The sequence below is a fragment of the Eumetopias jubatus genome, unplaced genomic scaffold (genome assembly GCF_037043125.1).
Source record: "Eumetopias jubatus isolate StellerSeaLion01/CBP00866 unplaced genomic scaffold, mEumJub1_p1.0 scaffold_2, whole genome shotgun sequence".
NCBI classification, from domain to species: domain Eukaryota; kingdom Metazoa; phylum Chordata; class Mammalia; order Carnivora; family Otariidae; genus Eumetopias; species Eumetopias jubatus.
In genome coordinates this window covers 18,284,327-18,356,415 of record NW_028274808.1, presented here as the reverse complement: position 1 = coordinate 18,356,415, position 72,089 = coordinate 18,284,327, and positions in this window count along the sequence as shown.

Here is a 72,089-nt window from a genome sequence, read left to right as displayed (position 1 = left end):
TGAGGAACTACTGTACTCTTTTACTAAGTAGCTGCATTATTTTACATTTCACAATGTATCAGAGTGCAATTTCTCCACATCCTTGTCAACACTTACTATTATCTCTTTTCTTAGCATAGCCATCCTAGTGCATATAAATGGCATTTTATGATGATTTTGACTTTTGTTTCCCTGGTAAGTAATATTGTTTAACATCTTTTCATTTGCTTATTGGCCACTTGTGCATCTTCTTTGGGGGAATTTCTATGCAAATTCTTTACCTATATTTTAATTGCATTAGTTGCCTTTCTGTTACTAAGTATACATGTCCTTTATATATTCTAGACACAAGTCTCTTAAATATATAATATGCAAATATTTTTCCCATTCTATGGGTTGTTTTTTTTACTTTCTTGATGGTATCCATTGAAGTGCAAAAGTATTTAATCTTATGAAGCCAATTCATTCTTTCTGTTGTCATTTGTGCTTTGAGAAGATTTGTTGAAGAGATAATTCCTCTACCAGTTGTCTTGGTATTTTGATGAAAATCAGTTGATCATAAATATGAGACTCTTCTTCTGGACTCTCATTTCTATTTCATTGATCTAAATGTCTACCCTTATATCAGTACCACGTTATCTTAATTACTGTGGTTTTGTAGTAAATTCTGAAATAAGGAAGTGTAAGTGTTCCTACTTTGTTCTTTTTGAAAATGGTTTGGCTATTCTATGTCCTTGCCTTTCCATATGAATTTTAGGTTGTTTTAAATATACCTTTGGGACTCGGGTGGCTCAGTTGCTTAAGCATCTGCCTTCGGCTCAGATCATGATCCTGGGGTCCTGGGTCCCGCATCTGTCTCCCCGCTCAGTGGGGAGTTTGCTTTGCCTTCTCCTTCTCTCTCTCCCCTCCCCCACTCACACGTGTGCACACACTCTCTCTCTCTTTCTCTAATAAATAAAAAATCTTTAAAAATACATATATATTCTCTTCCAAGAATTAGTATATTCCCTTGGCATAATTTGCCTTCAGCTTTAAAACCACTTCATGTGGAGTCTCATTTGTTTTTTTGGGTCTTAATTTTGTTGATATCCCCAGTACCACCTATCAAAGAGTGAAGACAAAGTTAGGAGATAAACCAATGTTTTATGATTCTTTCCTTTTCTAATTCTTTTTCTTTTCATTTTCTTTCCCTCCTTCTCTTTCTGTGAAATTTGTGGCCTTGAATTGTTCCATTTTGTTTAATTCCTACTAGCTTTTTCTCTGAGTTTTAAATTTTTGTTAACTTATCGGAGTTGGGAGATTCTGTGTCAACTATCATGGTAACATCTACTTGGAAGTTTGAAGCCAAATTTTAAAGCAGAATAGTTTGGCTAGTATTTGCAGAAATGTTTAGAATTCTTTTTATATGGAAAGCAAAGACATAGATTATTTTTTTCTCCTAGTAGGAGACAATTTGGGAGGAAGAATTCAGTGGCAGAGTTCTTCACTAGTGATCAGTAGGTATAGGGCTCATCCTGGTTGTGGCACTGACCTTGCCACTGTATGACTAGGGGCAGAGAGGTATCTGCATTCCGAACATACTGTTTCAGCATCTATAATATTGCCAACATTGTATCACTGGGGATTTATTAAAGTAAAACAAATTCCCAGTAGTGCAATTGCTGGGTCATAGGGTAGCTCTATTTTTGATTTTTTGAGGAAACTCCACACAGTTTTCCAAAGTGGCTCTACTAACTTGCATTCCCACCAACAGTGTAGGAGGGTTCCCCTTTCTCCACCACCTCTCCAACATTTGTTGTTTCTTGCCTTGTCAATTTTTGCCATTCTAACTGGTGTAAGGTGGTATCTCAATGTGGTTTTGATTTGAATTTCCCCGATGGCTAAGGATGATGAACATTTTCTCATGTGTCTGTTCACCATTTCTATGTCTTCTTTGGAAATGTCTGTTCATGTCTTCTGCCCATTTTTTGACTTTATTATTTGTTTTTTGGGTGTTGAGTTTGAGAAGTTCCTTATAGATCTTGGAAAGCAGCGCTTTGTCTGTAGTGTCATTTGCAAATATCTTCTCCCGTTGCCTCTTTGTTTTGTTGACTGTTTCCTTTGCTGTGCAGAAGCTTTTTATCTTGATGAAGTCCCAAAAGTTCATTTTTGCTTTTGTTTCACTAGCCTTTGGAGAGGTATCATATGGTTTCACTTATTTGTGGAACATAAGGAACAGCATGGAGGACATTAGGAGAAGGAAGGGAAAAATGAAGGGGGGGAAATCAGAGGGAGAGATGAACCATGAGAGACTATGGACTCCAAGAAACAAACTGAGGGTTCTAGAGGGGAGGGGGGGTGGGGGGATGGGTTAGCCTGGTGATGGGTATTAAAGAGGGCACGTATTGCATGGAGCACTGGGTGTTATACACAAACAATGAATTGTGGATCACTACGTCAAAAACTAATGATGTATGGTGACTAACATAACACAAAAAAAAATTTAAAAAAAGTAAAACAAATTCCAACCCTCAAGGAGTTTACAATCCAAAGAGTTGAACATTCCTATAGAATAGAAATTAAAATGTAGAGTTTCACTGTTTCTAAATCGGCTTGAGCTCACTTTCTCATCTTAAAAGGAGAGGCTTGCCTAAATGGCTGAATAGTAACAAGACCACTAGCTCTAATATTCTTAGATCCTCAAGGACAAGAATCAGAACAAACAAGATATTGATGGGGGAAAAAAAAAAGATTTCCATTGTGGAGAACTTAGCTAAAGAAAACATGGAGCTGATAGGTTTGTACTTAAAACACTTTAAAACAAATGGGAAGCCCATCAGCATATTATATGTCCCTACTTTACAAAAGTGTTAAGTTCTTAAGTTACTGAATAGGACAGTAGAAAATCTGATGTCCTTGAGCTCTGTACTGTGCGGTTTCTTGGCAACTTATTTGAAGCAACTTTTCATTGCTACATTTGTGTAATAAATTTTTCAGTTTAAAAATTACCAAGGCTGATACTGTGTTCCATAATTCTCAGTTCTGTAATCATTGAGAGAAAATATTACAGTGGTTTAATGTGACAGGTAGACAAATGGTGAAAAGGATTTTATTAAATCTTCTCCTAATTCAGGGACAAAAGAGCACATTAAGAATCATTGTTCCTGTTCCCAAATTTTCTCATGCCCAAATGGCAGAGCATTGACTTCCAAGAGGAGAAGGGATGGAAGATTTGATTGGGGCCCCCTCCTCTTCCCTGTGCAGAAGCTACAGTGAAAAAAAAAATGTTAAGAGTATTTAACACTCAACAAGATATCAGAACCTGTTCAAACCTTATTTCTGAAGCTTCTTCACCTTCAAATGATTTATATATCCACACACAGTTCATTAGAACTTCACTTAAAAATGAAGAGCAATAGCAAATAACAGTATCTTTCCTCTCTAACAAGAAAACTTCAAGCCTTTTCAGAAGGCATTGCATGGGGAATGAGGTATTAGCTACATAGGCCTTGCTTGCTTGTCTCAAGTTCTACTCTTACGAGTCAAACACCAAGATGCTTGTCTACAAAAACTAAGAACCAACTTATTCTTTTTTACATATATACAATTTATTCACTATAATTTTGCTTGCAGAAGCCCGGAAATAACCCAGATGTCAATCAACAGAGAAAATGTTAAATTATGGTATAACCATACAATGAAATTCTATGCAGTTGATTAAAGAAGGCTGAACCCTGTCAAGTGTGTATGCGTGGGGGGGTGTGGGGGGGTGTGGTCAAGGCAATTTTCAGTTTAAATTTAAAAAATGTCTAAGACATTTTCTATATGAGCAAAGAAAATGTTTTATAAATTTCCTCAAGTAACACAATCCCCCATTGTGACCACTGAACTTTGGACCAATATTTCAGTTGTTTCTCATTAGTATGCCCATCTCCCGGGCCCTAGGTGGATTTTTGTTCCAAACTTGTCTGGGGCAGGACAGTAACCAGGGAAGTGATATTCAGAGCTTTGGGAGACCGCATTTATTATAAGTGCAGTTTCTGGAAATACAATCAATTTAGAAGATCGGAGTCACTGTTGGGGATTTCCAGGTAGGCCCAGCTGATTCTGCAACCCCCAGGACTGGCCTGCATCTGAAATGCCTGCTGACCCACCAGCACCCCCAGCACAGCTAAGAATCACCGAGTTCATACTCTATACCAGTTGCTTTGTATTCATTAATTTGTTTCTTTCTCATCATAACCACATGAGGTAGGTGCTATTATTGTCCTCGTTTTAAAGATAAGGTTTAGGGAAAGTAGGTGATTTCTTCAGGAATACACAGCCAAAAAGGGGTTGAGCCAGAACTGAAATATAGGCAGTCTGACTCTAGAAACCTTGCTTTTGGTCACTAGCCCAAAACTCTCTCCAAGGCTCAGTTTCAGCCCAGGATGCTCCTATTCAAAGGTGCTTGTGGTCTGAAGAAATCTAGGCTTATATTGGCCCAGATCTTCGCTCTAGTTGCCAGTGCAACAAACTGGCACAGGAATTTGGCTCAGAAATGCCTCTCACTCTAGGTAGGACTATCTGGCTTACATTGAATGGTTTTGTGCTGGCCTACTTTGAAATGTTTCACTAAAGCATCATTAAATGATGCTGCACCAGTCATATACTCTGGGCACCTAAGAGCAACAAAAACACACCCACCCACCTGCAAACATTTCAAAAGGCTTTGTGATTACGTTTTCTGTATCCTAACCACTAGCCAAAAAATCATTTCACTGTTTGCCACAAAAGACTCATGCTCTTCTTGACTCTCTGCTAGGACTCATACTTGTTCTCAACTAAATGTTGCTCATCCTTCGTGGCTCAAAAGATATGCAAGCTTTCTCAGTTATCCTAGGTAGAAATGACAGTTCTATATTTTCATTGTGACATTTGTCATTCATTATCCTCCTCAGAGCTATTTTATTCCTTCCTTATTTCTCACCCCTAGCCATAAATGCATGTTTTATCATACCAAATTTAGTCTTCCGTACCCCACAGTGCTTTGTCTGTAGAAATTCAGCAAACTTCTTTTTTTTTAAATAAATGAAAATTGAATGGGTGCATTGAGATACCATGATACAGGGCACTGTCAGCACATTTCGAGAGAGGGATTGATAGAAGGAAACATTCATGAAACAATTGAACAATTTGGTGTTGTTTCTATAAAGCAAGTGCCGTTACTCAGAGAACATGATATTTCCATGCAGCATTGCCAAACCCATATGTAACTCCTCTAACAAATCTTCGTAGAATCCAACTATCATATTCCATCCCAATAGAGGTATTTAGAGACATGAACAATAAGACAAAAATGAAATCACCATGGGATATTTAGGATAAAATACCTGCCTCCACACACGGACCTGCTTTGGAAGTTACACAAGGACCCTAATATGGAGAGAGGAGATTCCTCCATCTAATTTCATTTTCTATTTTGTTTTATTATTTTTAAGATTGATGTATTTATTTTAGAGAGAAAGCGTGAGAGCGTGGGGGGCAGAGGGAGACAATCCTCAAGCAGACTCCGTGCTGAGCGTGGAGCCCAACTCAGGACTTGGTTTCAGGACCCTGGGATCATGACCTGAGCCAAATCCACGAGTCCGACGCTTAACCAACTAAGCTACCCAAATGCCTCTCACTTTCTATTTTAAGAGCCAGTTCCCAGATGTTCTTTCCTGTCAAAGGCATGCGTAAATCCTACTTAACTAGGGCCCATGGTGGAATAATTTAACAATGACTTAAGGGGTACCGCAGTGTCTCTAAGACTTCCTTGGACTCCTTCAGAGTTGTGGGAGATGCAGATCAGGTTGTTGTTTAGGATTTCAGCCTCTCGGGACTCCTGATAACTCTCTAGTACTTGAATCTCAGCCTCTTTTTCCTGGACACTTGAACATCTCCTGACCACAGACAAGAGTTCCTGTGGCACGGGCATGGTGTAAAGGTATGTAAGGCAGAATGTAAATATATATGTTTATAACGGGGGATGTCCTTCTCCCACTAGTATCCGTAGCGAGGTAGCCGAAGGCCATTTTTATCAAAGACTCCTTGGTGGCTTTCAAATCGGGTCAAGGGAAGGTAAGTGAGATGTATGAATGTCATCCAAGCGTTGTGAAAACTGACGACAGCATTCTCGTGGCACTGAGCAAGTGCACGCACTTCCCTAGTGAGTGCCCCGGGGGCCCTTCTGCTCCCACAGCTGCACTCCGGCTCACACGCTGACTTCTGCTCTTCTACACGGGCCATTCCCATCCTGCTGCCATGTTCTTGCAGTAAATGGGATTGACGTGGCTTTTGTATCCCAGTTTCCATGGACTGGGGAGATAGCCTCACGGATTGCTTTAAATAACCTCCCCTTCCCCGGCAAGAACACCAGCTGCTTGCATACTCCAGAATCCACCTGCCACGGGGTGCCCAGTTACCTGCCCCTCTTTGGCCTTTTCAGGTGACAGGGTCCCACGCAGTGGCAGACGAGTCTATTTTTACAACTCCCTTAAATTTTTATTGTGAGTTTCAACTTCTTTTCTTCCTTCCTACACTTCCCCAGGACTGAAATAAATTCTTTGTTTGCTCAGAAGCTTTCTTTGCCTTCTTCAGAGAGCTCTCACAATCTCCATTCTTGAGCTTTCCCAGTTAAATAGGGGAGAGCATTTTCTCTTTTCTTCATTTTTCTAGCAACTCTTAACATTTTGTCTGGACACTCTGTGTTGGTTCACTCAAACCCCCTTATGTACTCTATTTGGGAAAGAAGAATTTTGGAAAGCTAAAAGTTACACTTCCCACACTTGTTTGATGCCAGGATTCTAGATTGATGCAATCATGAGAAATTTGAAAGGCAGGGGTGGACCGAGTTCATCTTCCCGCAAGTTTTGGGTGGTGCTTCCAGCAAGCGAGTTCATGGGAATATGAAGTCCCCCCAGCACCCAGCTGGCGTCCAGTGTGTGGACCTCTGGCCATTGAGAGGCAATGATGGCAGAGGAACTAGTTTTAGCTTCTTATTTCCAGCAAAGTTCCGCTGTGGTGACCTCAGAGATAGTAGTTCTATTTTTCTGTTTTGTGTGTGTTGTTTGGTGTAATTCCAAGAGGTTAAACCCAGACCTATCCTTTCACAGATCTTGCAAACATCTAACTGTATTAATTGCCTTTCTGCTTAAAATATCTGGAGTTGTTTGTGGTTCCTGCACCCACCCTGACGGACACGTTTCCCCCATGCTTGGATAGAAAGTATGACTTCCAGAGGCCTCCAGACCAGTCTCTCTTATAAAACAATCTCAGCTCTCAGCACCACACCAGACAGTGTGATCATGACATCAACCAGACTCTGGCACACTCTTCCATGTTTATTTGCTTTGGACTTGCCCTTGACTCTGGTCCCACACCCTTCTTCTCACCTCCTCCCTAACTCCCTTTCTTGCACCCCAGGCTTAAATGTCCTCTCTGCCTTCCTTCAGCCACCAGAGCTAAGTTAACTCTTTCTACCATACCTGGGACACAGTTCTGTTGCTGAAATGGTTGCCCCACATTGCAGATGTGCATTCAGATTTCTGTCTCCTCTCCTAGAGGGTTAGTTCCTTGAACTCGGGCGCCTTGTACACCATTTGCTCTCAAATGTCTAAGAAATGAATAATGATTACCTAATAAAATTTTGAAAGAGTAAATGGAAATTACTCATGGCTGCCCATTGACTTTATATTATTCCTCTTTCTCTCTCTCTCTCTCTCTATACACACACACACACACACACACACACACTTTTTTTTAAAGATATTATTTATTTGTCAGAGAGACAGAACACAAGCAGGGGGAGAGGCAGGCAGAGGGAGAAGCAGGCTCCCCGCCAAGCAAGGAGCCCCATGTGGGACTCAATCCCAGGACCCTGGGATCATGACCTGAGCCGAAGGCAGCGGCTTAACTGACTGAGCCACCCAGGTGCCCCTGTCTCCTTTATATTTGATATACTTTGCAACTGCATGTAAATAGTAGTGGCTATTGGATGACAGTGCTGTCCAGAAATGAATGAAGTAGAGCATTAAAACTTCCCACCCTCATAAACAGTATTTACAGATGTTTTATGGCTATTTTACCCCGTACAAAGCATATACATTTGAATATGGGCTGGTTTATAGCATAAATTCTCAGAGGGGAGATATTGAATCTCTTTGGCTTATTTGACAGAGATACTGTACATGAGTCCTTCAAACATAACTGGAGGAGAATAATTTAAATACTCATGGTAAGCGAGAGACTTTCATCAGAGGCTTTTTCTATTCTGTGCTTTAACACAGAAGTATCCATATTTGTTGCTTTATGTGTATGAAGAACATGCTCGAGCTCACTACAAGGGGCAAAATTATAGCAGATGGCAATTATACTGCTTCTGAAAACTGGTATTTCTTTTTATTGGGACTAATATGTGAATGTGGCATGGGAATTTTATTACAGGACTTCTGTTAATACTGAAATGTGCTGCTCAATTTCTGCATAAAAGTTTACTTTCTACTAACTTTCTCCTTCTATCTGATAATGTTCCTTTAAAACACCAAATAGCAATTATGGGAATGCCAAAGCAAAGAATGTATAAAAGTTTATTTGTCTTTGTTTTAATAGAATTTGAAAGAATTTAGTTTTTCTGACAGCATTGACTTTTAACTTTTTATTAGAAGAGATGTTATTCCAAAGAAACATTAAAGTAATTTTTAACTGAAAATTATAACCACTATTTCATGCTTTTATGTTTTCTTTCTCTCACACCCAAAGTCAAAAGTCAGTAAGGAGTACAAAATATTTATTGGAAATGAATGTATAAAATAGGGCCATAATGGAATACTGACAGATTTTATACTGTTTTCATAACCATTGCTAAGCTCCCTAAAGAAATATATATTCCCTCCAGGAGAAAATACACACCAACTGTTTTTGTCAGTGTGTTCTTTTCACATGAAGTGCATTCATTCCAAGCTGATTTTACCAACCAGAAATCTTTGCATCTTTGACAATGAAGGTTGGAGTTTGCCCAGTTATTGGACAATATGCACAGTGTCAACATCCACATGCGCAGTGAATTCTTGCTGCTTTTATGTTAACTAAATATCTACTACATATGGGTTCCATTTTACAGACAGGTTTCCTCTATGATTTTAATACTAATTAAATTGAAACTACTTTAAAAATACATTGATTAAAATTAATTGATTTATTTGACAGAGAGAGACACAGTGAGAGAGGAAACATAAGCAGGGGGAGTGGGAGAGGGAGAAGCAGACTCCCCACTGAGTAGGGAGCCTGATGCGGGGCTCGACCCCAGGACCCTGGGACCATGACCTGAGCCAAAGGCAGACGCTTAACAACTGAGCCACCCAGGTGCCCCACACTGATTTAAATTTAAACCTTTAAATGGTCTGTCATCGTTGTGGCTCCTCTGAAAAATATGAACCCTTTCACACAAAATTTGATTTGGGTGTCAAGACCGATGACCTGTGACACACATACCAAAGATCAAAAGATTTATTTCTCATATAATGAGACACTTGGAGGAAAGCAAGGAGAATTCCCTAAGTAGACCCCAAAATAGCTTGGGAGAGCAAGAAAGGAGATTGGTTTGGGTTTTTTAACAGGTGGTTAGAGGGTGCACTGGGATAGAGATTCTCTAGTGCTATGCATGCCCTGTTGGTGCTAGAGGAGAGAGCACCTGTGGGACTTAAAGGGAGGCGAGACAGGTTAGGCTTAAACCTTGTCAGCAATCCGGTTTCAAAACACAAGTAAGAATCTCTAATACTGTCATGCCTGTTATTGTCTCTATTTACTTATATGGAGCTCCCTTGGGGAATTCACAATCATTTGCATCATACAGCCTGACCAGGGTAGCAGCATGAGCAGGAGCTTGGGATATAAACATGTTGAATTCACCTGAGTGGCGTTGTTTGTCTGTTTTCACACGGCTATAATGAGCACTGAATGAGAATAAATGAATACAAAATGTCTGGTGCACAATAGTTGATCATTACCAGTAACAATTACTATGTTTTGCCGGAGGTTTTCTGTTTTGTTTTTAATTTTTTTTTATTAACATATAATGTATTATTTGTTTCAGAGGTACAGATCTGTGATTCAACAGTCTTGCACAATTCACAGCGCTCACCATAGCACATACCCTCCCCAATGTCCATCACCCAGCCACCCCATCCCTCCCACCCCCCTCACTCCAGCAACCCTTAGTTTGTGTCCTGAGATTAAGAGTCTCTTATGGTTTGTCTCCCTCTCTGGTTTCATCTTGTTTCATTTTTCCTTCCCTTCCCCTGTGATCCTCTGTCTTGTTTCTCAAATTCCTCATATCAGTGAGCTCATAAGATACTTGTCTTTCTCTGATTGACGTATTTCGCTTAGCATAATACCCTCTAGTTCCATCCATGTCGCAGCAAATGGCAAGATTTCAATTTTTTGATGGCTGCATAATATTCCATTGTATATATGGACCACATCTTCTTTACCATTCATCTGTCAATGGACATCTCGGCTCTTTCCACAGTTTGGCTATTGTGGATATTGCTGCTATAAACATTGGGGTGCACGTACCTCTTCAGATCCCTACATTTGTATCTTTGGGGTAAATCCAGTAGTGCCATTGCTGGGTCGTAGGGTAGCTCTATTTTCATCTTTTTGAGGAACCTTCGTACTGTTTTCCAGAGTGGCTGCATCAGCTTGCACTCCCCCCTAACGGTGTAGGAGGGTTCCCCTTTCTTGCTGGAGGTTTTCTTAAAGGTTGAATCCTCTGGCATTTATGGCAATTTGGGTGCTCTCATTACAAAGCAAATAAAAAATAAAATTTAACCTCTGCCAAAGATAAACAAAGCTGGATACTAGTGAAAATAGGAAGGACAGATATTAATCAGCAATAACTACCACCATAGGGAAAAGAGTTCAGCGTGAACTGAACTCAAGTTTGATTTGTACAGATGTAAATGCATGTTTTAAAGGGAAAATGGAATGAAGGAGGGGGTGATCTGCAGTTTGAGCAGAGTCAGAGGAGCAAAGGGGGACTCGTTCCTGTCAAACCCATTTGGGTTTGTAAGCCGGCCCTTATCAAAGTGAAGTCCCTACCCTCCCACAGAGAAGGGGAAACCAGGGCCCCATCATAAAGTGTTGACTGGAGCAAACAGTAAATTCGTTTGGCAGCCTTGAGCTTTCCCAGGCAGGCCCGTGGGGTGGGGGGGGCGCGGGGAGGGAGGCTAGGGTCATCCTAGGGATGTGGCCTCTAGCCCTTAGAGATGATGTTAGCATTTTTTTTAAGTCTTCATAGGTCAAGGTTGAGGCCCAGTTGAAAAGAGGGTTTAAAGGATCCTACCTGTTTGGTCAAGAAGAGAATCTTTGTGACCTCAAAAAGGAATATTAGAGAAATGGCTCTTGCAATTTTTATACTAAATTTAAAAGCTGTTTAAATTGATTGCTAACATAAATTTAAAAAGTCTTGTTCAGAGGTAAAAATCTCGGCATATAGAGTCATTCACTTTAATATGAAGTTGAAACATGAGGTTTCTTCTTTTGGAGAAAGGTTTACAAAGGCAGTTAAATAATCTTTATTTTGAAGTGATTATAGATTGACAGGAAGTCATGAAGAAATGTACAGGATGTACTTGGTCTCCCCCAGTGGTAACATCTGATGAAATTATAGCACAGTATCAAGCCCAGGAAATCAATGTTGATCCAATCCACAGAGCTTATTCCAACTATGTGAGTTTTATTCTTGCATAGGAAAGTCAGTATTCTAATTTCACAGTGATATGCTGCATCTAAAACAAAGGGCAGAAAGTCTCATTGGCCGTGCCCAGCTTAGGTGAGTACCTATGATTGAGCCTGAATGTTTCCTGTACCTTTAATTCTACCATTGCCATACACCAGGCTCAACCCTTCCCCTCATCCTTTTGTCTCATTTTGCTTCAATTTTTATTTTGACAAAATTTCAGACTCTTGTAAAAGTTGTAAGAATTGCACAAAGAATTCCCATATACCTTTTCCCCCAGATTCCTCAAACATTAATACTTTACTACATTTGCTTTATCCATCCCTCCTTCTACCTCTACCACTTTCTCCACCTACAAACATACACACACACACGCACGCACACACACACACATACATTTTACCCATTTCCTCCTAAATTCTTCAGTGTCTATTTCAAAGCAAGGACATTGGTTTTTTTTTCTAACCCCAGTACAACTGTCAAAATCAGGAACCAAACACCAATACAGGACTGTTATATCCTCTACAGACCTTGTTCAGATTTTGCCGATGTACCAGTATCCTGTGTAGCAAATGCATTCAGGTGTCATGTTTCTTTAGTCTCCTCCTTTAATCTGGACCACTCCTTCAGTTTTCCTTTGTCTTCCATGACATTTACATTTTTGAAGAGTACAGGCCAGTTATTTTGTAGAATGTCTGTTAATTTTGGTTTGTCTTCTATTTCCTCTTCTATTCCCTTGTGATTAGATTCAGGTTATGCACTTTTAGCAAAAAAAACTACATAAATAATATTATGTTCTTCTCAATGCTTCATATCAGGAGGTAAAAGAAGTTTATTTGTACTGTTATTGGTTATATTAATTTTGATCATGTGGTCAAGGTTGTTTAGAGAGCTTTATTTAATGCAAAGTTATTACTTTTTGTTTGTATTTATTAAGCTTCTGTGGACATAACCTGTCTTCCCTCCCCTTCCTCCAGTCCTTTAAGTTTCAACTCAAATACTGCTGCTTCTACCTGACATATCCTCCCCTATACACCTAAATTCCTAAGCACTTAACTTCATTATAGTATTTGTTGCATTGAACAGTAACTTTTTTTCCCTTTAGTACCTAGTAGTTTAGAAACCTTAGTCATCAGGGACTTCATCTTATTCATCATTGAATAATCTAGAAAATGTGTTGGTTTTCAATAACTAGTAATTGAAAAAGTTAGTAAATGAGCAGTTGAATTCCAGGAGGCAGAATTAAGTGTAATTATTAATTAATAATTAAGAGGTATTATCTTTTCCATTTTATAAAGAATACTGAAGGTCAGCACAGTATGATTAAATTATGGCACCAAGATTTTAACAGAACTGTTCAATATGTAACAATTAATATTATTGAGCTCATTTCCTTTGAGTCCAGGAGACTACTTTAATTTACTATATCCCAAGAACAGAAGGACTTTTTTACACTGAGGTTCACAATCCTAGATGGATTAGAAACTGTTTTGTGACTGTTGATAGTACACAACTTAGTGGACTCCAGCAGCAAACACTATTCTCTCACACATGTTTGGGGGATATTTCGGAATCAACCCATCTAGACTGAGCTCAGCTGGGCTAGCTCAAAACTTCAAGTTGGATTCAGTTATGCTCTATTGATCTTTCATTCTCTTGGACCAGCAGACTATCCCAAAGCAGAAGAACAAAATAGGGGCTGGCCATAACATGCACTGATTCCTGACGCTAATGTGCAGAAACAGCACATTGGAACTGACTTCCCTCTACTGACTATTTGCCAATGCAAATTATATGGCCAAGCCTAGCCTCATTAGCACTGGCAAAAACACTCTATCTCTAGTCAAATGGCAGGAGGTGTGGATCCAAGAGGGGCAAAGAATTAAGAAGAGTAATGGGGAGGGAGAAATCAAGATGGCGGAGGAGTAGGAGACAGTATCATCTGGTCCCAGGAACTCAGCTAGATAGCTATCAAATCATTTCGAACACGTGCAAACTCAACTGTAACTCTACAAATAGAAAAGTGACCACTTTCTGCAAGGTAGGAGGTGTGGAGAAGTGAATCTGAGGTAATATATGGGAAGATAAACCATGGTGGGGAGGGAGCCTCTGTAAGCCAGCTACTGGCAAGTGATAGAGCAGCAGAGCCCAAAATCAGAACTTTTAGAAGTCTGCTCCTGTAAGGGACATCCCAGCCTGAAAGGTACTCAGTTAGCTAAGCAGGGCAGAATCCTAGCTGGGGCAGTGTGGTCTCAGGATCCTTGGGGTCGCAGGAACACCGGGTGTGCCTCAGTGTGGCAGAGTTCCTGGACATTGGAGCTGGGAAGCCAGTGCAATCAGTCAGACCAGGACTGGGTTTTCAGCTCAGGGTTGCCATAAACCCCAGACCACAGTGCGGTCAAGTGACTGCTCTCCAAGCAGGGGCCTAACAAGCGACAGAACTGGTGAGACCCCCACCTTCCTCCCTGGAAGGAGCATGCAGGAGTGAGCCACAGGAGTCTGCAGGGTTTGGAGACTCCAAACGGGGGTCTATACCTGAGAAATGCTTGGTCAGAGGCCGGGTGAGCATGGAGTGAGGTAGGAGACCAGGAAGAGAGGAGTGATTGACTGCTTTCCTCTGGCACACACAGGAGTGGGGCCCCTGGCCTTTCTGCTGTGGAAAGCCATTTTCATTCTCATCCTCTAAAGTGGTATGGAAAACATTCAGGGAACAAAAGCCACATAGAGCAAACCAGAGCAGATTACTTAGCCTGGCTCCCTGGCAAGGGCAGTACCATTTTGCCTGGGACAAAGACACTTGAGAATCAATGCAACAGACCCCTCCCCCAGAAGATCAGCAAGAACACCCAGCCAAGACCAAGTTTACTGATCACTGAGAACTGCAAAACTCCAGGGTTAGGGGAATATAGTATATAGAATTCATGGCTTTTCCCCCACAATTCTTTAGTCTTTCCATTTTAATTTTTTTCTCTTTGAACCAATTTTGTATTTTATCAACTCTTTTTTAAATCTTTTTTTAATTTTCATTTTACAGTTACATTCTATCCCTTCACTGTATTTAATTTTATTTTTGTGTATATATATATATATAAGTTTTTCTTTCTTCACAATTTTGGTATGCAGTTTTTTTTTTAAAGATTTTATTTATTTATTTGACAGACAGAGACACAATGAGAGAGGGAACACAAGCAGGGGGAGTGGGAGAGGGAGAAGCAGGCTTCCCACTGAGCAGGGAGCCCGATGCGGGCGGGACTCGATCCCAGGACCCTAGGATCATGACCTGAGCTGAAGGCGCATGCTTAACGACTGAGCCACCCAGGCGCTGTGGTATGCAGTTTCTTTTAACAGACCAAAATATACCCAGAATCTAGTGTATGACTCTGTTCTCTTTACCTGCCTGTTCTCTATTTTTTCTTTGTGTTTTGTTTTGTTAAAGTCTTTTAAAATTTTCACCTTTACAGTTATAGTCTATCCTTTCAGTGTATTTAATTTTATTTTTGTATGTATATAAGGTTTTCTTTCTTTACAATTTGGAGATGTAGTTTCTTCTAACAAACCGACCAAAATACACTCAGGATATAATGTATTGCTCTGTTTTGTTCACCTGTTTATATCCCTTCTTTTTGTTGTTGTTGTTTTTCTTGTCCATTAATTTTCATTTTTACAGTTACATTCTATCCTTTCACTGTATTTAATTTTATTTTTGTACATATATAAGTTTTTCTTTCTTTATAATTTTGGGATCTAGCCTTCTAACAAATGGACCAAAATACACACAGGATCCAGTGTATTGCTCTATTCTGGTCACCGGTCTGATTATATTCTCTTTTTTCTTTCCTTTTTTAAAAATTAAAAAAAAATTTTTTCAGTGTCAGGTCTCTTCTGATTTGTTTAGTGTATATTTCTCTGGGATCATTGTTGCCATTTTAGTATTTTGTTCTCCAGTTCATCTCTTCTTCTCTGGACAGAATGACAAGATGGAAAAACTCACCTCAAAAAAGAACAAGAGGCAATACTGACTGCCAGGAAGCTAATCGGTATGGACATAAGTAAGATGTTGGAACTAGAGTTCAGAATAACACTTATAAATATATTGCTAGGCTTGAAAACATAGAAGATACTAGATAATCCCTTTCTAGGAAAATAAAAGAATTAAAATCTAATCAAGTCAAATCAAAAAGGCTATTAATGAGACGCAATCAAAAATGGAGGCTCTAACTCCTAGGATAAATGAGGCAGAAGATAGAATTCATGATATAGAAGACAAAATGATGGTGAATAAAGAAGCTGAGAAAAAGAGAGAGAAACAACTGGATCACAAAGGGAGAATTCAAGAGATAAATGATACCATAAAATGAAACAATGTTAGAATAATTGGGATCCCCAAAGAAGAGGAGAGAAAGAGAGAGAGAGAGAGAGAGGCAGAAGGTATATAGGAGCAAATTATAGTGAAGAACTTCCCTAGTCTGGGGAAAGAAACAGGCATCCAAGTCCAGGAGGAATAGAGAACCCCTCTCAAAATCAATAAAAATAGATCAACACTCCGACATATAATAGTGAAAGTTGCAAATCTCAGAGACAAAGAGAAAATCCTGAAAGCAGCTCAGGACAAGAAGTCCATAACCTAGAAGGGTACAAATATTAGATTGGCGGAAGACCTATCCACAGAGACCCAGCAGGCCAGACCTGGCATGATATATTCAGGGTGCTAAATGAGACAAATATGCAGTCAAGAATACTTTATCCAGCTAGGGTGTTATTCAAAATAGAAGGAGTGATAAAAAGCTTCCAGGACAAACAGTAATGAAAATAATTTGTGGTGACCAAACCAGCCCTACAAGAAATATTAAAAGGGATCCTTTAAGCAAAGAGAGAGCCCAAAGATAACACAGACCAGAAAAGAACAGAGACAATATACAGAAACAGTGATTTAAAGGTAATACAATGGCACTAATTTCATATCTTTCAATAGTTTCTCAGAATGTAAAATGGGCTAAATGCCTCAATCAAGAGATACAGGGTATCAGATTGGATAAGAAAGCAAGGCCCATCAATATGTTGTCCGCAAGAGACTCATTTTAGGCCCAAAGACATATCCAGATTGAAAGTGAGGGGTCGAAAACTATTTATCATGCTAATGGACAGCAAAAGAAAGCTGGAGTGGCAATCCTTATACCAGACAAATTAGATTTTAAACCAAAGACTGTAATAAAAGATGAGGAAGGACATTGTATCATAATTAAAGGGTGTATCCAACAAGAAGATCTAACAATTGTAGATACTGATGCCCCTAACATGGGAGCAGCCAATTATATAAACCAACTAATAACAAAATTAAAGAAACACATTGATAATAATATAATCGTAGGGGACTTTAACACCCCCCCCCTCACTGAAATGGACAGATCATCTACAAGGAAGATCAACGAGGAAACAAGGGCTTTGAATGACACACTGGACCAGATGGACTTCACAGATATATTCAGAACATTCCATCCTAAAGCAACAGAATACACATTCTTCTCAAGTGTACATGAACAAATCAGATCTCAACCAGTACCAAAAGATTGGGATATTCCCTGCATATTTTCAGACCACAGTGCTTTGAAACTGAAACTCAATCACAAGAGGAAATTTGGAAAGAACTCAAATACATGGAGGCTAAAGAGCAACCTACTAAAGAATGAATGGGTCAACCAGGAAATTAAGGGATTTAAAAAAACTGATGGAAATGAAAATGAAAACACAACTGTTCAAAACCTTTGTGATGCAGCAAAGGAGGTCCTAAGAGGGAAGTATATAGCAATACAAGCCTTTCTCAAGAAACAAGGAAGGTCTCAAATATACAATCGAAACTTACAGCTAAAGGAGCTAGAGAAAGAACAGCAAATAAAGTCTAAACCCAGCAGAAGAGAAATAATAAAGATTAGAGTTGAAATCAATGAAATGGTAACCAAAAGAACAGTAGAACAGGTAACAAAAGCAGGAGCTAGTTCTTTGAAAGAATAAGACTGATAAACCCCTGGCCAGATTTATCAAAAAGAAAAAAAAAGGACCCAAATAAATAAAATCATAAATGAGAGAGGAGAGGTCATAACCAACACTGAAGAAATACAAACAATTATAAGAACATATTATGAGCAACTAGATGCCAACAAATTAGGCAATCTGGAAGAAATGGATGTATTCCTAGATATGTGTAAACTACCAAAACTGAAACAGGATGAAATAGAAAACCTGAAGAGACCCATAACCAGCTAGGAAATGGAAGCAGTCATCAAAAGTCTCCCAACACACAAGAGTCCAGGGTCAAATGGCTTCCCAGGGGAATTCTACCCGACATTTAAAGAAGAATTAACACCTATTCTTCTGAAGCTGTTTCAAAAATAGAAATGGAAGGAAAACTTCCAAACTCTTTCTCTGAGGCCAGCATTATCTTGATCCCCAAACCAGACAAAGACCCCACCAAAAAGGAGAAGTATAGACCAACATCCCTGATGAACATGGTTGCAAAAATTCTCACCAAAATACTAGCCAATAGGATCCAACAGTACATTGAAAGGATTATTCACCACGACCAAGTGGGATTTATTCCTGCACTGCAAGGGTGTTTCAACAATCAATGTGATACACTAAATAAATAAAGGAGAAGAACCATATGATCCTCTCAATAGATGCAGAAAAAGCATTTGACAAAGTACAGCATCCTTTCTTGATTCAAACTCTTCGCAGTGTAGAGATAGAGGGAACATATCTCAATATCATAAAAGCCATCTATGAAAAAGCCACAGGGATTATCACTCTCAATGGGGAAAAACTGTGAGCTTTTCCCCTAAGGTCAGGAACACGGCAGGGATGTCCACTATCACCACTGCTCTTCAACATAGTACTAGAAGTCCTAGCCACAGCAGTCAGACAACAAAAAGAAATAAAAGTCATCTGAATCAGCAAGGAAGTCAAACTCTCACTCTTTGCAGATGATATGATACTCTATGTGGAAAACCCAAAAGACTCCCCCCAAAATTGCTAGAACTCATACAGAAATTCAACAAAGTGGCAGGATATAAAATCAATGCATGATAATCAGTTGCATTTCTATACACTGACAATGAGGCAGAAGAAAGAGAAATTAAGGAGTTGATCCCATTTACAATTGCACCCAAAACCATAAGATACCTAGGAATAAACCTACCCAAAGAGGCAAAGGATCTATATTCAGAAAACTATAGAACACTCATGAAAAAAACTGAAGAAGAAACAAAGAAATGGAAAAATGTTCCATGCTCATGGATTGGAAGGATAAATATTATTAAAATGTCTATGCTATCTAGAGCAATCCACACATTCAATGCAATCACTATCAAAATAGCTTCTACTTTTTTCAGAGAGCAAATAATCCTAAAATTTGTATGGAACCAGGAAAGACCCCAAATAACCAATGGAATCTTAAAAAACGAAAACCAAAACTGGGGGCATCCCATTCCCAGACTTCAAGCTCTATAACAAAGCTGCAATCATCAAGACAGTATGGTACTAGCACAAAAAATAGACACATAGGTCAATGGAACAGAATAGAGAGCCCAGAAATGGACCCTCAACTCTATGGTCAACTAATCTTTGACAAAGCAGGAAAGAATATCCAATGAAAAAAGGACAGTGTCTTCAGTAAGTGGCGCCGGGAAAATTAGTCAGCCACATGCAGAAGAATGAAACTGGACCATTTTCTTACTCCATGAACAAAAACAGACTCAAAATGGATGAAAGACCTAAATGTGAGACAGGAATCCCTCAAAATTCTAGAGGAGAACACAGGCAGCAACCCCTGTGACCTCGGCCACAGCAAATTCTTGCTAGACACATCTCCAAAGGCAAGGGACACAAAGGCAAAAATGAACTATTGGGACTCAACATAAAAAGCTTTAGCACAGCAAAGGAAAAAGTCTACAAAACCAAAAGACAACCAACAGAATGGGAGAAGATATTTACAAATGACGTATCAGATAAAGGGCTAGTATCCAAAATCTGTAAAGAACTTATCAAACTCAACACCCAAAGAACAAATAATCCAATCAAGAAATGGGCAGAAGCCATGAACAGACATTTCTCCAAAGAAGACATCCAAATGCCCAAGAGACACATGAAAAAATGCTCAGCATCACTCAGTATCGGGGAAATACAAACCAAAACCTCAATGAGATACCACCTCACACCGGTCAGAATGGCTAAAATTAACAAGTCAGGAAACGACGGATGTTGGCGGGGATGCGGAGAAAGGGGAACCCTCCTACACTGTTGGTGGGAATGCAAGCTGGTGCAGCCACTCTGGAAAACAGTATGGAGGGTCCTCAAAAAGTTGAAAATAGAGCTACCCTATGACCCAGCAATTGCTCTACTGGGTATTGACCCCAAAGATACAAACATAGTGATCTGAAAGGGCACCTGTACCCCAAGGTTTATAGCAACAATGTCAACAATAGCCAAACTATGGAAAGAGCCTGGATATCCATCAACAGGTGAATGGATAAAGAAGATGTGGTATCTATATACAATGGAATACTACTCCGCCACCAAAATAAAAATGAAATCTTGCCATTTGCAATGACGTGGATGGAACTAGAAGGTATTATGCTAAGCGAAATAAGTCAATCAGAGAAAGACAGCTATCATATGATGTCACTTATATGTGGAATTTAAGAAAGAAAACAAAGGTTCATGGGGGAAAAGTGAAAAATTAAACATATCAGAACAGGAGACAAACCATTAGAGACTCTTAATCATAGGAAACAAACAGGGTTGCTGGAGGGGAGGGAGGTGGAGGGATGGGGTAACTGGGTGATTGGCATTAAGGAGAGCAAGTGATGTAATGAGCACGGGGTATTATATAAGACAGATGAATCACTGACCTCTACCTCAGAAACAATAATACATTATATCTTAATTGAATTTAAATTTAAAAAATGAAAAAAAGAGTAATGGGAACAATAGTGCATTTACCAAAGGAATACAAACACAGGAATGCATATATGCAAACTTTGAGTTGAGGAGGGACACGGCAAGATGGCAAATCATGTGAGAGGTCTCCTGAGTGTGTGTGTGCTGGAGTACAAGCAGGTTTCCCTGTGCTCTAGCTGAGTCCATATTCTTACTTAGATTTAGAGGTCTTAGCTACCCTAGTGTCTACATATGTGTGCAACCTAAGGCATTTAGACATTTTGATGTTCACCATTCACCCACCCTAATTCACACAGTTTTAGCGAGGATAAAATGTCACACATGATAAAAAAAAAAAAACAAAACTGAAAAGTTACAAGTACTGTACAATGTCATTCCTACTCTTTTGCTCTTCAGTCCAGATATAAATTGCTCCCCAGATCATATGATGATACCCATTTCCAGAACAATAGAAGTTACTTCCTGAGTGGAGACACATCAAGGTTTATTGGACAGAAAAAGTAAGTTCTTCCATTTATGGAATTCCAAGAAAAACACTAGAAAGTGTCCTGTATGTCAGGTAATTTTTCAACAATTAAAAAAAGAGAAAGATGAAGAAAATTCCAAAAGCAAAGCATCCTTCCCTGTAGCTTCAGTTGCCAACAAATATTTAGAGCTGACTTCTTAAAACATATATTTGCTGAGTGCTACTTGAAAACCAAATTATATCTCAAAACAATGCCATCAAGCAAAGAGCATAATAAATTCTGGTAAAGTTCACCAAAGGTCTCGACCTGCTTCACAAAGAGCAGACAAAAAGTATTTTCCTCAGATATGTTCACATTCCTTCTATCATTCAAGCCATAACTACAGAAGTCATGGTCTGCTTTTATGGATCTATGGGTCTTTTTGGCAACAGAAAACCAACATTTAAGTCTTTAATATGAGAATGCGAAATAACTGCTTTGTTCTGTCATCTAGCCATGGTAAGCCTTTACATCCAAACAAAAGACAACCAAACAATCATTTACCATTTTTTTTTTTTAATCAGGAAAAAATAACAGCCATTCTTAGTTTTAAACAGAGTGTAAAGAAACTATCTACTCTAAGAGATAAAAGGAAAAAGATCACAGAGAGCCAAAGCGATGCTTGTATAGGCCTTTCAAACTCAAGAAAGGTGTTTATTATCTTCATAATCTCAGTGACCCCAAGATAAAAATGTGCACATATTCATAGCCTTCAAATTACAGATCTGCTTTCTGTAGTGCCAAAATTCCGTTCTACTTATTTGCAGTCATCTGTTTCTCAGACATTTTCCTTTTTTTTTCCCAGTGGAGTCCCCATGTAAAGGATGATAGTCTCAGAGTTTCTAAGCAGCTTCTTTGAATAGATTGGTCTCTGGTAGAACCAAATGTGCCTAAATTTGATGCTCACAGACACTCTTCTTGGAATAGCTCTCTTAATTCCCCTCTCCTTCTCAAACTTAAATGTTTTCAACAGGTACCATAAGCATATGTTCAAGACTGGCTCGAAACATTTTCCTAGATTTCATTTTGGTGATTTGCATCTTACAACAAACATATCTTGTGCAAATATAATGCCTACAGAGCATGAAGCGTGCCAGTCTTTCCCTATTACATCTCTAGCTTCTCACCTCTCTGAAAGTCAATGTTAATACCAATTATTTTAAGCACATAGTAGAGTTCGCCTCCAGAGCCAAATAGGTCTCTGGGGAAAATGCAAATGGATAACACTCTGGTTTTCTTTTGTAGAGAATGAAATACCTGCGCTTCTAGAACTATACTTGGATCTCAGAAAGTTTGTCTCTTCCTTAACCTTTCAAGTGCCATGTCATTTACAGTGTGGGTCTTCCAGATGACAGGCTCTGCGGGAATAACAAGAATATCATAAAGCTTTGCTTAAGAACTCTTGAGTTGTGCACTGAGGCTTTATTCTTTTCCTTTCTTCCTCCCTCCATCCCTCCCTCCCTATTTCTTTTCCTCCCAAATTTAATTATGAGATGTGATTTACCAAACAATAGATTTGTTATATTCCTTGTTGAGTTTATATTTTGCCTATAAAGAGATTTTAAATTTGTTATCATAGAATAATTGAGAGAGAATCTTGAGTGTTCATCTAAGTCATTTTCCAGGACAGTATTACATGATTTTATTTAGTCTGTTCACCTTGCCTTTTCTGTGTATCATCTTTCAAAATTACCATGTACTGGTGGTTTGCTGGTATAATTCTCACAAAATCAATCTACATGTGGTATGGATTTTATAAGTCAGGGTTTCTGATATTATAATGATATTTTCAAATGTAAAAACAGTAGACTTACTATCTCCTTTATTGTAAAAAAACAAAATTTGCCACTTTAACCATTTTTGTGTGTACCGTTCAGGAGTGTTTAGCATATTTATATGGTTGAAAAAGATCTCCAGAACTTTTTCATCATGCAAACTCTATACCCATTGAACAATTCCTCTTTTCCCTCTCCCTTAGCCCCTGACAACCACCATTCTACTTTCTGTTTCTAAGAATCTGACTACTTCAAAAACCTCATATAAGTAGAATCACACAGTATTTGTCTTTTTGTGACTGTTGCGTTTCCCTCAGCATGATATCCTCAAGATTCACCCATGTAGCATGTGTCAGAATGTCCTTCCTTGTTAAAGCTGAATAATATTCCATTGTATGTATATACCACATTTTGTTTAACCATTCCTCTGTTGATGGACATTTTAATTGCTTCCACTTCTTATCTATTATGAATAATGTTGCTGTGCACATGGGTGGACATAAATTGACTATGTCTTATGAAGAACAGAGCTATATGATAGGAACTTTAAAATGTTTCAGTCATCAGAATTAAATCTTGGGGGTGTTTTCTTAGTTTCTGCAATACACAGTAAAGAAATATTTTCAATTAAATACACTGCCCAACAACTTGTAATGGAGAATAACAGAAATAATTAGATTAAAAATTTATAAATTAAAGCTATCCTTATTTACATGGCACAGGGCATTCTTGCAACCTGAAAAGGAAATGTATATAAGGGAGGTACATATGAAGGATTATTGGGGTACCTTCCTCCCCAACAGAGGCCAAAAGCTAATCTCCACTTTATAGATTAAATACACTCAGAGAAGGGGTCTGGTTGCTCTTGGTGGCCCCCTGAGAATGACTGTTACTCAATCATAGTACTTCTCTGATCACTGAGTTATCAAGAGTCACTCTAGGCACCTGAATCTTTGTTGCAGCTCCAGAATTATCCATAAAATCTCTTTTTCCTATCCATGACCAGTGATTAAACTTAAGGAGTCCACAATAAAAAGAGTAAACAGAAAGTGTTGGCTTAAATGTTATTCAAGGACGTACTCATGCCTGCTTTACAATACCATGATAAATGTTTATACAGTGATTATACACTTCCACACTACAGTTGACCCTTGACAGCAAGAGTTTGAACCATGTGGATCTACTTATATGCAGATTTTTTATGGTATAGTACTGTAAATGTATGTTTTCTTCCTTATGGTTTTCTTAACATCTTTTTCCCAGCCTGCTTTATTGTAAGAATAGAGTATATAACACATGTAACAAAAAATATGTGTTAATTGACTGCTTATGTTATTGGTAAGGCTTCTGGTCAACAGTAAGTTATTAGTAGTTAAGTTTTGGGGGAGCTAAAAGTTATACAAGAGTTTTTGACTGCATGTGGTCAGTGTCCCTAACCCTCGTGTTGTTCAATGGTCAATTGGATGTTATAATAATCTGATTTGTTATTGGCTTCCCCTTTTAGACCACAGGATTCTTGGGAACAGTTTTTATGCTTTATTCAGCTAGGTATCCACATGCGATGTTTATTTACCCATAAGTTGGACTAATAAGATACAAAAGGTGACACAAATTTCAAAGCCATTGAAGTTTTTTTAAAGGGCAAGGGCCTGTAGCATGCGCTTATTTCATTACTTACTGGTAGCAACCCACATATGAGGAGGTTCAGACATACAATCTAATCAGAAAATAGCAATAGATTCCATTGTAAATGAATTTGCCTTTGTAAGACCAAGGAAGCAAATTCCTGACACTGATTAAGAGAAAAGTGTGCATCATTAGTAAAAACAAATGACTCTTAGGCCCTTCAAACATTATTTTGACCCACATAAGTAACACGCATACCTAATTATAACCAATCATATAGCTGGTAAAGTGGTTTAGATACTATAGAAAAGTGATCTTACCAGAAAGCTTTTTTTGATGTCTCATATTTCAATTTTTATGTATATGAAACATGATTTATACAAATGAACTTATTAACTGAGAATTTTCATTGGTATGTGTGGTTAACAGAAAAAAAATAAAAGTTATTTCCTTGATCCTGCCTTCGGTAATAACCCAGAGCCATTAGAATCTCATTTACTCTCCTGGAGCAGTATCACCAGGGAGCCATGCTTTCTGACAGGAGAAAATCCTGTCTTTACTGGGCAAGCTACAACTACTGTGTCATAAATCAAGAAGCTCTAATGGGTTGGGGGAAGGGAGGCTGCTGTAAGGAAACATAATTAAACCACTCTTTGAAGGCAGTGTATGAAGGTAACGGAATCCATTTATCCCTCCCATGAACTTCACTCTGATGTGTGTTTGCTAAGGCTGTATCAGAAAAGCAATTAGAGATGTAGCTTCTGCAGTTTGCTTGCTATCACTGAGGAGCAGCTAATGTCCTGTAAAACACTTCTCTGTTATCTCATTAATTGAAGAAACACAACTCAAAAGGGAAGTGTGTTTACTTTCACGGTAATTAAAAGAAATATCTAAAAGGCTGGGGACTCAATATCAACCTGCCTGCCTTTGAGAAAGAGTGAATGACCTTAAATTTCCATTTAGTGTTAAGATATATAAATTCTCAACGGGAAGCTCAGAAGGGATCAAGTTAAATGTGTTAGATATAGGTTTGTCCTGTAAAGATTTGTAATTTCAGGAAACATTGTCTAGCACATAAAAGAAATATTTGTATCCTTAGACAAAGGAACTTCAAACCAGTAGCCAAGAAACATATAAGCCATCTAGCAAATGTTTTGATGGTAGAAATGAAGGCTCATGAGCAATTCAGGAAAAATAGAGTAAGAGTCAAAACTGCTCCTCATCTGGAGTTATCTGGAAAGACTTTGAGATTAGGTGCAATTTTAAGAGCTCTATAGGTTATGAGGGTATTGGAATTGGTGACTTCTATGCAGTACATCCTGCATTCTAGAAAGATACAGAGACACTAATATTTTAGACTGCAAAGAGATTCTTAGAAAACAAAAACTCAAAACACTCAACCAGATTTTCTCCAAGAATAAATTATGCCCTGAAGCACTGCAGCAATAATTTATTTGAATGGTCTGAAATAATGCATGTACTCTCATAATACCTAAACCGTGAGTGAAAAGAAAATGGGATTATTTATATATCAAAGTACTTTTGGTGTAAATTACCAACAGTCAGATGCTCAGTAAATTACCAACAGCCAAAATAGAGTATATGATTACAACTTAGCTCCACAGCCTTTTCACTGTCTGCATTAGAATCCCAACTAACTCCATGGAAAGGACTTTCTGGGTCAATTTACTTTAAAGTCCCAATCTCATTAAAGATGCTTTAAATGTGCAAGTCTATCTTAATTTTCTCAAATCATTTTTATTTTTTATTTTTTTAAATGTTTCTTTTATTCATGAGAGAGAGAGAGAGAGAGAGGCAGAGGCAGAGGGAGAAGCAGGCTCCCCGCCTATCAGGGAGCCCAATGTGGGACTCGATCCCAGGACCCTGGGATCATGACTTGAGCCGAAGGCAGACGCTTAATCATCTGCCACCCAGGTGCCCTCAAATCATTTTTAATGAGTTGTTTACAAAAGCAAGAAACTAATGGATTTACCTGCTTTTACCTCTTATATAATATATACAAGAATATCAAAAAAGCAGTAAAATACAGAGGACTTGTGAATGGCTAATTCAGGGTGGTGTTCAGTCTATGTTTAACAGGGAATATCTTTAATGTTTTCTTCAAATACTTATGAGACTCTGAAGTGACATTCTCAGGCAGTCAAAGTACAACGTAAGTTAAGTAGCAAGAATCTAAACATAAAGTTATGTTAATAAAAATGGTCACCTAGCCTTTCTATGAATTTGGTAAATGAGTATTGTCAAAAATAAATCCGGGGCGCCTGGGTGGCTCAATTGGTTAAGCGACTGCCTTCGGCTCAGGTCATGATCCTGGAGTCCCGGGATCGAGTCCCGCATTGGGCTCCCTGGTCAGCAGGGAGTCCGCTTCTCCCTCTGACTCTCTTCCCTCTCGTGCTCTCTGTCTCTCATTCTCTTTCTCAAATAAATAAAATCTTTAAAAAAAAAAAAAAAAAGAATAAATCCTAGCCATAGCTCCTTTGCTAGCATAACTCAATCTGTTATATAATGTCATGAGTTCACCAAACAGTTATAAGAACTACTTGGATAATTCTTTTTTCTGTGACACAATTACTTTAGTCAACTCTTGGGGTTATGTAAAAACTAAGAAAAGTAGGCAATGATACGGGAATTGGCCTAATTTTCTGTGATTTAATCTTTCTTCCTGGGCTCCTTTGCCTTCTCTCAGAAAAAAATTATGAAGAGTAAGTCTTGGATCCTTTTCAATTAAACCAGGTTTCAGACCCACTTACTAGAAAAGACAGAAAATATCCCAATAGATCATGTACTGTATACTTTTATTTTTACAATTAATATCTCTAGTTACATAAGAAAAAAATAACTTAGAGGGAAATCAAGTGCTTAAATGTGGAAGAAGACAGGGTTCCAGCTGGGTTTCTAAAACAAAACCTTACCTTTTGATTTATTCCTCTATTGTGAATACTTTGGCCTATCTCAGATTCCCCTTTTAAAACACAAATCCTTGTTGGATTGGGTTATACGGTAGTATATGAAACCCTCTCATTCTGGACAGCATTTCTATGAAGAGGGCCTTACTTCATTTTACAGTTTCAAACAGGGAGATATAAAACCCAACTGAGTACTGAGACTTAAACCCTATCTTCTGACTCCTAAAACTGGATTTTGACCACTATATCTGACTTAATGTCTTAATGGGAATTATTTAAAGAAATGGGAATTTTAACGGAAAGATTGACATGATGGATTTGGACTTTGTTGTTCTCCTCTCCCATCAAAGCAAAAATTATAGTCCAATTCATTGAAAATTGATTGGGCATATCCTATGCTCAGGGCAGGGTACTCAGTGCTGCAAGTTACATACAGATGGGAAAAGTCGGTCCCTGTCATCAAGTAATTTCTGTTTAGCATGAAAAATGAAAATATAATTCAACCAATCTGTGACAGTCCTATATGTGGAGGCCAGCAGTGTATCTTGTCCTATATAGGTGTCATTAGGGAAACAGGAAGTGCTGTGGGGCAGGGACAAAGGAAAGAGTCCTATACTCACGAAGGAGCCTGAGGGAGACATGGTGACTGAGAGAGATGAGATTTACAAGAGAAGGTAGAAAGGAGTCACAGATTTTCTTCACTTCCACAACATTGCTTAAAAGAAATAGAACTCAGTTAGCCAGCATAGAGTATATCGTAAGTTTTTGTTGTACTGACCATAATAAAAAAAAAATTTTTTTTAATTTTTGAAAAAAGGAAATAGGACCCTTCTTTTGGTATCTCTGTTTCCTGTATGAGTAGGCTTTGTGTGGCAAAGTCTTCTCCACCCGGAAACAATGTTAAGGGCGACGACAAACCGTCATGGGGAGAGAGTGAGGCAGTTGAATGAAGCCTGAGGAGACAGGAGCCCACTGATGTTTAATGAAGCCTGAGGAGACAGGAGCCCACTGATGTTTAACGTACCCTGGAGGGTAAGAAAACTTTTGTCCCCTCCTCTCTCTGCCTTCAGGCCATGTGCTTCTGAAATCTCCCTGACAAACCTTCCTTCTCTCCTGCTCCCCCCTCCAGCAACACTCATAAACCTGAAGCTCAACATATTTTAGAATTGACTTATTTGAATGGAGGATGGAGTTTATGGAAAACAAAAGGGAGTATTGTTTTTGGACTACCTGGTTCTTGCGAGCATATTGAAAGTATTCCCCGAGGCATGAGGTGAAATAAGACAGGACAAGAAAATAATCCAAGGGAAAAAGGGAGACAAATAAGTTTAGAAAGGTATATATGTCTCAGGGGAAAAGAGTACAAAGTCATCTGGTTTGGGAAGGAAAAATGAGAAAAGTTAGCAACCCAGGGACAGGAGGAGTTTCCACCTGTGAGCAAGAAAGAATATTTTCCTAGTTTGTAGTACTCTTCAAAGTACACAGGAAATAGACCATCAGTTTTTAAACCTGTCCTCGAGGTTGCCTCTTTCTAACAGTTTCTTATACATAGATTTTCTCATTTGAAAACTAGTTTATCTTGGTAACATTTACCACTTGCTGACTTTGTCTTCCCTTCCTGTGCTTTCAAAAATGTGGAGATTATATTACCCTAGGAAATCATATATGCGGCATCACATTGTGTCTTTGAAATGTTGCATGTAGAGCTTGGAGATAGTCTCACTATGAGCACGGAACATAGGATATCTCAAATCCATTCAGGCTGCTGTAACAAAATTCCACAGACTTGGGTAGCTTGTAAACAACAGAAATTTATTTCTCACAGTTCTGGAGGCTGGACATCTGAGATCAGGGTGTCAGCATGGTTGCAGACTCCTCCAGGTTGTAGACTTCTTTCTCCTTATGTTTCGCGTGGTGGAAGGAGTGAGCGGCTCTCTGGGGTCTCTTTTATAAAGGCACCAGTCTCATTCATGGGGACTCTGCTCTCATGACCTAATCACCTCCCAAATGCCCCACCTCCTCATAACATCACTTTGGGTATTACATTTTCAACATATCAATTTTGGAAGAACACAAATATTCAGACCAGAGCATGAGAGAACTCACAAAAGATTATTCCCCCCAAGGATGACTTTCCATGCTTTAAAATAACTTGTGTGACTTCATAATAGAATAAAGCATCCAAAAAATAGAAAGGACAGGGTATTTGGGATTGAGAAGACAAGTTAAGTGAACATTTGAAGATACGAAGGGATTCTAATTCTCTCAGTTCAACATAGAATTTATTAATAATTATACTTGCTAAGGAAGTTACCATTTTTAGCTCCCCCTGAGCGACAAACATTTTGCACTGTTTGGTGATTTTATTAAGTTTTTTAAAAATCTGTAAGTTGAACCATGTTATTCTCAAAAGACACTGAAGAAATGGGTCTCTGAGAGTTGACATAGTAATTAGAAGAATCAAGCTTTGAATCCAGCATTGTCTGATACCTAAAGTCTCTGTATGTTCATACTTCCAAGCTAACAAACTCAGAGGTCTACAGGACTCAGTCAAGAAGTGGGAGGGTTAGATCGGCGTTGGCAATTCTCAAGTTGTGGGGGGTGGAGATTATAGTGCTTCACCTACCTAATAGTAGCACAAAAAAAAAATTTTTTAAACATTAAGTATGCCCCAGAAAGGAGGGTAGGGGAGAGAGTTGCCCTGGAGGTCACCAGTTTGTGGCTGCATCATAGTAAACTACTTCATTAATTTCATCGCTTTAATATAGACATGGCCTTGAAGTAATTTTCACTTGGGTTTAATATTTGTTTCTCAAATAAAAGTCTGTGTTTACCTCCTCTCTACAATAAAAAAGTAAATGCTTTTATCCTTAGCAGGAAAGCAGCTTTACAAAATAAGCAAATATGCCAGTGGTGTTCAGATTCCTTTTTCCACTGATATTCTTGCTAATATGTCATAAGACACAGTGGCTGCCCGTGAGTTTGGCAGAATGCCACAAGGGAATACAGTACCTAAGGCCTGAAGTTTAAACTTTCTGCATGGAACACTCACCATAACCACCACACAATCCTAGAAGCCGTGATAGACATGTACCAGTTGCACAAGTTTGAAACCTTGTATGTGTGCTGACATTATCATTGTTCTGGGACACTGCATGGATTGAAGATAGAGAATAAAGCATTGCCACTGCATTCGAAATACACAAGTGTTAGTTCAAAGGCGGGGGGCGGTGGGGGAAGATGTGGAGGAGAAGACAAATGTGTGATAAGAAAAGTATATAAATTCTTTGCACATCGAATAAGCTTTTGAGGAACAGTTGTTCTTTATATAAAACATGCTTTCTAAAGTAGGATTAAGACTTGATTTATACATGTTTGGCAAGATTATTGAGTTTCCATAAAACATCCAATTTGGTGAATACTGGACTCGTCAGAAATATCCACTTGAATCAGACATGCTCTTTTGTTCATATCCTCTGCCCACAGTTGACTTGTCCCTACATTTAGAATCAGATATAATTTCAGTTGACTAAAACAAGATTATATAGAAATATGACAATAAAGGAACATGCCACACAATCTATTATTTTAATTACACAAAGAAGGAGAACACAATAAGATTTGTCTGCTAACAATAGTCTCAAAATGAAAAGGGAAAGCACATTGAGGAAAATATGCCTGTGTTCTTTATTATTGTTGTGATCACTAAAACATTTCCTCATTGTTTTCGTTTCCTTAAGATTTTTTTTTAAATAATAAAGGATTTGATAAGGGGTTGATATCCAAAATATATAAAAAATTCACACAACTCAATAGCAAAGAGACAATCCCATTAAAAAGTGGGCGAAAGACTAGACATTTCTCCAAAGAAGACATAAGAATGGTCAACAAGTACCTGAAAAGGTGCTCAACAGTATTAATCATCAAGAAAGGCCAATCAGAACCATGATGAGCTCGCACTTCACACCTGTTCAAATGATAATTATCAGAAAGATGAGCTAAGAAGTGTTGGTGAGGATGCAGAGAAAAGAGAACTCTCGGTGCACTGTTGGTGGGAATGCAAACTGGCGCAGCCACTGTGGAAAACAGTATGGAGGGGCCTGACAAAATTAAAAATAGAACTACACCATGATCTAGCAATCGCACTTCTAGGTATCCTTTCAAAAAATGAAATCACTATCTCAAAGACAGATTGGCACTCCCATGTCCCTTGCAGCGTTATTCTCAATAACAAAGACACAGAAATGACCTAAGTGTCCATTGAACAATGAATGGATAAAGAAATTTTGGTATATACACAATGGAACAGTACTTGGCCACCAAAAAGGAAATCCTGCTATGTGCAACAACACGGGTGCACCTTGAGCGTATTATGCTACGTGACATCAGTCAGAGAAAGACAAGTGTTGTATGATGGCACTTCTATCTAGAATCTAAAAAGACCCAGACTCATGGATACAGAAAACAAATCGGTGGTTGCCAGAAGTGGGGTGCAGATTGGTGGGAAAGGTGAAGGTGGTCAAAAAAATAGAAACTTCCAGGGCGCCTGGGGGGCTCAGCCGTTAAGCGTCTGCCTTCGGCTCAGGTCATGGTCCCAGGGTCCTGGGATCGAGCCCCGCATCAGGCTCCCTGCTCCGCGGGAAGCCTGCTTCTCCCTCTCCCACTCCCCCTGCTGGTGTTCCTGCTCTCACTGTCTCTCTCTGTCAAATAAATAAATAAAATCTTTAAAAAAAATATATATATATATATAAACTTCCAGTTATACAACAAGTGAGGCCTGGAGATGTAATGTCCAGCATGTGACTCTAATACTGTATTGTGTACTCAAAAGTTGCTACAAGAGGAGGCATTTAATGTTCTCACCCTAAAAACAAGAACAAAGAACATAGTGAGGTGATGGTTGTGCTAACTTTATTGTGGTAAATATTTCACAATATAACACACATATTAAATCATCACATTGTACAGCTTAAACTTATACAATGTTTAATGTTTATTATCAAGAAGGGAGAGGAGGAGCTTCACGAGCACCTCAAACTTAACATTTCTATTCAAGCTTTAATTATTTTTTTTCTCGTTCGAATACTTCAGGAACATTCTAAGTGGTCTTGCTCTCACTATTCTTCATTACCTCCAATATATCCTCTCTCCTGATTCCATAGTGTTTTTTCCTAAAACAAGAAGCCAGACATCTCACCCCACTATTCAAATCAAGGCAAATATCAAATCTTACCTAGCTCCCCAATGTGACATACAGGTCTTCATAATTAGGCTCCCTCACATTCTCCCTACTACTACAGTATGCACCCCGTGTCTCACTGCCCCTCCTGTCTCTCTGGTCACATCATACTATTCCAAAGTTTGATTATACCATGCTTTATTCATCCCCTTTTGTATGACATACACTATCTCTTTTGTCAAGATAGTCCATCCCCTGTGACTTCACTCTACTACAAACTGGGGAACTTTGGTGACTTTGGGAACCTCTACTCGTCCCCCAAGATACAGTCCATATATCACCTCCTCTCTAAAGCTTTCCCCAGCCACTTTTTTTTCCTTTCTCTTAGGTTGCCATATAACTGTTACTAAAGTGATAATCCTGTAAAATGTCTTCTTGTTTCTCCATAGGAAGGTGAGAAGACTATAACTCATTTGTGTATTATCTAGTGGTCTGCTAGCGCTGGCTAATACCAGAATCTCACCTCATCATTGTCTTGTGACAGATGATCATAAAATATTCAGTACTTTGGAAGCTGTTTGTTCAGTTATTAGTAGCTTGAAATTGATTGTGGTATGAGTACTTACACCACAAAATTGACCAACACCACGTATAAGAACTCTTTTTTTTTTTTCTTGAAGAGGTGGTTTGTGAGCATATCTGGGTTTATCCACCCTAATCTGACAGAGTCCCTGTGTATTCAGTGGAACTGCTTGAGTTATTAATGTGATTTCAGTTAGCTGAAAATTACTTGGGCATAAATGAAACAAAGTTAACTATAGGAACAATGGTATAATTTTATATATTATGATTTGAATTATAATCGGACTACAAAAAATAAGTATGGATTTCAACTTTATAAGTACTTGGAGATCTTCTTCCAAGGCAACATGATTGGTAGGCCAGGTAATAAGTGGCTCAGTGCAGGGATGTTTGCATATTTATCTTTAGGTCATTATACATGTAGGATCTGGCATGTGGTTGATCCTCATGAAATTCTTATTAAGCACATTTCTACATGAAAAACCATAGAGTATATTTCTCTCTGTGAAGAGTTGGCTATTTTTATCCACTCATATAGAATCACTGCTGGGAAATGGCAGCATCCATATGGTAAAATTTTTGTTCTAAAATAAAAAATTAAGTTGGTTTAAAGCAAATAAGAAATTGCTGTTTCTCCAGGGCTTGGAGCTTGGTGCTTGACTTGTAAGAATATTATATATTGAGCATTTTAGTTGTTTGCTTATTTTTATAGTATCTATATATATTATATGTAATAACCATATTTACATATTAACTACTTATAATTTATATAATATCTTTTTTAAAAAGATTTTATTTATTTATTTGTCAGAGAGAGAGAGCGCGCGCCCACAAGCAGGGAGAGTGGCAGGCAGAGGGAGAAGCAGGGTCCCTGCTGAGCAAGGAGCCCAATGCAGACTCGATCCCAGGACCCCATCGACCCTTAGCTGAATGCTAAGTCGGATGCTTAACTGACTGAGCCACCCAGGTGTCCCTATAATTTCTTATGGTGAGTAAATATACCTATGTTAGTAACTATAATATTGTAACTAAACAGTTACTTAGAGTAGATGGGAAAAATATTTATGTACAGGATAACCAAAATTTTTTCACTTACATTTGTGTTTAGTTTTTTATCCATTTCACAAGTCATATGTAAGTTACATTACTGGTTGTCAGTTTTCACATCAGTATCACCAGAGGAACTGTTTACAACAGTGGCTCTCACTGCATACATGATGAAATCCACAGAGACATACGCAAACCAGCTCAGGCTTACAACTACCATTTTGGATAAACTTTGTCCAACACATTCATTTTAAAAATGGGGAAGGAATGCCAAGACAATTGTTACAAAAAGTTGACTTGAGACGGATTTTAACTTAGATGATTTTAACTTAGATGATTGTTAAATTGTCATGTTTAATGGTATATAAGCTTTTGAGTGTGTGTATGAGTGTTGGCTGTAGGGAAGCTAAGAATGCTATTCAGGAATTATTAAAACCTAGAGAACAAAAGAAGAAACACTGTAAACTTGAGGAATCTAATTAGCAATTCAGTCATACACTGGGTGCCCAGAGAGAGATTACCACTGTTTGAATGACAAGCAAGTTACAGACTCAAGCCAACAGCTCATCATTGGGTGATTGAATATGCACTTTCCCAGATTATTTATTTTGGGGGGAGGTATGTGTGTTCTTTATACATTGTGTGTTTTATCCGTTACTGTTTGTTTTATTAAGTAATTTTGAGGGGCGCCTGGGTGACTCAGTTGGTTAAGCATCCTACGTTTGATTTTGGCTCAGGTCATGATCTCAGGGTTGTGAGATTGAGCCCCAGTTCAGACTCCATGCTGGGCATGGAGCCTTCTTAAGTTCGTCTCCCTCTCCATCTCTCTCTGCCTCGCCACCCCCCCACCTCTCTCTCTCTCTAATTAAAAAAATAAAATAAAATAATTTTGAACTTCCTACCATAACAAAGCAAGATCACTTTCTGTATTGTCCTCTTATTTCTGATTTCATATTTTATGATTGTGCAAAGTAAAGGAAGATCATTAATAAACAATTTTATCAAGCTACTTTACCATTGGTACATACTAAGTGTTTGAAAAATGATTCTCAACATATAAATGATTCTGTCACACTTGAATATTTTTCCTATAAGCTGTCCCATTTCCTCCATCTCTAACAGAAGGAATTTTGGAAATCTATTTCAGATCAATTTACCTGAACCTTGAAAACTCTTCAAAGAGGGTCTTTTTCACATATCTTATTTTGGGCAGAATATTTCCCCACAAATTTTCCCTTGATTTTTCAGGAAAATCAAGATATTCCTTATAACTTAGGTTAAATATGTCTCACAGCTTACATTTTAAATTTATGGCCATAGAATATAGAGTCTAACTCAAGTAATACTCAGTTTATCATAGTGGAAAACCACTTCCAAACTTTCATAGTCCCACCGTCTCAAGTCAACTTTTTGTAACAATTGTCTCAGTGGGGTTAATTACATAATTCAAGCGGTAGACTTGCTGGAATAAAAAAAGTATCATTAAGTTCTTATTGAGGGTAGAGACCATCATCTTTATCTCATCAGCACTTAGCACAATGCCATGCACAAATAAATTGTCAATAAATGTTTATCACTTTCAGTTAGATTAAAAAAATGAGTTCTGCAAAACAAAAATGAACTTGGCTCTCCCACAGGGTTCATGTTTTTAAAATGTCTTTTAGTTATAGTCTGCATAATTATATTTTAATAAATATTTCTATACTATTATATTAGACATGTATTATCTTCTTTTTTAGTTTATTAGATTACTTAACAAAAATAAAGTTTGCTTTCTTTTTTTAATACAGAGACAATTTCAGAATCTTCTTTCAACTACTTAATGTTTATTGACAACTGAAAATATTTTTGTACTAAACCTCCAGGGCCTAAAATGCTTCAGGAAAATAAATCAGGAACAATTACCCATTTGTTACAATTCCCACATTGTAACCTACTGCTGACCAAACACATGTGCACTATTGTCCAGTATTGAGAGAAAGGGAAGGTTTGCTGAGATTCTGACTTAATTTACTTCTTCCTTTAACTGTTGCTCATGTGAGATTCTTGAGAAATAATGAAGAGTGGAAATAAGTAGCCATCACATGGCCACCATTACACTTCTATTTATTTTAATGGATTATAAATTATTTTTGTACCTCAGGAATAACTAAAGATGAGTGATTTAAAAAGTAAAAGATATGTATGAAATAAAGTGGAAAATAAAATTATGCAAAAAAGTTTTTTTAGTTCATTAGTCAGAATAAAATTTTATCAGTTAAATGAAACTGATAGAGCATTCTCAATTGAGAATTCTCAATTCTTAGAAAAGATTAAGATATTTTATATAATTTTGTTAAATTATCATCTTTATTAATTATGTAGTTTAATTCTGCAGTCAGCATCTTCAGTGATAATGAACATCTTAAAGCTTGACTCTAGAAATGTTTATAATAAAATTCTTCAAATACCCAATTGTACAAATATGATATATACTTTTAATTATATTTATCTCCTGATTTTTCCTCTATTGTTCCATTATATTCATTGTCATCTTTGGTAGTACTTTGGGGTGTATTTTCAAGTTTCAAATGTTCAGATGTAGGTTTATACTGATTTTAAGATACTAATGAATATTTAATTCCCAGATAGTTAGATGTGTTATAATATGTAATTTACATTGTAATAAGACAGCAAAATGCAATTAAATTGAACACAAGAATCAGCTGCCTATCTTTATTCCAGACCATAAAATGTTTTAAAATGCTTATAAAAATAAAAATTTTAAATATAGTCTTAATGAAATAAAACTTTCTTATCGGAGTAATATAAAGAGCTAAGCAACAATTTACTTCACTATCTAAATAGAAAGGGACTATATATAAGCTGATATAACTATATCTGAAAATATTTACATGTAAATAGGTAGATAAATAGAATTTTATTAATAAGACTATCAAATCAGAGGTAGAAATCTAGAAATTCATTCTACTTCCTGCTTCCTAAATATTATTTTTGTTTTGTTTTGATTTAGATTTACATTAGTCTTCCATGATAAAAATACTAGTAAGTTGTGTGTAGTAATGCTTTGAATTAATGATAATACCATACTCAACAAATATTTACTGAGCACCAACTATGGTCAGGCACTAAACTAGACTCTGGGATACAGCCATGAATAAAATAAGGTTCTCTGTCCTTGTGAAGTTGTATGTACATATGTGTATTGAAGGGGGTTTGGGAAGAAGGAGGGCAGATAATAAAGTGATTGACATATACGATATTTTGTAAGTTATCTAATATTATGATAAATGCTGTGAGGGATGGGCAAAAGGAAACATTGGGAGTGCATGGCAATTTTTATCTTGTGGTCAAGAATGGCCTCATTTAGAAGCTGAGATATTGGGGGCGCCTGGGTGGCTCAGTTGGTTAAGCTTCTGCCATCAGCTCAGGTCATGATCCCAGAGTCCTGGGATTGATCCCCGGGTCAGGCTCCCAGTTTAGCAGGGAGTCTGCTTCTTCCTCTGGCCCTCCCCCTGCTTATGCTCTCTCTTGCTCACTCTCAAATAAATAAATAAAATCTTTAAAAAAAAAAGTTGAGATATTGGTATCAACAGAAAGACAATGAATCTTATGGACGTGCATATGTTGAAAAAGACCACGATAGGTAGAGGGTAAGTCAGAGCCAAGGCCCTGAGGAATGTGTCCAGGATGATTAAGGAATGGCTCCAGTATGATCAGGACTGAAAGAATGAGCGGCAAGGCAGTAGGGAATGACATCAAAAAAGTAACATGGGATCAGAGCAGAGTTTCCTTTTACTCTGAGATGCAAAATAATTTGAGGCTGTGAGCCAAGAAGTGACACAACCTGTTCATTTGAACAGGGTCACTCTGTTGACTCTGAGAATAGACCATAAGGAAGGCAAAATGGGTAGAAGTGAGAGAACATTAAAATAATCCAGTTAAGGGATCATAGTGTCTTTCGGCCAGAATACCACCAGCGGAGGTGGTAAGGTGTGGTCAGATTTGGATATATTTTGAAGCCAAAACCAGCAGTTTTGCTGATGGACTAAATGTGTGAGAATTAGGGGAGTCAAGACTGTGATTTCAAACCCAAACAACTAGAAAGGTGGAATTGCTATCAACCAAGATGGGGAAGACCGTAGGTAAATTGTTTTTTTTTTGTTTGTTTTGTTGGGGGGGAAATAACACTGGAGCTCATTTTTGGACATGTTGCACGATACGTAGATGGATGGATAGATATAAATTTGGAGTCCCAGGAGAGGACCAAGTTGAAGATATAAATTTTGAAGTAGTCAGTATATAGATTGTTTTAAAGCTATGGGATTAAATAAGATCTTCACTAGAGAAAATATAGATAGTAGAGAAATTCAAGGACCCACACTTGAAGCAGTCCAGCCATAAAAGGCCTGTCAGGCACAGAGGAAACAGCAAAGGAAGCTGAGAAAAAGTGACCAGTGAGGTGAAAAGAAACCCAGGAAGTGGGGAAGGGTCTTGGAAGCTGAGTGAAAAAAGTGGTGTTCTGTGTTTTTGTTTTTTAAGATGGAAGACATGCTCACCTACATCAGATGCTACCGAGAGATTAACATGGAGGCTGCAAATTAACTGTAGGATATAGCAATGGCATGGTTGACAAAAAGTAGTTTTTATGGAGTAAGTGGAGGTAAAAACCTCGTTGCGTTAGTTTGAAGGGGGGCCGGCAGAAAAGTTGGCAGTTGGGAGAAAATAAAATTTCCGAAGACTATTGCTACTAAAAGAGACACAGGGGGCGCCTGTGAGGCTCAGTCATTAAGTGTCTGCCTTGGCTCGGGTCATGATCCCCAGGGTCCTGGCATTGAGCCCCACATCGGGCTCCCTGCTCAGCAGGGAACCTGCTTCTCCCTCTGCGTGCCGCTCCCCCTGCTTGTGTTCTCTCTCTCTCTCTCTCTCCCTTTCTCTCTCTCGAATAAATAAAAAAAAAAAGAGAGAGAGAGAGAGAGACATAAATGGGACCAGGATAAGAAAATAGAGTTAAGAGAGAGTTTCGTTTTTAGATAGGAGAAATACCATGTTTGCTGATGGGAACGATCTGGCAGAAGAGGGGAGAAAAGATGATTTAAGGGGCTGTGGGGAGATTTGCTTTAGCCACATTTTGGTGTTCAGTGGAGGAGCTGAGTTTAAACAGCAGCACGAGTATTTCAGAAACAGAGACACAGGGAGAGCAGAGCACAGAACAGATGCTGGGCTGAGCATCTGTCACAGAAAGGGCTTGTGGAGGGTCTCTCCTAGAGGCATCTGTTTTATCAGTTGAATAGGAATCCAGATTATGAAATGAATGTAAGGGTAAGAAAGGAGGTTTGGAGGCTTGACAAGAGAATGGAGAATATGAAATAGTCATCTAGTTGAGTATGAAAGGGAATGTACTGCGAGAATGCATTATAATTCCTGAGCAGCATTAAAAACCCACTTGAAGTTCATTGTTGTGAACTGAGAGGGTGAATATCAAGAGAGCAAACCATGTAACATACTTCTTGCTGTGTGTTTCGCTCATTGGTCTGATTCCCAACCCTACTGAGGAAGCCAAGAGATTTAACTGGCATTCGGGGCTCCTCAGGTCCAGTGCTGGTCAAGAGACTGCCTTTTATTAGGAGTGGGTACAACAAAACTCGGGGAAATTGCAGAGTTGAGTTGTGTGGGGGATTGAGACATGGAGACTTCTAATTATTCTAATGGTTTGAGTACAGACTCTCTTCATTCACTCAACCAGTATTTACTGGGGGCTTTAGGCACTGAGAATACAGTAGTAACCAAAAAATGTAAGAGTTTACAATCAACATAACTTTACAAATTCTCAAGAATATATATCTAGAAGGAATATCATCCCAGAAGGAAGGTCTAAGATACAAGTGTAAATGGTAAATGAAGACATGTTCCCTGAAAAAAAAAAAAATCCACATAAAATAGTAATAATGCTTAATTTGTGGGAATAAATGAAAACAGAAATTCTGTACAAGAAGGGACTATCAGAGGTGCCTGCCTGGCTCAGTTGGAAAAACGTGAGACTCTTGATCTTGAGGTTGTGAGTTCAAGCCCCACATTGGGTGTAGAGGTTATTAAAAAAATAGATAAATAAACAAAACAAAAGAGGAAAGACTATATTTGAGAGGAGTTGTCAGCCTTCATTGGTATCATTGTCCCAACAGAGAGTAATGTTTCATGTGTCTCTCCTGTGCTGCTTCCAAGATTGTTTCTTTGTCTTTGGTGTTCAGCAATTTGACTATATGTCCCATTGTTGTTGTTATTGTTGTTTTGTATATGTTTGTTTTTTCCAAGCTTGCTTAGAGATAACTGAATTTGCTGGATCCCAATGTTTACCGTTCATCAAAGTTTTGAAAATCTTGCTCATTCTTTCTTTAAATATTTCTTTTAGCTATTCTCTCTTTGTTCCTTCTGGAAGCATAATTACAAAGGACATTCAGATGTCTTAGAGGTCACTGAGACTGTTCACTCTTTTTTCCATTTTTTTTCCCTTTTCCAGATTAAATACTTTCTAATGACCCATCTTCAAGTTCACTGACTGACACTTTCTTCTGCAATTGCCAATTATCTGTTAAGCCCATCCTATAATTTTTTTTTTCATTTTAGATATTGTACTTTTCAGTTTTAGAATGTCCATTTCATTGCCATTTCTATTCTGCTAAGATTCCTCATCTGTTTATGTATCAAGACTATCTTTTCCTTTTAAATCCATTAAAATTTTCTAGTAGGTGGTGTAATATTTTTATCTGTCAATTTCGCTGTCTTGATTATAGGGAGGCCTGTTTTTATTGATTGTTTTTCTCTCAACTATGGGTCTCATAGTCTCCTTCCCTTCAAATGCCGTTAATTTTTACTGGACATTGTGAATAATAGGTCTCAGTGATTATGTATTCGGCTATCTTCCTTCACATGTTGATTTTTGTTCTAGAAGACAGTTAATTCAGCTGGACAAGACTTATCTCCCCTACAGTATGCAGCAGCTGAAATCCAGCCCTCCTGTTCTCCCTTCATATGCATATGTGCATAGTTGAGAGACCAGCCAAGGATTTGGCTGGAGTTTGTATACAGATTTGGGGGCATATGCCTTTGCTCTTTCCTTCTGGAATCTTACACTTCATTTTGAAGCACTTATAAGAACCCCCCAAATCAGACCTCTGTTATCTGGCTTTTTTTTAAGTTTGTAAACTGGGGCTATATGTCTAAATTCTGGGTGCCCCATACTAAGTGGGCGAGGTGGTGTCCTCAGGCAAAAGCCGCATAAAGGCAAATGTCACCCAGTACAGTTTCCTCTGTCAAGGGTTGTTTTCCCTTCATTATCTCCTTGAAACTGGTCACTCTCCTGTGATTTCATATACTTTTGAAATATTTTAAATAGTTTTAAAAAAAGATTTCCCCACCCTGCCCGGAGAGGTTAATCTGTTATTAGCTACCTTGCCATTATTCTATTAGTTGAATTTTTATGCTCAGTTTCTAATTGGACACATGGCATATATTAGGTACTCAAAACTGATAAATCAGTTGCTAGGTATATGACTGTTTAAGCAGTTTAGAAGACATTGTTATATGTTGTCAGCCACCTTCAGTATGTCTTGAAAATGATAGTTAACGTCTGTGTCATGCAGTTTGAGTTTTAGGATAAGTTCAGAATTGTTCTGAGTAAAAGTAGAGCAATATTTTGGATAAATTTAAACCTGATGTGGCTTTTAGTAGAAAAATAGTCTAGCTTGGTTAAGTAAATAGCCAGGTTATAAAGATTTCAGATGGTTGGGAAGAATAACTGACACTCTAAATGCCCTTAAATTTCTGTCGAGGGAGTTGAGGAGAACTTCAGGGAAAGTGAAGGGGTGAGTTAATCTCCTTAACTATCTATGATAACATATTAGAAAAACACATTTTCAGGGACAAAAGTGATGTAAAATAGAATGGATAATTCTAATAGAAATGTACATAATACTCTCTGGTGGATGTTTGCCTTTTATGTTGAAACTGTTTATAGATTATTAAATATATTTGTAACTCCTGTTTGTAAACTCTACGTTTTCTGTATGTAATTATGTCATCTTTGTTCACACAAACCCTGAAGTCCTTATGGTCCATCCCTGTTTAACCCAAAGATGGAATGGAAATGTTTATCATGTCCTTAAAGACTCTGAATGATTTTGATCCTGTTCTACAGGACAGATTAGAGAATGGAGCTATCTGCAAAATTCAAATATAAAGGTTTTCTCCCCAATCATAGAGTATTGGGGTGTGTGGAGGGCAGTGTCACATTCCTGAGAGCAGATCTTAGAGCTAGTGTAGTGATGAACCAGAGTCCTTATATTGAGAGTTCTAATTCCTAGCCTCATATTGTGCCCAGGAATAAAATGGAACCCCCCCCCCGCCCCCCGCCGCCGCCCCGGAACCTAAGTGATGGCCAGACTTCTCAAATACCAACTGCCAAAAGATTTCTGCTACTTTTTTTTGCTAAGGAATTGTGGGTCCACCTTTTTACTGATTTGCCTGGATCAGCTCAAAGATTGTCATGGCATCCGTCTCTGACAGGATAAAAGAACAGAGGGCCCCTTTCCTAGGGAGATAGACGAGCCAACAGTGATTCTAAATGCCCTTCATCTCAAACTTTAAGCTGATTGTCACTGCTTTTTGCCATTTGTCATAACCTTTAGGCTAAGTGTTCACAAGAGCGAACAGACACAGGCACCTCAGCCACAGGGATAATGAAAAGAACTTTCGCATTGATAAAAATCAAGGCAAATATCTCCCCACGAGGGACAGTCAACAACACAGCAAAGTGTTTCACTTTGGGGCATAATATCATAGTAATCTGATCATGCTATTTTGCCCAGCTCATCCTGAAATCTCTTTGGGCTGCCACAGCTCTGTCAACCCTCTTTTCTATGCTTAGTTGGGTTGCACTGATTTTCCTGAAGGCTGGGCATTCACTGGGGTGGCAGTGGGGACAGATGTGGGGTATTGCAGAAACACTAGTCGTAGTGAAGTCACAGTTCTGCACCTATCACCGAACCCAAGCCAGCACCGATGATGTAATAAAGAAATTTCATGCCATTTCTGAGTACAAAAGTAAGTTTCGGCAGATGAAGCTTGAGCATCAGAATATTGGGATTTCCAGGGTAATATTAAGGTTTGTGGGACAGATAATAAAAGAAGGTACTTCAGAAAACTGTGGGTCATATCAGAATATTTAGAGCATATGGTCGCTCTGGGTGTAATAAATAGTGCAACGGTTTATTAGAGGATTGCTGTGGGATGTGTTCTTTACAGCTTCCATAGACAGGGAGTCAGACCACATAAGGCTCTGCTGTGATTGCTTCAGTGGACAAGGCCCACAGAGAGCCTTTTATGCCCATCTTGGTGACATAAAACTACCTGGTATGATTTGATCAAGAAATTAGTTGGTCAAAAATCAACAAAGCAGAGATTCTTTTGTGTTACAGTCTATGAAAACAAAATAAATTAAACAAATAAAATCATAAAGAGCATTTAGTCTGCATTTCCTCACACACTCAGGGCTGTCCCCAGATTGTGGGGTTTCAACAGCCTGGCAGAGAACAATTTGGAAGAATTCCGCAACTAAAGCAACATGCTCAAGAGTGTAAAGCATTCCTAAGTGATTGGAGCACTCACTTCTCCTCTTATCCGGGGAGCCAGATGACACCCCTTAGGTAATAAATTTCTGCTTTTGATTTTAAGGTCCTACAGGGCAGGATAATTCTCTTTGTATGGTTCCTAGAACAGCACTGCACACATTGGAACATTTAATCAGTGCTACTTGATAATGAAGATAGGATTTTATAGCACAGAATCAAATTGGTCCTGAGAGAAAAATATCTAACTCTCGGAGCTAAGTGCTTTCTTCTTAGTTGCTGAGTTGTGTCTTCCCCGGCTCATCATTGTGAAACATGCTCAGGTAAAGAGCCACTTTCACTTACCTTGAACCTCCCCAAGGTCAGGTCCAGGGATGACTAAAAATAGCACACAGATTACATGGTCCACTTCACTTAAAAACCTCAAAAACTAACAGGGATTCTTGAGGGGTAACCTATACTTAAGGCCATTTTTTGGGAAAGTCATGTTGCCCCAAACTGCCACAAATTGAGAAGCACTCAAGACCCAGAGGTCCTTAAAATATCTTGAGAGACTATTGAAAAGATAATTCACCTCCAGCATCGAGGACATAATTCCTTTTACTGTGTGAGAGAATACAATAAGCACTACATATCCACTCATTAGACTCACATTTCCAAGCGCAGTCAAGAGTCCCGACAAAGCGGTCCGGGTCCGTGGGCAGCCGCGCAGTCCGAGGGAAGGGGCAGGCATGTCTGGGTAGGATTCCTAAAGCTGGTTCTCATCTGGTCGTCGTCTTCCTCCATTCCTGCCTAGACCACTTTTCAAATTTGGGGTGCTGGGGCGGCTCAGTCAATGAAGCGTCTGACTCTTGATTTCAGTGCAGGTCATGATTTCATGGGTTGTGGGACTGAGGCTCACATCAGGTTCTGCGCTCAGCAGGGAGTCGTCCTCTCTCCTTCCCCCTCCCCCTCTGCCCCACCCCCAAATAAATAAATCAATCTTAAAATCTTTCTAAATTTGACTATTCTATGAGCTACGCAGCATCTTTCCCACGTTGTTCTTTTCTCTGTAAATTAACCAGTTTCTGCTTACATTTTTTTTTTAATTTAAGAACCCTAACTAGTAAAAATGGGTGCTTTGTGACTATCTTCATGAGCAAGATGCATTGATAAATACAGTGAAAGAACAGAACTATATTATATAATACCACTTTTATTTAAAATATATGAATATGTGTACAGGAAAGTAGAAAAATGTCTGTTCAATATCTAATAGAGGCTGGTGTCTGGAAGAGTAGCTTTATAGGTATGTTTCATTTACCTCATACATTTCTGTTATTTTTCATTTTTAACCAAAATCTATTATTATAAAGTAAGATATAAAAATACTCATTTTTCTAGAGAAGTTCACAAAGAACAAGTATTTTCACAAATTTCCTAATCCATAGACTCTTGCAGCTTCAACTGTTACATGTGGAGAACAACAGTGTATTAGATGCTAATGTCCATTGGTGGAGGGGGAGGAACAGGAGTTAAGACCTGTTACAATGGGCATGGGGTGGGGTTACAAGTAACAATATAAGTGGTAAGTGGCTATTTATTAAAGAAAATTAGAACTAAAATTTTAGTATGTATGTGTGTGTGTGTTTGCGAGAGAGAAAATAGTAGTTGGCCCTAAAATTCAGAAGGAGGAGGTCAGAATGAATAAATGCCTATTAATGAAGCTTAGATACAAATATTCCACCAATAATTCCAAGAAAATCAAATATCCTTTACTAGCACAGAGGCCCTCATCCACTTAGAACAGGCAGTATGGGACGGATGAGAACACCGTGGGTATTTTGTAATCAAAAGCATAAGACTATATGATCTTCTCAAAGGAAGAACAATTTTAAATCTACTGAGATGTTCATACGTGAAAAATTAGAAAAGAACAATCAATAAAAGTCATGCCATAGGAGCAATATTAAAAGCACAGCGGATTACAGTAGCGGTGGTTTATTTCCCCCTCATGGTGTGTGGGCACGGTGACTCAGGGCAGTTTCCTCCCATGCCTCCTTCATTACTAGGCTCAGGGTGATGCCACTGTATCTGGAAAATGTATAGCCTTGGCAGAGAGAAATAAAATGGCAAAACACTCACTGGATCTGAAGGCTCTCTCTTAGGAGTGACGTCTATTACTTCTACCCACTTTCCATTGGCCAAAAGAAATCATACGGCCAAGTCTAATTTTAATTCCTACAGGGAGAGACGGTGAGAATTTTAAACAATAATACCTTTAATCACAAGAGTGTACATCATTGATCCTAATTATGAAGTTCACCAGCGAAGAACACTCAGGTAAATTAATAGCTTATTCCTGTGATTTTACTATGCAAATTATTAAAACTATGTGCACACCAGAAAACTCAATGCATTTAATGTAATCATATCTTTAAAAATGTTTATTGTTTATATCATAAAACGATAGTGTAATTAATGCTGAAAAGACATTATCTAACTTCTAAAACTGTTTTCATTTTCATACTGTTAAATAAATCTTGATGTATAAATTTTAAGTCTGAGCCTGACTTAAATTTCAAAAGTAGTCAAGCTGAATAAATAACTTGGGTGGTGGAGGAATAAATGTAGGGCAAAATTAATAACATCTATATTTCTCTGGCTGAGAATTCAAATTCACCAAAACAAACAAACAAAAACACTAGCAAACATTAAGTTCTAATAGATATCAGATATTGCAACAGGTTATTTTACCAACATTTTTTTTTATTAACTTTTCCTTAAAAATTCTTTGGGTAATTTATCTTTTTGCCAATGAGAAAGTGTATTAACTTCATTAGCTCTTAAGTGTCAGAGTGACAAACCCAGAATATCTGACTCCTAAGTTCATTGTTTCTTTATTTTTTCTATCCACACATTTAAGGATCTAAAAGGCTGTGCTTGAAATATACAAGAGAGTGCCGAGGCTTGAGATCAAACACAGAGAAATTCTCTAACATCTGGGCTATAGCATCCAGAGACATTTGGCCGGAGATAATTTGGCAGATTTCAGAGGGCTGCCATCTTCAGCTCTAGCAACCCTCAGCTCCTTGCTCAGTACCTGGCCTGCCAAGCTTTGTGAGGTTCTATGTTCTTCTACAAGAGATAAAGAGATTCTCCCATTATCCAAACGAACCAGGACAGAGGTGTTCACAATTGGGTTAAAAGAAGGAGCTTAGGGCTTCAGATACATCTACAGGATTCTGGCTCTGGGCTCTGAAATTCCTCTATATTGTCGCCTCTTCCGTATTAGGGAGGAGCCTTGGCATAGTGATTACCTGTGTCTTACACGTAGTCCTCCATGGCTCATGTCCAACAGCAGCCCTGCTGCCATTTGATGGTCAAGTCAATTACCTTACCAAACTGTTTTTTCCTTTTCTTAACTGCTAGTCTTGGACAGAAGAAACCCAAAGTGGCCAGGCAACAGTCATAACTTCTAGTTGAATAGGACTCTCATTTTGTCCTCTGATGAAAGTATCACCCTGTGGGGACTAGGCTGTCTAACCCTCCGGAGCCCAGACTTGCCAGTGTAGAAAGCCCAAAGTCTCCTAGGGGATTAACTGAGAATGATGGTAAGTAGGGTCACCCCTGCTTCCACCCTTTGGTTCCCCAACCTATGTATTTTTTCCCATTTAGGACACTCAGCGTTCGCCTCTGTTGCTGGTCAGTTGGACGTCAGGTGACAGAAGCAGTTTAACCAGCCTTGATAAGCAAGAGCCTCTATTTCTGCCACCGTGACTACTTTTCACTTGTGCTCTTTGTGCCAGGATAGACCTGGCTACTGATAGAATCTGGCTGATGCCAACTAACCAAGTTATTTTATATAGTTGGTCATTTAGTGCTCCTCTCTGGAATCCTCTTATAGGAGTTAATATGCGGTACTATGAAGATCTTCATGCTTTGTGTCCACTGTCATATGACCATCTACATGCTTCTGGTTCAGACTTCCTTGTCCCTGATTTCAGTCTTCATTCTTCTAGATTCATGAACACCTTGGTCAGGCCATTTGCCACTGCCCATGGATCTGTATCTATTCTAGCTTTGGTCCACCTTTCTGCCTGCTTGAAGCTCTGTCCATTGTGGGGATTTTTCCTCATCCCTTTCTTTCAAGGCCACCTCTGAGTAAAACTGTCCAATTTTGGATGCATCCACATTCCAAGCCACCACATAAACAAACCAAATTTCAATTATTTCTCCCCCTCCTCTGTCAGATATTTACAAGATTTGTTTCCTCCATAGGGCCATAGGTGTCTTGTGAGCGGGGGAGTTGGTACCACATGATAATGGATGACATGAGGATCTGGGATACCTGGTTGCACAGTTTGCTTGTTTTCTCTTGTTCTGGTCATGTTAGATCCTGTATATATCACTTCCATCTTATGATGGGTTATTTTGGGGTCCATCTGACCCAGGTTATGAAGGAGAGTTCCAGACGTGTGGAACTTGAGGTATCGAGGTCAGATGCTGTATCTGTATCAGGGCTCAGTGATATGCCAGGAGTTGTTTCTCAAAAGGTGTATAGTTCTCCACTGAAGATGGCTTGGCCATGTTCCAGACCTTCTGGAAGCCTGTACTAGGATTCTTTCACTGGGGCTTGCCATATATTCCGTATGGCTTCTGTTCCTGCCACAGAAACCTCTAAGACCATAGGGTCTGCTGAGTTGTCTGGCCCAAATGGCAGCGCTGCTGACACCAGAATCTGAAAATGATGTAGAATTTTTTCTTGCTCTGGCCCCACTCTATGCTGGAGCCCTTTCTGTCACTAAGTCCATGCACCAAATCACTGTTTGCAGGTATGGAAGACGCAACCTCCAAAACCTAAAGAGGTTGACCAGGCATTGCATTTTCAAATTCATGGTGGAAGGTGTGATGCAATAATTTATCTTTGATTTCGGTTGGTGTGCCTTGGCACGCTCATAATGACTGACTGCCTAAAATCTGTAGTGATGTGGAAGAATTCTGACTATTCATAAACAAGGCCTTCAACATGCCTGCTGGCCACATCTTGCCTCTCCAACTTGATTAGCATGGGACAGTAGATCAGTGTGATGTTCTGCAGGATATTCAGATGGCTCAGAACACTGCAGATTATACTATGACAGAGGGAGAGAGACTTCACATAGCCCCAGGGCAAAACTATAAATGTATAGTTTTGTACATTACAGTTGAATGTAAATTGCTTCTGATTCTCTTTTCCGATAGGGATTGGAAAAAATTCATTCACCAAATCAAAGGCCATATGCCAGGTACCGTAAGTCATATTAATGAAAGATACAACATCCAGCATTTACAGTATATGGGGCTACTACTCGTAGTCTACTGTCATCTTCAGGATCCTTCCGGTTCCTGGAGAAGCCAGACCACTGAATTAAATAAGAGACATGATGAAAACAGTCCTTTAAGTCTTAGGGCAGGCACTGGCTTCTGCCCTTTTCCTCCTTACCCTGAGGTACAATGCTAGTTTTAGTTTACTATTTTGGTGGTTTAAGGGACAACTTTCAGGAGCTTTCATCTGGATTTCCCACTATCATAGCTCTTAGTTTGTAGGCAAAGGACCCGATGTGGACTATACCAAGTTCAGAGTGTATAGGTCCCAATTACACATTTGAGGGCCAGGAAAATGACCTCTGAGTGGTTAGCAGACCATGTAGACCCATTATGAGACTTGTCTCAGACACAACATTTTTTATTATCTGCCCCCCCACATTCCACCACACTAATAGAGGAACTATAATGATACCTCAGGTCTCCAGGTATCAGTATCAACTTGGGCCTTCTTCCCGGCATTCTGCAGGTACAATAATCCCATTTCTCCAGTGTGAAGTGGCCTGAATGAATGGTCATCAGCCCTCCTAAGGAAGGACAGGGAGATGATTATTATAAACACTTCCCATGCTGTTGCAGGGTCCTTTGTTTGGAGACTCAGTTCCTTTTCAATGCAGGGGTTCTAACTCTGAAAAGTGGCTCAGGTCCGGAAATTGACACAGACCTTTGCATCTATCCCTGAAGATAGGAGAGAGCTGAAGACTCTTTCATATCAGTGTCCCAGCAAAAGAGGCACCAAGGCATTCCTCGGAGGGGGATCTGGATGATGGGTCCCCGTGTCCATTATAACCCCTCTCAGTTATTTTTTTTTTTAAACAATAAGATTCTCTTTGGTAAAACACATGCACCTAAAGCAACCTCAATTAATGCTACTTTTAGATCATTATAGAAGGCACCTATCAGTGAAAAAGGAGGCAGAGATTGGAACACCAACTTAGTGATTATTTCTGAGAGTATGGCCTCACTGTTACAAGTGTTGGCCATCACTATCAAAAATCCTTTAAAGATCATTAAAAGCAACACAGAAAGTGGCTACATTGTGAGATGAGAGTAGCCATACAAAAACAGTGTAGAAGAGAAAACTAAAGCAATTCTGATGGTCTAGGCATTGACAGTCAAAGACTGTGACCAAAGTATCTCAAGCAACTTAGAGAAAAGTGATGATCTTGGGCTGTGGAAAAGGGTAAGATGATTCAACAATTGACCCTAGTAATGATTAAGACCCTGATGTCAAAGATGTATAAGAAGAAGATGGTGAGGTGGCTTCTCCCTCACTGAATCATGAGAAAATCTTATGGTCTGGTCCTCTCCAGGTCACATGATGTGCGGAAAGTTTCCATGAAATTTTTCATGAGTAGTTCTTACATCCCTAGGTTCAGAAGCGTATGACAGCTTTCCGTGAAATAGCCAATGCAATCCTTCATTAAATGAATATAATCTATGCAGAATCCAGTGGCTCAGTCATTAAGCATCTGCCTTCGGCTCAGGTCATGATCCCAGGGTACTGGGATCGAGCCCCACATCAGGCTTCCTGCTCGGTGAGCCTGCTTCAACCTCTTTCTGCCTGCCGCTCCCCATGCTTGTGCTCTCTCTCTCTTTCAAATAAATAAATAAAATCTTAAAAAAAAAAAAAGAAAACAAGTTTAACTCAAATAGGGCAAGCAGTAACAATGGAGAAAATCTGGAACGGGAGAAATACTGAGAGACATGGAGGACACAAAGAGGGGAAACGGAAGAGTGGAGCACTTGAGAGTAAAAGAAGAAAGAGAAGAATAAAAATTCAGTGTGCATGCATGTACATAGTATTGCTCTAGAGAGGAATGCATTTTGTTATTTTAGGCATTTTATTTTATGCTTTGGGCCTTTGTAGACATCTTTAGGAAATCTCATTTGGTGGACAGTTGGCCTATTTCCTAAAGTTTATCAGAATCCTATTATACTTTAATCCTCTCCTAAAGCATTTATTCTTGGCTCTGGATTGTCCACGAATCCAATTAGCACACTCTCAACTCAATTTACCAAGTATTTAATAGCAAGACTTGAGTAGAATGTGATTGAAAAGGGATTCTTCTAACACACAAGTTGTTGTTAGACTATTAAAAATAATTGCAATTCATATTCTGAAATTTTCCCCTTAAGATTGGAATGAAATCAAAAGTATCACTGTAGCAGCAGTAACAATAACCAACATTAGTATACTGCACGTATTTTTACAAAAGCCGTTCACAACCATCATTTTAGTTATTTGTTTCAATAACCCTTCGAGGGCAACTAAGCATCACCAAATAAATTCTTGATACAGTATTGATCGACTTGGGAAAATGTGAAAACAGTCATTTATCTTTGTAACACTGATAAAATAAAACCCCTAAAATGGCTTAGGCAGTTTGGAATACATAAAGTTTAAACTTCTGTTCGATATCTTAGTATCGCTTATTAACCTCATGGGACAACATCAAACCATGCTTCTCTTGTCTCAAAATAAGCATCCTTATCTTCATCCAACAAAAATCAGCTACTCTCTTCACGGATATATATGAAGGAAAGAAAAAACAATCGTCATCTAAATTTTCTGATAGTCAACATCTACCAATGCACGCAACGAAACCATACTGAATCACGGTGTCTGCTCGTGCTGGCTTTGGCTACTGCTCTAGGAGGTTGTTACGTCTTGTCATCCTATCAGAGGGCTTCTTCTCCCTTCCACTCTGCTAAGGAGACCTTGCTGAAATGGACCTTGGCTGACCACATGAGGAAGGCCACGGCCATGTGGAAGTTTTCATTTGAGCTTCTCTTGAGTCTCTGGAAGTTAGACCTGCCGAATTGTTGTCTTTGGAAAATGCAGACAGTCACTACAATGACTGACCTACTCGGTACTCAGGACACTTAGCCCATTCACGTGCGCTCCCAGGTGCGAACAGTCACAAGGAATCGGTTTAGAAACACTTGGCCCCAAGATTCTCTAAACCCAATCAGGTGTTTTAAAAGTTACCGTGATGCCCCCACAGGTGGATACTCCTTTGCCAGGAAGGAGCACTTTAGTGTCTGTCTGTCTAAAAGGATCTTTCTGTTCCAGCCGCTGTTGGATGAGAAATCTACGAGGGACGCATTTGGTGGCTTCTCCAACAGACACGGCACAAGTAGACCGAGCATTTGCATGTGGGCCACCTGGCCGAAGCTGCCCTGGTTTTAGAGGGCTCTTCCTTGCCTTACTGGCTTCTCTCCTCTTTAAGGGAAGTCTGCTGATTGAAAGGCTTCTCCTCTCACACATTGCTGAGACATTTCTGGATGTGCACGGAGCTTTTCTCGAAGCTTCCCTGAGAAGGGCTTCTCTTCCGCACTGGAAATTTCACCTGTACCCTGAAGAGACTAAACCTCTCAAGGAGTCTGCTCTGAGTCTGGGAAAATGAATCCATACTTTTAAAAGGCTTTCTTAAACACCTTGATGTTTTTAATGATCCTGAGTTTTTATGAGAATATTATTTCTCAATCACTCCTTTCTCTCTTTTCCCTTTTAAAATGGCCTGTCATCCTCTGTGATTCTCTACGGTGCTTTTACTTCCTTTTGCAATCAACCACGGGCAGGCTGCCAGGCAAGGGTTATAAACGTCCCCATCTATGTGGGAAGATATATTCAGTTTTCACGTGACCCAGAAAAGAAACTTTCAATATAAAAGAGAAGAATTTAATCATCACGCCAAGCATGCTATACAAAATTTGGCTACTTATTTTGATTCACTTTAGCTATACACTCCCCCGGGGCCAAAGTGCAAAGTACAAAAAAAAAAAAAAATTATCATTGTCTTTTTTTTTAATTTTTTTAAAATTTATTTACTCATTTGAGACAGATACAGAGAGAGAGAGAGAGAGAGAGAGAGCATGAGCAGGGGGAGAAGCAGAGGCAAGCTCTGTGCTGAGCCAAAGGCCTGATGTGGGACTCGATCCCAGAACCCTGGGATCATGACCTGAGCCGAAGGCAGACGTTCAGCCATCTGAGAGTCCCCATAAAGCAAAGGCTGTGGTGGCGTATGCGATTCTTCCTATGAAGGAGTGCAATCCCAGGAACAGGAGTGAGTGGAAAAGGGTAGTGCGTGGGAACATAGGTTGAGCAGAAAAGGGAGAGCTATCCCTTATCAGTCACCATTGGCTCATTGCTCAGCCTCTCTCTCAGGCTTGTTTCCACAGCAATCCCCCCCCCCCTTGCCCTCCAGTAACTATCAATACAAGACGTATATGTTTTCCAAAATACAAATTCATATCACTTCGTAAATTGTATTCTGAAACAGACAATATTCAGGCAATGCAGTCATAATTTTGTTAATAATATGGCGTATCTTTTTAAATTCATTAACAGCTGTGAAATGGTTTTTTCAGGCTTCATGAAATCAATAGACTTGATTTAACGTAAGATATAAGGCCAAATAAATAACTTCTTCTCTCCTTCTCCCCTGGGCCACAGGCACTCATGTGTAGTACAAAAAGCTCCCTAGAAAATAGAAGGTATTCATAGCTCTAGGAAAAAATTGGAGCGGGAAGGGACACATGCCCTGTTCCTAGAGGAGATGTAGGCTTCGTTGTTTGCAATGGCCCCTACAAACTCTTGCCGAGAAAAAGGGGCATCTTCCTGTCTTGGATGCGTACACCGAGGAGCTGATTTAACTGATGTGGTCACCACGTTTCTAACCATCATACTTTACTTACAATCAGGTAGGTGGCAGCAACTAAATTCAACAGAAGTCCCCGGCTTTGCTCACACTGTGTTTATCTCAGCATAGATGTTCTGACGAGTTATTTTATTATTCACATGGAACATGTAATGTAGTTATCCTATATATAAACTCAGTAGTTAACATTTGACCTCTTGTCATGTTTGTTTTTCAAATAACAAAGCATCTGTGAGCTATACATCATCACCATTTTTCCTGGTTTGCAAAAATCACTTCTACCCTTTTTAAGCTGAGATTCCCTCGAGCTAGATCAAATTTAATGAGATGACCTCTCTTGCATAATTCCCTTCAAAGATGTACAGAGAGATATTCTTTTACTACATTTATAATTACAGACCAATTTTATAGAATCGTCAGCAACATGCCTGGAAGAAAACTCACACAGATTGATATATGTGATGAGAAATTATTCCCACAATTTTGTTTCTCTCCTGCAATCTCCTTGTGGCGATAGAAAGCATTAATATGGAAGAGTGTATTTTGAAACAGTAGCAACTAGATGAATGAATCATTTAGTTGAAATGCAATAAAACAGTAAGATTTTTTGGTTCCACCACAATATCTGCAGGAGGATGATATGTTAAGTAGCTCAAGTAATCCTACTCTGAGCCAGGTGAGCAGCTAGAGATTCCCTTGGATTTATCCCTGCATTTATTCGGCTGTGTCCTTTCACATACCCCGTCGTGCTTGCGTTAGGGCCTCCTCAATTTACTCTGACTTGGTCAGAGGCGGGAGTGGGTGCTGTTGAGTGAGGGGAGACGGTTTTATGGATGGGGACGGGGAGCATGAGAGGGTAACGTGGCAATTTTTAAGGGCAATATTTTGAAGGCAGACTTATTTGAAAGCTCACAACAGGGCCCTCATGGTGAAAAAAATTGCTTCCCTCTGTTCTATAAATGTGCTTATCAGTTGATAGCCTAAAGGAATGACTCTTGAAATGTCTGACTTACAAACTCAGTATCTTTACCTAAGAGAAATCCGGGGAGGGTGGGGGCAGGGGAAGAAGGAGGGAAATCAGCATAAAATCAATGTGTGAAACATTTCAAAGAGAACAAGGTACCAGATAATAAACGGGATGCTTGATGAAGATGGAACAGAGTTGGCTCCTAAGAGACAGCCATAATCCTATCCCATCCTCTTTCAGTGAAATCCTTGTTCAAAGCAATAGAAAAAATGAAGTTGAATGCAGTTTTGAATGTGGGAAAGACTTTATATTTGATAGCATCTGCATGTTACCACCCTGTGTATCTCCCATACATCTGTATAGTTGTGTGTGTGTGTGTGTGTGTGTGTGTGTGTGTTTTGAAGGCTATCAGATGTAAAAAGTTAGTACTCCTTTTTGTATTAATATAAAATATCTGAGTTGCTAAGTTTTCATTTGGTGTGGTCTGAAAAGGAGTATCTTCTAAACTTCTACTAAAATCCAACATGGATTAGATTGCTGATTCCATTGAGGATTATATTTTAATTCTGTACCAATCATTCTTTTTTCCCCCAGAGGAGCTTGATGTAGAACTAATTTTAAAGTTTAAAAGTTATTAAATACCTAATTGAAATAACAATGAAAGTATAATTGTAACAGAAATTAACAACATATAAAGGTTAACATTTTGGAGGTTTTGATGTTTGACAATTTTTGTTTGCTTATTCTCACACAGGAAGCACTTTTCTGTGTTCTAAGTATAGGATTAGTTCTCACCTTGAATGACATCCTCTGAACAGCAATGTGATGTCAATGGTAGTTTCCATGGCCAACCTCCCCTAATCAGAAGAGCAGGCAAATTAAATACACATATATAATGTATATATAATCCATTATATATAATGCTTTATATACTCATTACCTATGTTTGTACAGGCTATCCATCTAAGGAGATTAAAAATATCCCCATAAATAGTTATAAATCAACATTTCCTGGGTGGGGCTTCTATCTCGAGCATCTGTAACAAAACTGAGAAAGAGGTCAATATAGCCAAGGATATGAGCTTCAGAGATTATGTGAATGACGTAATAACTTTTCCTAATTTGTTTATGATGTGGCTGATGTTCCTCACCATTCAGCGTTCCCACTTTTGTTCTAGGTATTGGCCTCATGGTTTCCTGAATCACAGAGTAGAATTTTACTAGACCCAATCTGTAGACCCCATGTGGTTTTACGGCATGGCCTTGGCTACCCTAAGCAGGCTGCCCTCAACGCTTATGTTCTCACAGAGGTTCAGTGAGTTGTTTTTTCCATATATTCTGTGGCTGTCCCCACTTTTAAGAGCTCTAACACAAGTCTCTGATGTGGGTAAGGCAGAGAGAAGTGGAGAAAGAAAACCACACAAGCAGATCTCTCACATTGACTCTTTGTCCCTATTACCTGACTTGTGCCCCTAGAGACTCTCCCTATTACAACAAACTTTCTTGTCAGTCTCTTGAACACGACCAAACACATCTGAACTTTCTGGGGAACAAAGCTTAGGTTTAACACCTGACACCCTCTCCTCCATGACCTATTTTTTTAAGGTACTTTTCTAATATACGATCACGAGGAAGAGAGATATGTTTACATTAATTCAAATTCTACAACCCAGACAATGTATTCTACTCAAGATTCCCATGTAAACCATAATACCAGATGCCAAACCTACCTAGTTAAATAAAAAGATTAATGAACACAGTGCAAAATAATCTTTTTTTTTTTTTTTCCCCTCCACTGTCATGCAGTCAAGAGAGGTGAGGTCCTACTTTGAAAGTATCTTTGAGTTCTGTGGCAGGGTTCCATCATGAGTTTAGCTCATGTGTACATCTACTTCTATAAAATAACTCCTGGTGCAGGTCTCTTATGCCATGCTTTAAAATCCTAGCACTCACTCAGTTCAGTCTTCTGTTTCCTTCTACATTCACTTAGCATTTTTTTTAATATGCCTACTGTGTAGTAGGCACTTCTTTGTGTTCAGCGAGTTTCTCCAGAAATACAAATGATTACCATGCATTATCTTTAGCACAGTTTAATTTGCCAATTTGCCATCTCCTCACAGAGAGTGAGGTCCTATGGCAAAGAGTAAGTTTTGATGTGACTGTTGGAAATAAGACTCACTTGTCACAGATTGCTTCCTAAGTAGAATGCCCCACCAAGTTATTTTGTTTAAACAAAGAATACCAAAAGCATAAGAGAGGTGTATGTCAGGAAGAAGGTAGCAAGTGATAAGAAAAGGTGTCCTTAAAATAAACTTGCCAAGACTACAGTAAATGAGGCATGGAGTTGAATACCCCCAAAAGCCAGGTCAGCCATTTAGATTTGTGTGGCACTGAAGAGTTTCCTTGGATGTCGGACGTTTAGTGCAAAAACCAGGACAGTTGCTCAACCTACCCCTAACCTATTAGAAACCACAGAATCTTAGTGGGGATTGTTATGCTCGAACAGTACAAAGAAATCAAAGAATACCGCAAACCAAGGACTGAAAGATTCTCTCTGGATTTCAGTTTTATTGCTACTTTCTTATGAGGACAATCAAAAAAGTCACTTAGTGCTTAGAACTCTCTGTACTACCTGAAAATAATCCATCACCTAAACTCACTTGATGCTTCTAAAAATGGTTCTTTAAGATAAAATATCATGGCTCATTAACTCACAAAATTAGTTGCAAGGACTATAGCCACCCTTAAAATGCAGGGAAATTTAATTTTTTCTATTATTAAAATTATTGCCTTTTATATCAAATAGATGAAATTTTGTATATTTTGTGACTTATCAAAAAGGACTCACATTAAACTATTAAAATGGAATAAAATATATGTTAAGATCACTCATTTACTTTTGCCCACTTTATCAAGTGTAAATAAATGTAATTAACACTTATGTAGGGCCATGCAATTTAAAAATACATTAAGATATTTCATTAGTTATATACATCAAAAAAAGTTTTTTTTAAGACAGTATCCTCCAAATAAATCTCAGTGTATGTTTTTTACCTTTACCAAATACTTCACGTTCCACTTAATTTAATTGTCTATATCTGAATTTGAAATTGCTTTATATTTATAAAAAAAACTCTTTTCTAAATACAAATGATCACATTTCACAAATGAATTATTTTTAGTAAGGTCATTAATGAGTTAAATATTCTTAAATATAGATACTGTTGACTTAGTGTTTTGTTTTTTTTGTTTTTTTTTTTGACACAGAGAGAGAGAGAAAGAATACACAAGCAAGGGGAACAGCAGAGGGAGAGGGAGAAGCAGGCTTCCCGTGGAGCAGGGAGCCCGACGCGGGGCTTGATCCCAGGACCCTGGGACCATGACCCAAGCCAAAGGCAGACACTCAGCCGACTGAGCCACCCAGGCACCCTATTGTTGACTTATTTCAAAGAGGTCTGATAAGTACAAGCAGTGCCTGAAATTTGAGAAATTGGTAAAAAAGAGTTGTCATACAAACAGCATAGTCATTGTGTAATAACAGGAGTGAAGACAAATGTTTCCCTGACATCCCCAACTGATAAGATTATATCCTAAGTCATGAGATCTGCCCTATCTTTCCTACCTCCACTTACACATGTTCACTGTTACAGAATGCTCAACAATTTGGCTCTAGAATATCAATTCCCACAGCGGCCTCCTATGGTGATGTATGGTTCATGATGGTTTAAAGACATGAGATTTACTCTTAAAAACATATTCTCATTTTATTTTATCATTAATAATTCTGATTATCCAGTTTTTATCTAAACCAGTGTTCCAAAATAGAAAGGCAGACTGATGCACTGAATCTGAATGAAAATCCATCAGGCCTTCTAAATTTATTTTCATGTTTTTGTTTGTACTTGTTATAATTCAAGAAACTTTTAATTAAAAAAAATTATTTTTTAGTGTGACTAATTGACTTGCACTTATTGAATAAGTTGGTCCAAAGAAAGGCCAAGTTATTTGGTTAAAAGAAAGGCCAAAATAGAAAATAAAAGGCACTGTGGCATTTCTGTTCTGTATATATCCAAGCTGAACTTTTATTGATCACTAGGAGTCAAAACAAATTTTTTAAAAAATAAAATGAAAATATGTGGAAGAACTTTCTGGACCAGAAAAAGACAATGACCTTTCTCTATCTACTACTAAATAATGTCAGAACTTTGATTAATTATTGATTACACCCATCGCGAAGTCATACTGCAAGCTCGTAAAAAATGCATTTGCTAGTCCAGTTTTATCTGCTCTAGGAGTAAGTTTTTGGTTTTGATTAACAAACTTTTCTTCAAGAAAGAGAAAGCAGAACTGTATGCAATAGATGTTTTCAAAAACCTCAGCTATCCATTGCCTGATCGATCCTGCTCTGTTATGAAACTTTCATTTTTTGTGAATAATAATTCATTTTAATAATTTGTCCCCTTTGAGCGGGTTCTCAAAATGAGGAGATGAACTGTAGCTCACATATTGTAGGAATACAATCACAAAGCAGAAAAACCCAAGGAAGTTAAAGACCGGTAGTATGTTTACTCACTCATGACTTTAGTAAGTATTTATTGAGCTTTTACCACATGGCAAGCACTGCTGAATGGCTGGGGATATAGTGACAAACAAAAAAAATAAATCCCTGACCTGAAGTAGCTTATGTTTTAGTAGAAGTATGGATAATAAACTTTGAAGCAATAGCTAAGAAAATAACTTCAATTTGTGATGTGTTAATGAAGACAGTAAGTCAGGTGATAAGAAGAAGTGGTAGGTACCTCATACCTAGAGTAGTTAAATTCATAGAGATAGGAAGCAAAATGGCAGTTGCTAGGGGCTGGGGTGGAGGGCCTGGCTTGGGGAGTTAGTGTTTAATGAGAACAAAGTTTCAGTTGGGGAAGATGAAGCAGTTCTAAAGATGGATGGTGGTGATGATTGCACAGCAGTGTGAATGCATATACTGGGCTATATACTTAAAATGGTGTTACAGTGGTAAATTTTACCACAATAATAAAATATGAACTAGAAAACACAGTGGTAGGGAAAAAAAAGCTACTTTATTTTTTTTAAGATTTTATTTATTTGACAAAGACAGTGAGAGAGGGAACACAAGCAGGGGAAGTAGAAGAGGGAGAAGCAGGCTTCCTACAGAGCAAGGAGCCCAAATTGGGGCTCGATCCCAGGACCCTGGGATCACGACCTGAGCCGAAGGGAGACGCTAAATGACTGAGCCACCCAAGCTCCCCAAAAGCTACTTTATTTTTAAATATTTCAAGTTTTTATTTCAATTTTAGTTAAAATATAGCATAATATTGGTTTCAGGAGTAGAATTTAGTGACTCATCACTTACATATAACACCCAGTGGTCATCACAAGTGCCCTCAATGCTCGTCACCCATCTAGGCCATCCCCCACCCACCTTCCTCCATCAACCCTTGGTTTGTTCTCTGTTGTTAAGAGTCACTTATGGTTTGTCTCCTTGTCTTTTTTTTTTCCGCCTTTCCCCTATGTTCATCTGTTTCGTGTCTTAAATTCCACATATGAGTGAAATCATATGGTAGTTGTCTTTCTCTGACTGATTTACTTTACTTAGCATGATACCCTCTAGGTCCATCCATATCATTGCAAATGACAAGATTCCATTCTTTTTGATGGTTGAGTAATATTCTGATGTGTGTGTTGTGTGTGTGTGTGTGTGTGTATCTTCTTTATCCTTTCACCAGTTGATAGACATTTAGGTTCTTTCCATAATTTGGCTATTGTTGGTAATGCTGCTATATGTGAGCTGTGGTTAGTCTCCTCATTTTGAGAAGCTTCTCAAAGGAGACAAATTATTAAAATGGCAAGATGCATTTACCCCTTTGAATCATATTTTTGTATCTTTTGGATAAATACCTAGTAGTACAATTGCTGGATCATAGGGTAGTTCTATTTTTGACTTTTTGAAGAAACTCCGTACTGTTTTACAAAAGAATTATTCACCACAATCAAGTGGGATTCCTGGGCTGCAAGGTTGTGCAATATTCACAAATTAATCAATGTGATATACCACATTAATAAAAGAAAGGATAAGAACCATTTAATCCTCTCAATAGGTGCAGAAAAAGCATTTGACAAAGTACACCATACAGTCTTTTTTTTTTTTTTTTAAGATTATTTGAGAGAGAGAGCACACGTGCATGGGTGCAGAGGTGCTGAGGGAAAAAGAGAGAGAGGGTCTTTAAGCAGACTCCATGCTGAGTGAAGAGCCTGATGCAGGGCTCGGATCCCACAACCCCAAGATCATGACCTGAGCCAAAAACCAAGAGTCGGATGTTTACCCAACTGTGCCACGCAGGCGCCCCTTCAACAGGGATGGAGGGAACATGCCTCAACATCATAAAGGCCATATACAGAAGACCCACAGCTAAAAAAAAAAAAAAAAACCTACTTTAGATAAAGTGATACAGAAAGATAACTGAGAGAAGGCAATACCTCAGAGAGAGGAAGAACAAAACACACAAATATACAAAGACTGGGGAAAAAGACTATTCTTTTTCCTAAGGCAGTCAGAGCTGAGCGCCAGGAAGAGATGCAAAAAAAGCTGGTGTAGCTTGAGCATCACGAGCCAGTAGCGTGACGTGTAGTTTGCCAAAGCGCCGCAGCAAGCAACCACGTCCATCAGTGTTTCAGGTTGTACTCAGCCTGAGTGTCACACCTTTCTGCCCCCAAACAGCAAGGCTGCCCATAAAGTGACTCCTGGTGACACTGAAGAGCAAAGATGCTTAGAGCTGAGGACCGAGGGCAGCAGACTCTTCCCAGGTAAGAGGGAGAAAGCCATCTCCGCCAGGGGAACCAGAAGCTGTGGCCCACATCTGCAGGTGCATGTAAAGAACAATGTCTTTAGGGAACTTTAGAGCCTGCATCAGCAACTGTTACTAGAAACAGCCCTAGACATACAAATGAAGCATCTGTGCTTAACTTGGAGTCGCTACCAATGGGGAGGCTGAAGATGCCACACGGGCAGGAGAAAGGCCCCCAAATAAGTGTCATGTGAGGTCCTCTGTAGGGATGGCCCCTACCCTTTAATATCCAAGCACAGTGACTGGAACTCCACCCTCCATGTAAGAGAATCTTTCTTTCTTTCACTCCTCTGTAGTGGATCATCTTTCTCGAGGACTTGAAAATAGGATTGGTTTTCTATTATCTACGTGAGAGTCCACTTTCGGCCAGCTTCCCCACTCTTACCTGGGCCCTGACTGCTGCCCTAGGCCCAGCCTCAGGCCTCTGCTGGCTTAGCTACCGATCAGTCTGACTCAAGGAGTCTTGCCCCCTTCCTGCTTTCCCCACAGTCCCAGCAACACAAGGCAAGTGGGTTATCCCATGTGTTTTACGGAGAATGTTTAGAACCAGGGTCCACTCCAGTGGTCCAGGAATCCTGCCATCTTGCTCCATCCCTCTTTTCTTCCTTCCATCTGCCTTCCCAGAGTCCTCCCACCCACCACACATTCCCACCTCCATTAGTAAACTCCAGTACTAATTCCTGGTACTTTATTTGGCAGCACAAGATCATTCTTCATCTAAAATATTCTCACTTAGATCATCCTTGGAGCTATTACACACAAACAAGTGATCACACTGACGTGTGGCCATGATCCATATTTGAGCCACTTGAAGATTAAAGTGTGTATTCTCTGAGATTTCCTCATTTTAAGAAATACTTTTCCATATTTGATGATTTATTGTAACTGTCTTAGCCTTACTCCCCCAATTTAATGGAATATCAAAGAACACCAATGTTTGGATAGCATTTTGGTTTTGTTTGTTTTCTTTTCAAAAAGTCTTCAAACATGTCATTATATCAACTCTGGGAAGCATGCAGAGATTACTGCTCAGTGCTTGAGGACATGAAGATCCAAGAAGTTTGTAAAATAGCCTTGAGTTCCCTGCACCCCCCACCCCTGCCCCATGGAGTTAAAGATGAAGAGAAATGAACAGGCTAGTGCACATACCTTTACCCCCGAGATCAGCGAGCTCAATGAGAGGCACCCCATTCCCCAAAGATCCTGGTCTCAAGCAAGAAGACCATTAGGACTATGTGCTGGAGAAAGTCTTCAACCAGCTGCCTCTCATTCTCTGTAAGGGGAAAAATTTCCCTGTGCTCAAGACTACAAGGCATGGCACTTTGTGATATTGTGATTCATAATGAAGCTATGTATGGTCTTTGTCCCCTTTCCTGGCACAGAGCTCCTAAAAACCTTGGAATTTCTTATGTGATAAGAGCAATAAAGGCCATGTGTTATGTTAATGAGGTAACTTGGACACACCTGAGGTTGGGGGCTGGTGGCCTGGAGAACCAGCCATGTGATTGTAGGGGTGTTGGAACTTTCAGCCCCACCCCCTGAATTCCAGGGATGGGAGGGGATAGCGAGTGGCATCAGTTGCCAATGGCCAACGATTTAATCAACCATGCCTATGTAATGAAGCCTCCATAAAAACTCAAAAAGTTGGAGTTTGCAGGAGCTCCTGGGTTGGTGAACACATGGAGATTTGCAGAGAGTGGCACTTTAAGAGAGCATAGAAACTCTGTCCCATGCCCTATGTGTCTTTTCTATTTGCTCCTAAGTTATATCCTTTTATAATAAACTCTGTTCTCTGAGCAGCTCTGGCTAATGAACCAAACCCAAGGAGGGGGTTATGGAAACCTCCAACCTATAGCCCAGCCATCCCAAGCACAGGAGACAGTGTGGATTTGCAACTGGCATCTGCAGGGGGCTAGGCAGTCTTACAGGACCAAGCCTTAACCTGTGGGATCTGAGACTCTCTCCACGTAGCTAGCATCAGAACTGAGTTGAATGGTAACAAACCGAGCCAGTGTCAGAGAATTGCTTGGTATGGAAAAAAAACCCAGACATGGAAATTGGGTGCAAAATCTTAGGCTTCCTCCTGGGCTATCACCCCATAACTGTTGCTCTCCAAAAACTCTCATCTTCAGCTGAAAATAAACTCAAAAATAGGGCTTATTTTTGTCTAGGAGACAAAAAAAAAAAAAAAAAGAGTGACTTAAAGCTTTAGCTTTGGAGTCAGGATGCCCAGGGGTGACTTCTGGATCTGCCAATATTCTATGACAATAGGAAACTTAAACCCTCTAGACTTTAGTCCTCTCCTCAGAAAATGATGATGATAATTGTATTTACCTCATAGGATTTCTATGAAGGTTAAATGAGATGATTCATGCAAAGAATTTGGCTCAATGCAAGTTATAGAGTAAGCATCAATAAATGTTTAGAATTATGCAGAAGGACCTTCTACCACTCTAATTTTCTTAGGGAAGTCTGAGTTGTTTATGATTCACTTTGTTTAAAAACAAAAAGAGGTTTGTTCCAACAAACCGAATTAATGACTCTGAACAGAAAAATACAAATTGGTTTCAATTAAAAGTTAAAACCATTGGAGCATGTTTCCTGTCTTCAGAGTATTGATTTTATAAAGGGAACTGGAGATGTTTTAACTATAAGATTCCACATCGGTCTCCATTTATCTTTCCAAACGCACAATTGTCCTTTAAGATTTTTAAAAATTCCACAGCTAAAGTTATATCATCTTGAAGAGATAAAGAGCTCTTCTCCTGGTCTTTTTTTTTTTTTTTTGGCATAAAATATATGATCCTAAAAGTTAACTCTCATGATCATGAAAATAGAATTATTAACGGCCTCTTGAAAATACACATAAAGAAAAATAAGACCATGTTCATATTTCTCATCTGGCCTCAAAGAGAGATCATTTGGTCACAGCTTGGAATCAGCCATCAGCTCCACCATGGAAAGAAATGACCTATTTCACTTTGGTATTTCTCACTGGAGATTAAGATATATAAAAGTTTAAAGGGTGGTGTCAGCTGGGTAGATCTATGCAAAGAAAGCTGTATAAATAGAGATATATATGCTTAAATTTACAAAACTATAAAAAAATTACATAAAAGCATTTCAAATGAATACATTTTACTTACAGTTTATTAAAATTCTAAAAACATTTTACCATAGCTTTTGCTCTGCCATTTCCAGGAAGAAAATACAATTTAAAAAAAGTAATCTTAGACTTGTATGTGTTTCATGAATGTTTCACTTTTTTTATTTCCCCAAAATCTGGGTTGCAAATAAGGGCCAGACTTCATTCCATTCAACTATATTTTGAAAATAACTCCTCAAGTAATGAGATTATAACAGTGGAAAGTCCTGAGTTGCTTATAGACTGTTGGTCTTCCCTACTGTCTCAGACCTGATTTCCCAGGCAGGGCAGAGAGATTATAGCCGCAGAAACTGCCTCTTAGTAGGGTGAGGGCTTGAGGACCTGTAGGATGGAGCTGTTGGTGAGGGACGGGCGGCTCTTTCTATCCTTGCTAGAAGTGAGCTGGTTCTAGCTTTGACTCGTAGGCATCCCACTTGGTGTCTGACCCAGAAAATGGCATTTGATTGTCTCTGGACTTCCTTATTTAGTTGTTGTGTGCCTTCAGGACAGTTGAAGGGAGTAGAGTGGCACATAGAAAATAATTAAGGAATAGCATCCCACCACAAGTTGAGGTAGTGTATACCAAGGTAGCATATTCAGTGTTAAAATTAGGGAATTGAGCGTGTAAGGACCTAGATATTCAAGAGACTCATCTTTGAATTGAGAGAGTTGCCTCAAGATTGGTTAAGATTAGCCTAGATGAAGAGAAGCGGGGCTTAACTGGAGTGTCCACACGGGACACTCAAAGAGTATATCATCTGATGGATAAGATAGAGCCCGATTACGGAGGACACCAACCAGCAGATAGAGGGGTCTGAGTTTCATAATATAGAAAACAGGAAAAACTCAAGTAAGGGGAAAGCCCGATGACAAGCCATATGGCAACATAAGTAATAAAACCTGAACTTTCCACTGTGTAAACATTGAAGTGCTTGCATGCTCACATGTACACAAAATCAACGAATGTGTTATTGACATCCTGCAGTGAGAAACGCATAATCTCTCAATTCGTATTAACATTCATATTAATTAACAGCCTAGGCTCTTCCTTTCAAAGTGTGCTTATCATCCTTCCGATCCCTTGTTAATTCTAGCAGTGGCTGTGATAATTCCATCTACAAAATGAAAATGGCAAAGGTAAATAAACAGCCTGGCAGCGATCATATCTGCGGGAGGTTAAGTAGGATAACCACTGGTAGCATGCTATTTTTGGTTTGAAATTATGTTCTCATTTCTGAGGTCCTAAGACACACGATCTGAAGAAATCTAAAGGTGACTACAACATAATGAAAAAGGAACCTTGGAAAAGCTTGCCATTTATGTCAGCCGGGACAGACGTAGGTTCCCAGGAGGAGAAGTGCGGGCAGAGCACCACGTGCACCTGCTGGCCCTGACTCCAGGCTGCGACCAGCCAGGGAACAGGAGGACCAAACGCTTTGTGAGCCAGCAGCAATCGCATTCTGTGGCCTGGTTCACCCTTATATTTGCTGAAAGAGGACTTTAGCCAAAAAATGCAAAATGGAAGGTGACTTTCTGAAAAACCTTGCTTTAAATTCATGTTGCTACGTTTCTCAGGGTTTCTAAAATGCTTAATAAATTGTTTATAAATGAATACTTTTAAAAAGTTATAATCGGGTAGCATGTTATAAAACATCACGCAAATGTAGTTTTTTCTTAAATTTTTAGACAGTTTTACTCCATCAATGTGTAATTTGTCAAAATTCAGATTTTGTAGTTTACCTGGTTAATGTGCCTACGATTAATATTTCTTTAAATAAGACAAATACTAACGGACATCCTCTACTCAGAATGCTTTCTGTTATTCCCATATTATAAGGGACAACTGGAATTCATGTTCTCAACTCGAGGAAAAAATATCTTTGAGACCATCATGATTATTATGTAGGTTTTCCCTTTTAGTGCTCCTTCTAAAAGGCATTGCAGTTCATCTCGAAAATTTTAAAGGCCACTAACATGCAGAATGATAATAAAATAGATGTTTCATTGTTAGTGTAGAAAGTTTCTATAATTGGGTTTTAATTATTTTAAGTGGATATTTCAAAACCTAAGTGGGTATTTGTTAATATATGCTGCTGATAATGTCTTTTCGCCCATTAGATTGCCAGAGACTTTAGACTTTTATAGGGATTTGTCCCTGTCATTTCTTCCTTGACACCCACTTTTTGTTCCCTGGCTAGGCATTCTGGTGGCAACCACGAAAATATGAATAACCAGAAAACAAAACTCAGAAGCCACATTACGTGGCCTTAACTCAAAACTTCCACCGTTCATCCTTACCTATTATGTCCACATGGCCTAACGAGCCAAATAGCATTTGTAGTTCCAAAGGAAGTATGTCATCTGAAGATCAGGCACAAGAGAAATTGTGCTGAACACAGACCCTCCTGTTTAAAATACACTCTAGCCTACATGACATATCGGAGGACAAGAATGAGCTGGTGGTTACAGAGCAGTCTGTTGTGTAGCAAAGAGTCCAGTCCCTCAATCATTTCATCCCGTTTTTATTAACAGATGCTCCGCGTTCTAACTGGTACATGCAGACTCTCAGTGGAATCCACTCGAGATCTCTGAAGATGAGATTTGGACTAAAAAAGAAGACTCCCTTAGCACTGTAGCAAGCACAGATCTAATACTGTGATATTAGTATTAGAGAGGGTCCCAGGGTTGACCCACCAACCAGAACTTCTGACCCCAAACTGTGTTTGCAGTTCATATAACAGGCATGACAGACTTCCATTCTAATAATTGCCTTCCGATAATCTCTAATAGCTACAGCAAGCTTCCACCCCAGATGTCTACTGTGACCCCGAGCTTCTCGTTCTTGGTGTACATTTCACATACATGTCAGCCTTCTCATACTTCCAGCACTCTCCTTATGGTGTGCCTGCAGCATCACTCTGCTTATGTGCATTCTAGCCAAGGTTGAGGCATTAGAGAGCATTCAGGAAAAGATAAGACATCTGTGAGTTGGATATATGCCAACACCAATATCCTGTTATACTTTAAATTACTGTGCTAGAGTGTCAAAAAAAAAAAACAGGGAAATATCCGTACTGTTGTTCTACTCACTAGCCAAATTTGGGTGGCTCAAGGCAATACATTCAGTTTTCATGTCTAGATGCTGCATTTACATTATTATAAGAATACACTGATCTGGGGGTGCCTGGGTGCCTCAGTTGGGTAAGCATCTGCCTTCAACTCAGGTCATGATCCCAGGGTCCTGGGATCGAGTCCCACATTGGGCTCTCTGCTTAGTGGGGAGCCTGCTTTTCCCTCTCCCTCTGCTTGTGCTCTCTCTCTCTGTGTCAAATTAAAAAAAAAAAAAAAAGAATACACTGATCTATAGAAATGGATTTGATGGCTAAAAATTCAGAATCTAAGAAAAAAGAACTGGCATCTTGAATGTAAGTTGCAAATTCTAGGATACCATGTATAGTTTCAGTAAAACAATGGGCAATGCCAGTTGGTTTGATAAAGCCGTTAAGAGGAAGAGATGTAGAGCTGGGCTGCCCACATTGGGGTCAGAAGTTCTGGTTGGTGGGTCAACCCTGGGACCCTCTCTAATACTATCACAGTATTAGATCTGTGCTAGTTCCACTACTTTTACTACACGTGTAGGATGTTGGGCACGTTCCAGAACTTCTCCGAGCCTCGGTATCCCTAACTGTGAAATGGTAATGCTGACTCTCTCCTCTGATTGTTGTGAGAATTTGGTGAATTATTATGTGATTAGGAAAGCACTCAAAAAGTCCTATATGCTACCGTTACTGGAGCGAACAACAATGAAATGGATCAGCACGAATCACTGCTTGAAGAATAACTGACTGGGGTCCAAGGCTAGTAAAAATCCCTGCTTGAAGAAAAGCACATTCACTCTATCTTCATAGTAGGTAAGAATATGGCAAATACTTTCAAAATACAAATCATAAATGGAAGACACAAATTCAGTAAACTCCAAATAAATGTATTCAGTAAGTTGTGTTCTACTCAGATTCTCGTATCAGAAAGCTGTGTACAATCTTTTCTAAGCTCTTTCACTGCTGAGCTTCTGCGGCTAGTTTTACAAACTTGTTCTTTTGTCTCTTATTCTCAAACTTCTCACATGTACCAAGTCTGCAATGCCTACCAACCCTTCTTCGATCCACCTGAGCTGTCCCCATTTTCCTATCTCTTTACTAAGAGGGGAGTTTAGAAACTAATTTCTTCCAACTTTCATGCAAAACAAATATTTCACTCTTCTTCAAAAAAATGCCTACATTGTCTGTATTAGAATGGCACTTGTTTGGTCCCCGCACTGAATCCAAAATGTAAAAAGGAATTGAAAGATTTATTATGTAAGATGGGCTCAGAATTTGCCAGAAGAAACTACAAATAAACAAGTATTACAAAGTAGCTTGAGTTCCCGATATATTTAGCCAAAGGAGTAGACACAGTTCATGCCAGGTGATGTCTTGCTAGACCGGAGTACCTCAGTTTCTCACTGTTTCACAGTCTGTTCACACCCATTCAGAAAAACATGCCAAATATTGATACATGTATGGGCAGATGTAGTGCCCCTTTTGGCTCTTGATGGAAACCAATGACCAACAAGAGTCTGTGAGCCTCTAGGAGGAGAACAAAGAGTTGTCAGCATGGTGCTCCAGATTTCTATCTCCAACTGCACGGTGTTCCCATTTGCCATGCTCCAGTCTCTATCTCTTACTCTGACGTGGTATTGGCAGTTTGGTTGCAAACTTCATCCAATCAAAAACCCAATTATCCAAAAAACACTCTACCCATCCAAAAAGAAAATTACAGGAGGTGATGCCTTTACTGCGAATAGAAGCATTTGGCCAGGGTAATTTCATAGCCTAAAGAAAAAATACGTAAACTTACGTTATATGTGTGTGCAATAATGATTATGATTATGGTTAGATGTATTAGCCTCTGGGGCTGCTATAACAAAATGCCATAGACTGGGTGGCTTAACCAACAGAAATTTATTTTCCCTCCGTTCTAGAAGTTGAGAAGTCCCAGAAGTCCCAGAAGTCCCAACCCGTGAGGTTGGTTTCTGATGAGAACCCTCTTCCTGGCTTACACACAGTTGTGTCCTTATATGGCTTTCCTCTGTGCGTGAGCATAGAGATCTCTCTTCCTCTTCTTGGAAGTCCACCAATCTGCTAGGATTAGGGCTCCACCCTTATGACCTCATTTCACCTTTACTGCCTAAAAGCCCTGTCTCCGGATACAGTCACATCGAAGCTTAGGGCTTCAGGGGAGGGGCTTAATTCCATCCAGATCATATAACAATCATATGGACATCAATCCTAACAATGTATTCAGGAAATTAACGCAAGCCCAGCTTCCCACACTTTTGAGAGCTCACTAATTTGTCAGGGGAAAGGAGAACTTACTTAATTGTGGTCATTGCATTTTACTCAGTCTCCCTGAGGATTTTCCATTTCCAACCAGTGTATCATTCCTGATTTCCCCCCACTTACCATGAAGTCTTTGGAGTATTCTTCCTGTCATGACCATGAATACATGCATGGTCCCCACCATCCTTTCTCCTCCAAGCCCATACACACCCTCCTTTCGGGGTCTGTTTGTTCCTTATTGCCATGTAGTGACCTTTTTTCAGGAGAAAGAGATCATATCTCACAGGCCCCATAGATCTCCTCCCCTGTATTTATGCAGAACATTTCACAGAACTCAGAGAAGCCGTCAGACCGAAGCCTAGTGTGTTATCCTAATTACAGGCAATACAGCTTGGAGTTTTCTTGAAGATTTCCCAGAAAAGTAACTGCAAACTACCTTGACAGGCCTGGCAGGTGCTACTGTCATGGTAGAACATGAAAATTGATAATTTATGACGTGTCTGGGAAGTCTAAACCTAGAAGCCATTTTAGATGGCTCTCAGGTATTTGGGGAATTGTTTTAAAAAGTTAAATGGTTTCTCAACCAACATTGGAAATAGTATAAACATCCCTTACTTACTAATCACCTTCAGGTTATTGTGACTTTATTCAGTGCCTTGCCTTTCCAAGACCTCACTTACCTGACCATTCTCCTGACTAGATCTGAAGGGACACATGATAGAGGCTTGAACTAAACTGGCCCATGAGGTTACTGTGTTTTGTTTTGTTTTTGTGTTTAGGCATTTAGAATGGAGACTGAGTGGTTAGTCATCCCCTGTGGGCTTCTTGAGCTAAAGGCAGAGGAGTCAAAGACCTGCAGGAAATTCTTCTGCCCCGGAGAGAGTCAGGCTGAAGAGAAAAATGATTGAAGCTAACATGCAAGGAGAAGCAGAAACAGGATCCAGGCGGCCCTAGAGGCAGAGAGAGGATGCTTGAGAGAATGAGCTTTGTTTGCAAGGGGCTTCCCAGTTGCTATTTCCAGTGGCTTCTGAGGCCTGACATTGATTTCTGCACTTGAGTTCCATGACCGTCGTCCCCCATGTGGTGGCTGAATGGCATTGTGGACTGAATGTCTGTGTCCCTTCAAAAGCCCAGGGTTGAAAGCCGAGTCTGCAAAGTGATGGTAGCAGGAGGTGGGGTAATTAGGTAGACCCTCATGAATGGGGCCAGTGCCTTTATAAGAGGCATTCCAGAACTTGCTTCCTGTCTCTGCTCTCTGCCCTTTGAGAAGGGAGCAAGAAGATGGCCATGTGCAAACTAGGAAGTGGGTTCTCACCAGACCCTGGATCTGCTGACACCTTGATCTTGGACTTCCAGCTTCCAGAACTGTGAGAAATAAATGTTGGTCGTTTATGCCACCCAGTCTGTGGTTAATTTGTTATAGAAGCCCAAACTTACCACGAGATAGAGTGACCCCCAAAAGATATGTCCACTCGAAATCTCAGAATGTGGCCTCATTTGGAATTAGGTCCTTTGCAAAGATGAGGAAGGTAAAGATCTCGAGATGAGAACATCCTGGTTTAGGGTGGGTCTTAAAGCCAATGATGGGTGTCCTGTTAAGAGCCTAGAAAGGGGAAGACAGAGACCAAGGAGAAGACGAGTGAGGACAGGCAGGGAGCACAGTGATGCTTACACGAGCCAGGAGCAGTAAGGATTGCCGGGCAGGCACCAGAAGCTACGTGAGAGTCAAGAAAGGATTCTCCCCTAGAGTCTTCAGACGTGGTGCGGTGCTGCTGACACTCAGTATGGAG